The sequence below is a fragment of the Gymnogyps californianus genome, chromosome 11 (genome assembly GCF_018139145.2).
Source record: "Gymnogyps californianus isolate 813 chromosome 11, ASM1813914v2, whole genome shotgun sequence".
In the NCBI taxonomy this organism is placed as follows: domain Eukaryota; kingdom Metazoa; phylum Chordata; class Aves; order Accipitriformes; family Cathartidae; genus Gymnogyps; species Gymnogyps californianus.
In genome coordinates, this window is record NC_059481.1 from 12,118,818 (window position 1) to 12,190,906 (window position 72,089).

Consider the following 72,089-nt stretch of genomic DNA (forward strand, 5'->3'; position numbering starts at 1 on the left):
TTCCTTGATAAATGAGTCTTGGAAAAGCCACCTGCTATTCATGTGTTAATGGCATGATCGGTGTTCCAAGCTCATACGCATCGATGCTCACAGTGTCACTCTGCTCCTTTGTGGGTTTCCTAGAGAACAGATTGAACTAGAGGAGTTCTTGGCCCGTTTACGCCTTAGGCCTTTATCTCCTTTGGAGCCTGTACCAAACTACCGTTAGTTTAGTTAAGGGGTCGAGTGCATCTGTCACAGATGGAAACATCCCCACAAACTCAGTCTCTGACTCAACTATTTTTTTACTCAACACGTCACAGGATGACAGTCTTATGGATATTCGGTGAGGTGGGGGACAGCTTATGACGGAAAATTTATCTAACTGTGCAAGTTAATAGAAATGTTTTATTTATATTTTTTATGGCAGAAACACAGTGAACAACATTAGGAAGACTGCTCAGAGATTTCAAGAAAAATTTCTCAGAACTTTGTTACTTGAAGAGCAAAGATTTCATGTGCAACAGCACTAAACCCTTTACTGTAGCTGCAATTAACTAGCTGCAGCACAGAAGAGTAAACGGATCAGTGACCTAAGTCTATACCATCCCTGAAGATGTCAATGAATAATTCGCCAAATGTATTCTTGGATCCAAATGCAAATCGGTTTCAAGTTAACATAATTAATGAAAGCCATGACAACACTGAAACATCCCAAGACGATGTGGGCTCCGACCCACCACATTATGAAGAAACATCTTTTACTGACGAAGCACATAACAGACTGAGAATCAGTTACAGACCAGGAAAAAGAGAATTATACGACAATTTCCTTCAAAATGGGGAGAAAACAGAAGCTAGTTTACATCCCTATGATACTCACACTAAAATGTATTATCTACAGACTTTTGGCCACAACACAGTGGACCCAGTTCCCAAAATTGATTATTACAGAAACACTGGCAGCGTCAGTGGGAATAAGCTCAGCAGACCAAGCTTATTAGAAATTCATGAACAACTGGCAAAGGTAAGTGGAAAGGAAAGATACAAATTTTCTCTATTCCATTTCCAGGCTGTTAATTCTGTTTATTAATATGAGGAAGTCCTTAAATTCATGGACCTTGCCCAAGAGAAAAAGTACAAGTAATCACTTACCATATTTCCTTTGGTAGCTGCAGTATGTTTTCTGCCCTGTACCCTGCCCAAAGCAAAGATTTTTATTAAAAGGTGATAGTAAAGCACTTGATTAGCAGAAAAACATAGCTTAATCTTGTCTAAAAGTATAGAACTACTGAATCTCTTCTGTTTCCCTTAAGAGTTAGGATGGCAGATGATGAATATCAATTCATAATTTAACCAAGCTACACAATTCACACTTATTCTAAATTTGAATTTAACATCAATGCATAACTTAGTTTCACAGATTCCTCTGTTGTATTCATTCATATATATATCTATAAGTATTATAAAAAACATTATGTCCAATAAATGCAATTTCAACTAATCAGAAATCCAAAGCACTACCTGTTTATTGCTGTAACAAACCATTCAAACAGCAAGAAAGTATCCAGAACAAGAGTGTTGAGGTTGAAAGTGTTTGCTCAGAAGAGGGATAGCAGACAACAGTTTTCAGGTACTGATTCAGTGAATGAATTTAGGCCTTTATGCTCATTATACCAATGACTTTGGAGAGAATCTGAAGAGCCTCTTGAATGACTACATAGAAAGCATTTATGGAGGAATAATTTTGCTAAATTCCTCCCAATCTATCACACAGAAGAGCTGTTTAGACTTTGCTTATGTAATAGATGGGACTATATCCATGTAAAATACACTTACAGAGAGAACTACCAAATGGGATACAACTGGCTAACCTGCCTTTGAAAGATTTTCTAGGGCTGTTTCTCCTCTCCCCTTCTGAGTGGACCTACTTTTGGTTAACACAATGTAGGAGTTTACTATTGATACATATGACCAATGGATTTTATGGAAAAAACTTCCCCTGAGCAGACTCCTCCTGTTTACTCCATTCTTTTTTTCCACATACACACTACAGTAAATGAATAATGAAATACAAAAACATGCCCTTTATCGTGATAATCCTCACTTTTGTCACCCTCTATGACTACTTGCCAGAAGAATATACATTGGTCAGGTATAATCCTTTGGGGTTTGCACATTCAAAACTTCCACAGGAAAGAATTTGAGAAGCTGGTAATATTAAGTCTCAAATACCAGATTTTCACTAACTTCTCTGTTACTGCCTCAGATAGGTAGATAGGTGAATCTTGCTGTCTGTTCACTTATCTAGATCTTTTAAGGCTTGATTTCCCTATGTGGAAGAATCACCTCCATGCAGAATAAATAGTGTGTAAAGCTGTAATGAGAACTTCCGGGGACAAGAACAACCAGATTAAGCACCTTGAAACAGTTAAACTATTAAAAAACCTACTGCAAAACAGTGGAATAATAGGATACTCTACTGACTCTGGTAAAATTAGACTCTTCTCCCTTAAGCCACAATACGAAGTTCTCTGTAAAAAGCAGAGGAGAGACACAGGATACGCCTACTTACAGAATTAAAAGCAAACCTTTTTTGAGGTTCTTAATTGTGCACTTGTCAGGGCAGGGCTGGAAAGAAAGAGATCGCCTCTATAGTCAAACTCAGGCTAAAAGTGTCAATATGCAGCAACAACCTCTGTTCTTCTTCTGTGTTGTGCAATAGTGAAATGAGAAATCTCCAGAGAAAACATGCTCTCATCACCATTCCACTCAGTTTTACATACTTCTGAGGTCTGAATAATTTGGACAAGCATCTGGTTTTTGGATGCTGGTCCAGATCTTGTTCAAACTCCAGTTCTCTGGAGATCCACCTGTCCCAAAGAGGATTAATATAAAGTAATGAAATCAAGCAAAAAAATAGCCATTAGGAAATTAGGACCTGATTCTTTAGGATCTTATTAGGACAGCTTCCTAGTTTTGGCCTGACTTATTTAAATTAAGGTCTCCACAGACCTGCATAACATAGCTTACATAGAAAGGAGAAACAGGTTACCTGGGTCATCACTTATTTCCAAAAATGAATGCAAAGCGGATGTGAAAAGGGAAGAATATGAACTTGGTATCCCTACTCATTTGCAGATTTATAAGCTGCTACTCAAGGGACTAAACACATTTCCATGCCCAGAAACTTCCTCTTATAGAAATAATTTACTTTGGTAGTGGCCAGAGAGAAGAAAAATAGTGTACTGGCTTTGAATGTAATGCTGAATGAACATGTACTGAACATTAGCATATTAAGGGATTTTCAGTTTTGACCATTACCAGAAAATTCAGGTTTTTTACTGTTGCATCTCTCAATGGTTTATTTAAAACAAAATTAGATACATTTGTTTAGGGTTTTTTAAGGCTTTCACTTAGAGAAGATTAAAAAGAAGGCAGATTCCATCCCAGAATAAAATGAAGGGAAAATTGCTTCACAGGTTGGGACTGTCAGGGAAGAGAAAAGAGCGTCATCTAGCTTGGTTGTTCCCAGACTTTTTCCAGTATCCAGTTTACAGAAGGATAATCTTATGCCTCTCAAAACAGGAAGGTGAATGTCAGAAGTAATGGGATTTTTGTTACACTGGCAACCCGCTGTGCCCTTATGTGAGTTGTGGCCCTGGTCTGGGAGCCACTAACCACAGCACTGGAACAAACGACCCACCATTAGCATGGCTGGAGTCTATTCCTGGCTGTCCCATGGACTCACTTTGTGACCTTGGACAAATCACTTTGGTCTACAGAGCTTATTCTGAAGAATAAACAAACACAAGGTCACCAAATAGTAGATTAGTAGGGAAGGGAATTAAGATGGTATGAAAAGGCTGAGCTCCTATCAGGAGTAAAAGCAGTATGTGCAGCTGGATGGGGTGCCTACCCACCAGCCCCAGCGTGCAGCAGGCTCTCTAGCCACCACTAAGGAGGGGATGAAATGCCACACTGAGTGTGTATGGCGGTTAGGCTAATAGCCCATGATGCAGTTCTGGAGAAGATGCTTTATTTCTCTTTACTTTAACACTAAAATCTGGGCTTACCACACCATACCCCAAGGCAATCCCACCCCCCTCACCCCCAGCTTTTTTGAAACTCAAATTGTTGAAGACAACTGTCCTGTCAAAGCCCATTGCCAGATTCTGATAAGAAGTGACATATGTTTGACTTCAGATTGCTAAACATCACATAAGCATTCCCATTGTGCTTTGATGCTGGGCTTAACATCAGAAGATAAATATTAATATTTAATACAGTTTTTTAACATGTAATTTTTCAAATGTCAGAATGTAAAGCAGGCTGAAAGGAACTTCAAATGCCTAGTTCCCACACTGCTGGAGTCAAATGTGTGTCATCTTTTAGCAAGACATGTCAGTTTTTGCACACATTAAGCCACAAATCGCCAATTAAATACCTAAAAAATAGTCTTAAGTGCTATTTCACAGCTGATGGCTGGTGATAATTACTTGGGCTTAATATTTACCCTACATAAGAAATCATCTAACCTTTCTTCATCTTGGCTATTCTCCACACTTGTTACAGAGACTTGATGAGCTCATCATCTTTAGCCCCAGGAGAGATGAAGAATAAACTGTTCTGAAACAAGGAAAGGATTTTTTTTTTTTTTTTTTTTTTTTAAAGCAGTTAACTTTTTATTTTGGTAGCTTTTCAAAATATTCTGTCACTTTTATTCCACATCCTTAATGCATGAGTAGCACAGGTACAGCTGCTTGGTAAGTAACCAATCATTCACTAAAGCACACCAATTTAAAATGCATTTATGGAAGGTTTAAGGCCATAATTTATGATAATGGCATAGAGAGCACAAATTAATTCAAAGTACATAGGAAACAACTTGTTTCAAGTACAAAGACCAAACTCTTTTATATTTTTGTCTTTGAAATTCTAACCACTGTAGCAAAACCCCTCATATTATTCTGCTAATCTTCCTTAACTCACTTTAATCATTTACTGTATTTTGAGCAAACACACTCATTATTATTTTAGGGTAAGAATTGTCAAAATTATCTAAGTAACTCAGGAGCTCAAAGTCGCAGGCTTTCAATAGATCTTGTATTCCCATTTCACTTAGGGCCAAAAGGGCCATAGGCACCAAGCTTAATCCATGTCGAAATGTATTATCTGGTCACTTATTTCTCATTTGTGAGCACAATCCTGGGTTTACTGTGTCAAAGGCATTCTACAACCTTGCATCATAGTGGCTAGAGCCCCCATCCATGAGGGGCAGTCCAAACATTAGCATAAGCATCATATACAGTTGGTCTTTATGTCTGTTTCGTTTTGGTTTGTTGGGTTTTTTTAAGTCCATGGACAAAATACAGAAACAGCCTGGAAGCTTAAGCAAGATGAAAAAAACCTCATATGTTTCACAGAATCACAGATGTTTCCCCTCTTTGACCTGTTTAGTTAATCTGGAAATATCTTCATCCCCCTCCAAACCCTAAAAGCATCTTGATTCCTCTCCAGAAGTGACACACGCTCCTGACCCTCTGCCAGACTATAGCAAGGTACATGGTCCTTCCTGAAGGTCTTTGCAGAGGACCCAGACAATACCTGGCAATAGTTAACCTAATGCCAACTCCTTGCAAAACCAGTCAGAACTTTGTATAAAAAAAAAAATTAAAGAAACAAAGCAGCAATGACGATGAGTATAAACCTCAGTACTGTGACTAATTCCTATCCAAGCCACAAGAAACGTAGCATGATGCTAAATTGCCTCAAAGATTCTGGGGCAGAAGAGCTGAAGAGATAAAATACAGATTTATGTCTGTAACTGGATGTGAACAATCTAAAATTCTGGGCTATTTATTCTGGTTACACCACAAATATGGCAATTCCTAATCCTAACTACTATGATTATACCAGAGGTGGCTAAACCACAGAAAGGATTATTCATTTACTGCATTATTTACTACATTTCACTGGCATTTCTCTGACTGTTTTCAAGAATATGTTACCCATTTGCTGCTGCAATTATCTTTGTACTTTATCCAACAGAAAACACCAGAGTTCATCACATAACTTTGCCATGCAGCACTCAGCTAGGTCTCTTTTCACTACTGAGCAATTACCCCTGTTTCTACACTCGGCATTATTCATAAATTGTTGCAGCAGCATGTAGAGGCCAACCACGAGACCCTCATTATGTTAGATGCTCTACTAACAAATCAACACAACATATATGTTGAATACAGTTTACAATAAAAACAATTTAGCATCAGATAATAATGTATTTACTCTGCTTAAGTGATTCTTTCACCTTTTCTCACTGTTAGCAAGCCCACCTGCTGATGCCTGTTGTAAGCAGAATATTGAACTCTACTCCAGAGACAATAAAACCTGATCTTCTTTGGAATTCCTTTATTCCATGTCTCTCTTATGCAGCCAGGTGTCCACTGCTTGGCACAAAAATGTATTTATTTTCTGTGTGATCCTTCAGAACATAGCTGTGAGCCCTGGCTCAGTCGAGAGAGTGGCTAATGGAGAAAGCACCGCTGGAGATGAGACAGCAGTCAGCAAGGAAGAAGAAAACAAAACAGGATTTGTCAAGTTCGGATGGGTGAAGGGTGTGCTGGTGAGAAATTTATCTACATTTCTAAAAAAATTAAAAGAAAATAAACTTCAAGATTAGTTCTGCAACACTAAGGTCTTTTAAGAAGTAAGAGAGGGAGGTGGACTTGAGGGATGTTTGGGGTGCTCTTTAAATGCCTGCAATGCACACTATCACCCTTCTGGTTGTTAACACTACTTTCAACATTGTACTAATGCAGTATTTTTTGTTTAAAACCTAGGTAAGATGTATGCTTAATATCTGGGGTGTGATGCTTTTTATTCGACTTTCCTGGATTGTAGGTCAAGCAGGAATTGGTATGTATCTTATTTAATATCATTTTCAACAGTGAAAGGGATAAAGAGGATAAACTATACATGATCATGATTAATATACAATCTGAGATGTGCATTTGCATGTTGAACTAAATAATGCTTTCAAATGCTTGCCAGGGTAAAAGATGTTAATCCTCCAAACTATTGGAATTTTCCAGACTCACAGCCAAATTACTGCTTAGAGGCACAGATCTGTTAACTATGCATATGATCATCACATTTGAATATTTCTAAGCTTTAGTGAAATTTGTATTTAGATCCTGTAACAGATGTAAACTTCATGACTCGGGCCAATTTCTAATATGTGCGTACAGAGTTAACCTTTAAGAGTTCACACTTTGCTTATCTGTGAATCCCAAACCTTGTCATCTACATATTAAAAACAACGCTTCTTCACACTTCTCTGCAAAGATGAAAACAGAACTGGAAGGAGGTCTCGTCAGGATTTTGTTATTTTTAACCATAGCACAGCACTAGATACTAGTGTACTATGAAACACTAAGTTTCAAAAACTCTGCTACAGCTTTCATATAAATTAACTAAGTACACTTCATTGTGTGCTGTATCGTTGCTTCTTCGTTGTGCAATTTAATTAATCCAGATCCCAGTCCCTGGGAGACTGGGCCCCGAGGCCTCCATCCAGCATGTTGTTGAGTGTTCAATGAAACCAGTGAGAGAGGAAAGTGCTCACAACACTGCAAGAATCTCCAGCAACTAGAAGAGCAGCTCAGTAAGGTGCAACGTATCATAGTTGTGTGGTACAACTTCCTTTTTAGAGCTGCTGCTCTGGGGAAGCACAGAAATGTGAACTGCGATGGCAGTGTCACTCTGTGTTACAGGATCATACAGTCTAGCATAATGGGGCCCTAATCATTGACTGGCACCCAGACGTCATAAAAACAGCAATCAAAGGGTGCGTGGCAAGTATTCCAGTTCGGATTCTCACAGAATGGAAATATTAAGTAGACACAAGCTGGAGTCCAAACCCTGACCTTGGGGCATCAACTCTCCTGGTCTTGGATAAAACTCGGTGCTCAAATTCAGACTGAATATAAATATCATTCACTTCCTTGTTAATGGAAGTGAAATGAAACACTGAATCGAAACATCTCCAAAATTTTGCACAGTTGAAGTCTCATTTCCAACAAAATACAGTAACTTCACAGAAGTTTCACTTGAGCAAGACTGAGCTTTTAAAAAAAGAGAAACAAATGGAATGCTTATTAAGGAAAAAATCCAGCCACAAACTTACAGAGACACAAATAGAAAAAAAAAAAAAACCAAAACCGTAAAAGATCCAGAACTAAGCGGAAGAACTTTACTACTTTTGCAGTCCTCCATGCGTGGCTCTAGCACTGTGCCTGACAAAGGGGTGCTTGCTGATTTTATGATGCATACCAAATGAGAGCGTACAGCCCAGGGCACTCATAAGTATATGCCTTGCCATGAAAATTTTGCATCTTAATATTGCCAAGACTTTGCTCTGGGGTTTCATGCAAAATTAGTTTTTAAGGGCAGTTTAGTAACTTATTGAGATCATCAAGAAGTATTACTTTGTTTTGAGGTGTGAGAATAGCCATAGGCAAGAGTAATTCATTTTAGAACAACTTACTTAGCAGCCATATGCCTGGTTTTCAATCTAAACTTTAATCAGATTTTAACATTAATTTGCACCAACATCAGTTACAGCCTTTCTGCTTTCACATTTAATCTTACCATTTTAATTCATTGATAAGCAGACTCTCCTTTCTTATGGTTTATTGCTCTGCTGTTGCTTTTTAAAATTGCATGCCTTATGTAAGGAGGTTAGTTTTACTTCTGAAAATGAGACATCAAATTCCATTTGAATAATTTCTCAATGCATTTTCTGAATGTCTTAGAAGCAATGAGCTTTAAGTCCCTAGCCAAGCTGCTTAAGGAGAACAGTGATGGAAGTTCATCATCACCAAGGCTTGGGGATTTCACTGGGTACTGCTACTAACATGGAAATTAAATGAGTCAGTTAAACCACCATCTGGGCACCATTTATATCCCCATCATTAGAGGGCCAAAGAGAGAAAACCCAGTTATTTCCATATCCTGATAGGCTGTCTTGGGCAAAAGCTCTTACAGGGGTAAAAAATAACATTCCAACAAGGTTCTCTGTTTATCATCAGAGGGGAAAAAAGGGACAGTATGGTCCGACAAGGTTCCAGGTCCAAAACCAGTCTGGTATTTCCACCTAACATCTGGGGACTCTCCGAAGTCTCTATTTGTACCTATACATGGAATGGTTAGCCAAAGGCAGGGAAAAACACCAAGTTTATGTTAACTGAAAATCTGGCCCCGAACATTACAATTATGTTACATCACGTTATATTACAATGACGTTTTGGTTGAGTCACTTTATTTTATGCACTTTTCTTCTTAAATGTTAAAATATTTTTTAAAATTAACATTAAAGCCTTCCCAAGCAGATATTACCCATCAAATTAGCAAAATATCTGACCCTATTTATCATATAGATGTTAACAACATGAATTGTGAAATGCAATAGAAAATCCTGGAAAAATACTCCTTAGGATGCACGTGCACTTACCAAATAATTTTAAAATGACTTTAAGAATAATGTGTCTAACTTATTCAATTTAAGAGTTAACAGCTGATTAAAAGTCATATGCAGCCACTTCTCAGGCACAAAATTTACATAGTTTAACAATATCCTTCTATATAATGGTAGCTGACCAAAAGGAATGACCATTTGGATTTTTTTTATACAGACCTGCATACAAAATAGGTGCATGAGTAGTTATAGTAAGAGTTCAGAAATCAATAGGATAAACATGATTTATTAGAGGCTCAAATCACTTTAAATATCCTACACTTATATATCATTTATATCTCACACAGTACATTGCTCTATCTTAAAGGATTGTGATAACATGGCTATAATTTAAGCAGCTGTCCTGGTTTCAGCTGGGATAGAGTTAATTTTCTTCTTAGTAGCTGGTGCAGTGCTGTGTTTTGGATCTAGCGTGAGAATAATGTTGATAACACGCTGATGTTTTAGTTGTTGCTAAGTAGCGCTTATCTTAATTTAAGGACTTTTCAGTTTCCCATGCTCTGCCAGCAAGCAGGTGTGCAAGAAGCTGGGAGGGAGCACAGCCAGGGCAGCTGACCTGAACTAGCCAAAGGGACATTCCATACCATAGAACATCATGCCCAGTATATAAACGGGGGGGTGGGGGGGCAGTTGGCTGGGAGGGGCGGATCGCTGCTCAGGCATCAGTGAGCGGGTGGTGAGCAACTGCATTGTGCATCACTGTTTTTTTTCCTTGGTTTTTATCTCTCCCCCCCCCCCCTTTTTTTTTGTTATATTCCTTTACATTTCAATTATTATTATTATATTTTATTATTATTATTGTTAGTATTATATTTTATTTTACTTTAGTTATTAAACCATTCTTATCTCAACCCACCAGTTTTACCTTTTTTTCCGATTCTCCTCCCTATCCCACTGGGATGGGAAGGAGTGAGCAAGTGACTGCGTGGTGCTTAGTTGCCAGCTAGGGTTAAATCACGACAGCAGCAAAGAACATTCATTCAGGGATTGGATGTCTATAACCATCCAGTATGAACTGAAGTCAGGAATCTGATCTGGAAGCCAGAAGGTAGAAATACAGCAGATAAATCAATATCTTTGTAGTACTTCTAGCTGGATGTCAGTTGTAGGATCCAAGTTCCAATTTGGATGAGCCCTGGTCAATAAATATTGCTACAAGCAATGTATAATCTTCAGTTCCACACTGAAGACCTACGTCCCTTACAGAAACAGGAGAGCTACTGCATAAGCGTTTGCAAGTTCAGATAAAACTAAGAACTGATTCCATGTTTGGCACCAAACTAATTTTTTCTTTTTTTTTTAGTTTTTTTCCTCTCCTCTCATAGATAGAAATGGGAATAGAAGCGATAAAGTTGAGAGAAAAATGTCATATTATTTCTTCACCTGACTTGAAACAAGAAAGTATTCTGGAACTACAAAGCCAAACTCTTCTTGGTAGTGCCAGAAAATATAACAGAAGCAACGGCCACAATTGTAGCTTGGGAGGTCCAGTTTGTATACAAAGAAAAACTTTTTCACTGGGCAGGTAGTCCAGCCCTGGAACATGTAATCCAAAGAGGCTGTGGAATCTTTGTCCATGGAGGTTTTCAAGACCCAGCTAGCCAAAACCATCACTGATTTAACCCTGGGTTGGCAATAGTTCTGCTATGACTGGGAGGCTGAGCTACAGACCTTCAGAAGTCACTTCCAACCAATGCTCCTATGATTCTAAATCATACTAGGCACCTCCTACTCATATAGTTTCTAGTTTCTAGCACTGTTTCACAAAGTTAACAGAAACCTGACCATATAGCCAAAGACTGGAAACATACCCAGATTTCAGTCTTACTCAAACTGAAACCCAGTTCACCTATAACTAATCACCTATCACGGATCTTCAGATGTTTGATTATTTCTGTTTAATTATACAATTTTGTGATATCAGATAAAAAAAAAAAAGATTCTAAGTTCTCTAGGATTATACATTACAGGTCACCTGTTAAAGTAAATAGCATCTAAAAAGCAATATTTCCATTTTCAAATGTTTGTCTTGTGTTAAACTACTTTTTGCAGGGAAAGAGGGAGATGAGGAGAGAGTGGGGAAGCGCAGCACTTGATAGCTTGGCAAGTAAGGATATAGAAGGCTTGCACTGGGGTCTTGTCTCTCTACCTGATAGACTCTTTGTCCTGGTGCATTATGAAACTATACAGTCAGTCTTTCTCTGATTCAATATTTAATTAACTGATGAAAGACAGCAGCATTCTTACAAGAGCTCTGGTTAATGTGCGAATCTCTTCAGTTAAACAGCCAGGATGTATAGTAAAGGCAGATAACAAGCATCCATGCCAAGGGACACTTGTTTGCTCATTTCCTCCAGCCTTTGAAAATCATGAGAACTTCTGGCTAGGGTACTCCTATCAGAAAGAATCACTGCTTGAAGACTGATGGGAATAATTTACTACCGTGACATGGACTCCTTGAAAATGTTCTGCAAACTGCAAGTGGTCAACAAACCATCTTTTCAGTTTATTGCTCTGATTCTGGCCTGAAAATTCAATTTAAAGAGAGAATGATTTGTAGGAATCATGGAACATGAGTAAAATATTTTATCTTCTTATTACTGACAGGTCTTGGAGTAATCATAATTCTTCTCGCCACGATGGTAACCTCAATTACTGGGTTGTCAACTTCTGCAATAGCAACTAATGGGTTTGTCCGTGGAGGTAAAAATCTTAGGGTTACTAATGCTTTCAAGCCCAAAAAGGTCTTTATGTATTATTTTCACATGAGGCAAACCAGAGGGACGATAAACCAAATGGTACATCTAAAGGAACTGGAAGGTAACAATTCTAGCCACCTCTAATCACAATTTATGGCATGTTTGTGGTGTCACTTTTAATAAATCCCAGATTTCAGTTCAGTCTGTGAAGCACGTTTCAGATGTTCCTGCCTACTGCCGAGTGAGGGATGGCTTCTGGCTTTTCATGGAGTTCTTCTGTTACCTTTCAGCAGGTCTGTCTTATTCAGAGCATTCCAGGTTGGACATCCTTGGACAAACTGAGCATGAGGCATCTCTTCGTCTCATTTTAAAGACTGATGCAGATCAGTGGATATCTTCAATTTAATAGCTTCTTTATAAAACTCCTTACATTTCAGCCACTCCTTGGAAGATGAGTAAATAATTTTGCTGGAAAAGTGCATGTCAGGTATTTTATTAAACAAAGTTTTAGTGCATTTCAGAGCCTTAAAGTTATAACTGGCCTGCTCTAACCTCTGTGGAAAAAGGCAAGTTCTTACTACATCATTTAAGCAGAACAGGTATTTGAATACACGTGATTATACTTTCTTTTTCGGATCTTTCAGGTCTTGGAATCATAGTTATTGGTCTGAGTGTAGTAGTAACAACATTAACAGGTATCTCCATGTCTGCCATTTGCACTAATGGAGTAGTAAGAGGAGGTAAGTGAATATGATCTCATGAAAAATAAAAAAATCTGCAGATTTGGATTAGAAAAAAAAAATGGAATTGAGATAACTGTGTTATAAACAAAGTAATAATAAATAAATATATTTGCAGTGATCTCTCTCAATGGATCAACAGTAAATTAAAATGTATATGATCTTAAACACTTCCTGACAATAAATATTAAGTGCCAGTGAGATGAGATGAAATAATTAACTGACACAGTAATATGCTCCATTTGTGGTGATATGCAAAAAAGATTAAAGATTCACTGCATCACTATGCAGGAGCTTTAACAATGTACCACAGAATATGATCTTTCATGCTAACATTGGGATAGATCCAAGTAAGTTAGAACCTGTCTGGAAGCGCGGTTCTCTCTGCTCTGTGTTACTATATTATGTATCATGAAAAATTATTTGAAGGTCCAGTTTTGCATGCTAATATGCACTAAAAAGATTTCTGCAATAGAAAGGCATACTGAAAAGTCTGAAGGCAGAACCAGTACAAAGCACATTCCTTTTTTTATCAGTGTCCTCTATTAATATACGGCAAATATTAATTATGTTTGTTAGGCTAAAAGCAGAGATTCCTGTGGTATTATTTATGTGAGAAAAATAAGCAAAAACTGAGCATTTAGTTGTGCTGAAATAACAATCATTTCTGTCTGCAGGTGGAGCATACTATCTTATCTCAAGAAGTCTAGGCCCAGAGTTTGGTGGATCTATAGGACTTATCTTTGCTTTTGCGAACGCAGTGGCAGTTGCTATGTATGTAGTTGGATTTGCCGAAACAGTTGTAGAACTTCTTAAGGTAAATGTAGATGTTTCACGTATATGATTAAATTGTTTTGGCTTTTTTGTTTTGTGGGGCTTTTTTTTGGTTTTGGCTTGGGGTTTGTTTGTTTGTTTTATATATTTGTTTAAGTGGTGATACTTTTTAGCTGAGGCTTGAGGGACATCTTTAGCAGGGAAGAAGCTGGTCTGTCTAAACATGCCATAGAGTGCTTCTCCATTATTTCTACCTTATGAATATATTTCATACATTTCTCAACAAGAATCTCAAAATCAGAAAAGGAATAGACATCTAATTAGACAGCAAAATAACCCCAACTACAAAGAGCCAGCTGGAACATGAAATACAAATACTTGGTCTCACAAATCTCTGAAACTTTGACAGCTCACTGCTTTCTATTTCACCTTGTTACCTGATCGCACCAGTTGGGCAGAGAAAGACTGGTTCTAATAACATTTCTTACTGCTTTCAGGAGAGTGATACACTGATGGTAGATGAGTCCAATGACATCAGAATAATAGGTACCATAACTGTTGTATGTCTTCTCGGCATCTCTGTTGCTGGCATGGAATGGGAAGCAAAGGTAAACCTTTAAAAGAACATAAAAGCAAGCAGTATATTAGACTACCATACAGCATTTGTGTGTGAGGAATGCTATACAACAGGTGGAATTTTCAAAAGCACTCAGTTTCAGTTTACGCTTAATCTTTCTAAAAAAGCAATAGCAGTTTAATCATTACATTCAATGAAAGCACAATTACTCCATGCTCTTCCTTGAACATACATTTAAAAGGGAAGACGAAGTTTGTGTTCTGCAGACAGCTTGATTATATGGATTTTCATAATTCACAGCATCATTTAGAGCCTTGGGTAAGTGCCCCTTTTGCCCTTATTTTTGATGCAGCTTGACAGAATAGATTGTAGTAAAACCAATATATGGTTTTATCACTGTACTCTTTCAAGCCCTACTCAGCAGAAGAGCTCTATTTGCTATCCATTCCTTAATCTCTAATGACTTCTGCTATTTCTTCACCTGTAAAAAAAAGTTCAACATGGAAATTCAAATGGAAATACTTTAGAGGGTGGAATACAGCTATCAAAATCAGGTCCAGAACAGCACCCTTATTTTTACATTCTGCTGTGATGGAGACTAGAACTACTTGTAAAAGAGATAAGAAAAACAATTAGATATTATAACCCTTGAAGTGACAACCCACTGCAACTAAACAAATTTTATAACAATATAAAAATGTCTTACACTTGATATTAATGCATTAGCTGTTTTGTTTTGCCTTTTCTTGTAAAGAAACTAAATTAAATTATAAAATTTATTTTATATATATAAAATTGAATTATAACTATATATTTCATAACCCCCTTAGTAAAAACTATCTACTGTTGTCATTAGCTGATTCAGCTATCTTGATTCCTGGTATTTTCGAAAACTACAGAAATTGGTAATCTGTCATAGGGAACACATACAGATAACTTACTATATAGCCATTTCCACAATCAATGTAAATTAAAATCATCAGAAAAATCTTTTTGTTTCTATTAATAGGCTCAAGTTATTCTTCTAGTTGTTCTCCTTGTTGCCATTGCAAACTTCTTTATTGGGACAGTCATTCCTACCAACAACGAAAAGAAGGCAAGAGGCTTTTTTAATTACCAAGGCAAGTAACCTTGCTATCTATCACAAAATAATAAGTTTGTATTCTTTTTGGCTTCATACTGAGTTAAGGATTCCACTGAAAAAGGTCACAAGATCAGGATCTTCTGCCCAAGTTTAAGTAAGCTTGCAAACCAAGGGAATTTATTTTGTCTTTAATTTTGAGCCTGTCTCTCTGCTACTGAAGCTGACAGCACGGTTAGCTGCAGCTTGAGTCATTTATATATCAGCAGAGCACAGACAAACTTTTACGCAGAGCTAAGTGCAAGTGCTGTAGTGACACTCCTGTCACTTCAATATGGATCTGTAGCTCTGAGATGCAGACAAGCACATCCTACTGGGGACCAGACTAAGGAAATCAAATTCACTTTGCTTATGATACAAGACAGATTCAAACCCAGTCGTCCAGACATGAAAGACTAGCTTATTCACCTCCTTCATTAAGTATCTTTGGAATCAAATCCTAGTGCTATGTTTCATTTTCACCTATATTTGCAGCATCAATATTTGCAGAAAACTTTGGACCAGATTTCAGAAGTGGAGAAGGATTTTTCTCGGTGTTTGCCATTTTTTTCCCAGCCGCCACTGGCATTCTTGCAGGAGCCAATATCTCAGGAGATCTGAAAGTACGTATTTCATTAACTTCATAGTACTAGCTGTAGGCTGAAAAAAGAACAAGAAAACAAATTATGAATCAACATTGTATTCAGTTTTAAATCATGTCTTATTTTGGGAAACAAAACTCTCACTTTTAAGTACCTGCTTTATTATTTAAAAATATCAGTTCGCATTTTCTCTCATAATGCATTATGGCTATTTACAGAAATTACTGCATTTAGATTTGGGTTGCTATATCATTTAAAAGCATATTTCAATAACCTGTAATAATGTATCATTAACGGTCCATTAGCAGCACATGACATAAGAGAAATTACATGTGTATCTCTTGGTGCTTTTCTTTTGCAAAATCTCCTAAAACATCATCCCAAAAAGCATACCTGTAAAGCTCCTGTTTGTACTCACAAGAATCAGAGGAGACCAGCTTTTTCTATTCAGGGTCATAGCAAGGGCAGAGCAAACAGAGCATTTAATGAAAGCAACTATGTCCCAATCCCATGTCACTACTGCTGCTCAAAGGAAAAGCTGCAAGTTTGCAGCTGTGACAAAAGAAAGGAGTCTGAAGAGAAAGGGAAAGGAGGTCCAAGGGTGCCCAATTGTCTTGCTGTGGCCATTTTGTCAGGTCCCCACTCTCCTCTTGCAGTATAGCAGTTGTACAAGATGGTATTTCCAGTATCTAAACACACTGGTAAATTAGGGACAGGAATTTAGTCTTAACTTTGAGTGCGCTCTAGTTTTCATGACTTTGCACAGTGTATTTAATGCAAAGAGTGTTTAAAGCTAAACACTAAGCTGAAGTATTCAAAGCTCAGCAAAGCATTTGGCAAAACGTCTCTAGTAAATGTGGAGCAATGCAATACTTTGTAATATTACAAGAAAGTCAGAAATGCACCAGGGGTATCCATAACTCAAGTCTTGCAATCTAACTAAAAACAACAACCACCACCACCACCAAAACCCCAAAAACACCAAAAAAAATCCCAAAAGAAAAAAGAAAAGAAAAAAGTCACCAAAAAGATGTGGCTCACACCTTGATAACCCCAGCATGTCAAATGAAGTTATTTGGCTTTATCATATAGACCCATTGTCTTGTATACCTTAAGGATTCAACCAAAGGTCTGTTATTTCTGTATTGGCACAGTAGTCACAAGTTTACCAGATCCTACCAACCCCGACAGCCAGTTCTGTTTCCCTTCCTCACACTGAGTTGCATGCCTCATCTCCTTTGTTTTCAGAGGACTGCTTTTGAAGCCAAGCACAGAGAGAAATATGTAGAAACTGAGCCACTAATAGTGTCTATGAGATTCCATTGATAATTAAAAAAACAAAAATCATTGTACTTCTGTCCAGTGAGACTGAATCAGCCTCACACAATCTCCATCCTTTCATCAAAAAAAATAATTCTTTTGCCATATATGGTGCTCTCTATACATGGCAAGCTCCCAAAGCAGCAGCACTTCTTTCATAAGCTATTTGAAAGAGTCTGAGCAGACCAAGGGAAGCATTTCTCCCGTTGGCTCTCTGCAGTTGTTTCAGTCTGGCAATAAGTGGATTTCTATAACCAAGTCGTCCAGGCTGCAGATTCCCCACTGAGCATGTTTAGATGCATTAGACAGGTCTAATTAAATTAACCAGCCTCTCCAGAAATTTAAAAGACAAGCTAAGAAGCATTTTAAAAGTGTAAAATTGACCAATCAAACTTTCTTCAGAATTTGTTGCAAACACCTACATACATGCTTCTGTAGCCGCTACACACTCAAGTAGTGGCCTAGTCCAAAGCCTACTTACAGAAATGGCTAGTCTTCCTAGTGACTTCAGTGGGTTTCGGAGCCTGCCCTAAAGTGCTAACAGCATATTAAATATGTGTTTAATTATTGATAAAATTTAAAAGTTGTAAAGCTGTAAGAAGCTTTAACCCTAAGATTTAATGTTACAGTGTTTAAGATTGCAGCATGAGACTCCACAAAAACAATGTCCAAAGACATGCACACCAGAACCGTATAAATTAAAGTTACCATGATCTGAGGGCAAAAGGTCTTATGCAGCTGAAGTGACTTTGCAATTATTTTTCAGCTCAATAAATCATTACCTCATTTAAAAATTATATTAATTATTAACACAGTTAAATCATTCATCCATGTTTCACAGGACACTCCGAATTTGTATTTTGGTTTTTCTCCCATGCAACGAGCATAGTTATAAAAGTACAAAAGTCTGTGGCTTAAAATGCACTCCGTACACCTTTGACTTAAAAAACCTCGCTAAACCAACTTAAGATGACAATTTAAAAAAAGTGCTTCCTAGCATAAACAAACACACACTAAATTGTAAGGTTGGCTAGTATTAAAATCCCCTTTAAAATTACAATGTATAATGCAGATCTGTGGACTCTTACTTACAGTTGCATGATCAAAGCCGATATTGTTGTGAGCCAGTCTATAAGCATTATAACCCATCCTTATTAAATTATCTAAATTAAAAGTCAAAACAGTGAAAGGAAGTAGCCTGTTGTCAAGACACAACTAACAATTACTAGCTGCTAATCACAAAAGCACTGTATTCTGTACAGGGTGACTACCTGCATCTATCTTACCGATTAACCAAAAGCGGACCTGTCTTGTAATCCACAGGAGTTTGATGGTTAGTTCAGTAACTATTTACCCATTATATCATTAAACGTTAAACTAAAGCCCACTGCAATGTAAAGAGAGTTTGGAGCTCCCAGAAATGCAGAGCTCAGGACTCTCCTGCTGCTATAACCATGACCTCTGCTCCTGCAGAATATCCTTCACTATGTCCAGAACAGGAGCACTGCACCGCAGGACTGCTTCACTAGCTACATGCTGGGACAGGAAATGTTGGTGCAGGTCTAAGTGATAAAAATCTACCCTCTAAAGGTATCTTCATATCACGATGTGGCAGGACTCCTTAGCATGCAAATGCAATCAGACTGCAGCACACAAACTCACAGTGTTTTTCGGGTCACTGCTTTGTTTTAAGGATCCACAAGATGCGATACCCAAAGGAACAATGCTGGCCATTCTGATTACAACAGTTGCTTACATTGGCGTTGCAATATGTGCAGGTAAGCACAGAACTTCTGCTTCATGTCTCAATTTATACAGTTAAAAAAGTTTGAAAGCCTGGTATGCAAATGAATGACTAACCTCACTGCTTTTTCATCCCATGGATTTATTATGTAGAGAGAGAGTTGTTTTGATTTTACTGTACGTAAAAACAATAGGGGAAAAAGCAGCAGTCAGCAGAAACAAAAGGCCCTGTTTGGCAGCTGGACTTCTGTATAACTTATATGGTTACTTTTGCATTTGATTCAGTGACAAAGACCACTAGCATATAGTATCCATGAGCATAGTAAAGATTAAAGGAACCTCTGATCAATCTGCTAATCTTTTGTTCCTCATTCACATTAAAATTTCACGTGGCTTCTACTTGCTCTCACTAGTCTTACAGAGCACTGGTAAGTAACAGGGTAACACACACATTTTGAATGTTATATGTCAAAGACAGAAACCAATTGCCTATCTTAAAGAAGATGCCCCATATGACTAGGTGCTCTACAATATTGGAATGCGAGGTAACAAAATGGACACGAGTAAAAAGGAGACCTGTACTGAAGCCATGAACTGTGTTGGAGGAATATGCAATTAAATTCTCATTACAAGGGTACAATAAATCTCTGTTCAACAAAAAGATTTTTCTTTTTCTATTTTAATAGTACTGTAAGAAAGAGTGTTGTAAATGACACTTCCTTATGAGCAAATACCTCAATACTGTATGAAAGCCCTGTGGGGTACTCCCTTTTCTGGGAGATGAAGCTCAAGTCATCTTGACTTTTGTGGTTCTTGTACTTTATGCAAAAGGCAGAATACTCAAGTCAAGCTGCAGCTCAGGTTATTGCATTATTTGGATGAAAATTTCCCCTGCAATTAAAGTTGAAGTAGTCATTCTTCACTTTCTATTATAAATCTGTGTTAATGCATTGTTCTGTTCTCACAAGGAATAGCTGTATTTCAACTTCAGAGGTGTCTATTTTTCAGTGCAATACTTTTTTTTTTTCCCTTTCTGTTTGCATATTGGTTTGCTAAATAGATAATAGATAATGGTTACTTTGGGACTCCCCAAATATTGACATATTTGAAGATACCATATAAACTCACATTTTGGCCACTAAAGATGTTAAGATCAGCACTCTAAGTTAACTCCATATGTTTCTTCCCATTTCTGGTGGCAAGCAAAAAAAGACAGCATAAATATTAATAAAACCAAAAAGAAGACAGGTAATTTCTCCTGTTTAAAGTTTTTCTCACCATATTGGTATCAGTAGGGCTACAACAATTTGAACAGCTGAGTATCTGGGTCTCTAAAGCAATTCTGTGTCCTTGTTAAAAAAAAGTGTATGCCTAGACCTAAGACCCTCACTGACCTGTTTCCTTTGAATACTGGCACTTGTAAAAGTGGTCACAGGCAGACAATATACTTCTGAGTTAGTTAATTTATTGTTGATCTCTGTCTGGTTTTCTCAGAAATATGCTAGTCCTCATTAGTCAACTGGCTGATTATTTTAGAAGTAACAGAAGTAAATATTTGCTTACAGACAACATGAGAAACTAAGCCACACTACAGGGAAGTAATCTCTGCCCAACTTGAAACGTTGCTTTTTGGGATGAGACTAAGGCAGCAGTTGTACAAAATGTGTGCAGACTAAGAGTCAAAGTGTAGCAAGAACATTCTTCTGGTATCACAAGGAAGGAAAATAACAATATATCGTTGTTTCCACAGCCTCCTGTGTTGTACGAGATGCTACTGGGAACATCAATGATACAGTTGTACCTGGAATGAGCTGCAATGGATCATCTGCCTGCAGCCTAGGCTATGATTTTTCCAGATGTGCCAGTCAGCCATGTGATTATGGGCTGATGAACAATTTTCAGGTTTTAATGAGATAACACATATAATCATAAGTAATACATGAATACATAAGTACAAACACGCAAAACCATTATTTGCTGACAACTAACTGCAACAGTACATCCACTTTTATCTAAAAAAGTAAAAAACTATGGGAATAATCAAAGGGAAAAGTCCCCTGCATTCCACATTACCTTCATACTGCCCACCACTAGCCTCTGGCAGGCACTCTGGTAAGGTCTTTACCTCCTCTTTCAACAAGTACCATGCAGCAGTATATGTTGTAACATCTTCAAACTCAACATCTAGAAACAGAGACCTCAGGAACTCCTGTTAGATGAGCAACTCATCTCACTGCTCTTTACACATGGATGTGATTTTACCGCAGGGCTGCTGTGGTCACTGTTAAAGGTTTGTGCCATGGTACAAAAAAACGGAGTTCTGCCTTCTTAAAAAAAAGTATCCAAAAATAGTTGAGTGAAAAATTAAGCGAGAAGTAATGGGGTCTTTCTCCTAGGCCAGAGAGAGACTGTCTGCCATTTTTATTCTTCAAAATAAAGCTTAGGCAAAGCATCAAAGTAAAGCAGTTCTTCTGCAGCCTCATAACCACGGCTCCCAGATATCTGTTCAGCCCCTGTGCGTCATGGCCCACGAGAGGAGCTCACCATCCACCTGCACTTGCTTTTCAACTAGTCATTTGTAGCTTTTAAAGTCTCTTGCTTTTTTCCCAGCTGGCTGTGCTAAATAACAGGGCTGGGTAACCACCTTAAAAGGGATATGCTGTCCCTGTCACAGACTACTTTTCCTTCCTTTCTTGATCATTTGCCATCCTCACTCCCACCTCAGTTCAGCTGCCCAGACCCCGCGCAACCCTTGAAATCAGTGACCTCCCTACAGCCATAAACAGAGTTTCACTTCTTGCATTTATCTTTGCCAGACTAAGGTCAGAAGAAAATATGTCTTCATCTGACAAATCTCCAGGATTAACTGGTTTCTTTCCTGGAGTACTTCCTACACACCAAAAAGCATCTGGCAATCACATCTGTCCACTTCATCTTTTAGCTTCCTTGTCTGGTGCTTCTCAACACCCTTTTGCTTCAGTGGTCGCAGAGGCCAGTGCAGCCCCTCTGGGAGGGCTGAGGGAGGCCTGACAGTGACCATCATTACTGTTTGCAGCACTGCTGTTATGCCAGCACAATCAGGCATGTTGTCTCTTTTTTGCCATATTAAATAATCAAGAAAAAAAAAACCAAACCAAACCAAAGAAAGTACCTCCAACCACGTTTTGTACTTTGGTGCTTTTTCCTGCCGTTTCCATTTTCCCTTCTTGCTACAAACTGATTATTTACTCATCAAGTAACCTATAGCTGTTACTAAACAGCTATTAACTAAGCTGCTACTTATAGCAACCAGTTAGTAAAGGAGGTGAGAAAATCCCACGGAGTACTCATCTGCCTCAGCAGACAGCTGCATACTGGTATAAAAACTTGGCTATGCCTCCATTGCTTTTTACTAAAACAGGAATAATAGTATTTCCCTACTTCACAGTTGGTTTGTAGTATATTGAATTTAGAACAGTTAAAAGCAGAGACATGTAGACACAGAGTACTTAAACGGGTCTGTGATGAAAAAGTGTATCCAAATGCAAGCCTGACTACTCTTTCTTCCTTCTTTTTTTCCTAAAGGTGATGAGCATGGTGTCTGGCTTTGGTCCTCTCATCACAGCTGGCATCTTTTCTGCTACTCTGTCATCAGCTCTAGCATCTCTTGTCAGCGCACCCAAAGTTTTCCAGGTAAAATTAAACTATCCATTTCCTTATACTCTGTTTTACTTCAGAGACATAAAATTTAGTTCAACTCTATGTGCCAAATGTGATACATATTTAAACACTGACACATGCGGGAGGAAGAAGCAGGGAAAACAGTATGTAGAATGTTTTTCAACAGAAATAGGCAAGTCTTATCACCCTCATACAAGGGTGATAATGTTCCTTTGGTCAGAGCTCAGCTTTACTGCAGGAGCAAGGGACACACGTGTGCTTGGTTACAGATAGCTTCAAGGCTACTTTCAGGACCTCTTCTATCTTCTTACAGAAAGCCACCCTGTAAGCACAGGAGTGCCAGGAATATGCAGGAGCCCTCAGGACCATAAGATTCAGGTGCTGGCAGGTGTGCTCAAACAGGCTGTCCAGAAGCTGTCTGGGCAGCAGCAATGTGGACAGAATGGGAACAGAGGGCATGGGACAGAAAGATAACCTGTACAACTTACACCAAGCCACTGATTTGTGCTTCAGTTTAGATTCTATTTAGCTATTCAGTTATTCTTTTTTTAAAGAATTAAATACGTATTAAATGCCTATGATTCTGTTTTCCCGCTATATCATAATATAGTAGCATATTGGCTTATCATCTTATTTGAATGTTTACGTGCCATAGCAGTAGATGTACTTGAAGTACCAAGATAGATTTAATTTTTGTTTAGCAAAAGCCTAGCACGCTGTCACTCACAGGCAGTGAACTTCTGATGCAAGAAAGCACTGCTTAACAGAATTAAGTTCTGATTTGTCTACCAGGCTCTTTGCAAGGACAACGTCTACAAAGGGCTCCACTTCTTTGCCAAAGGATACGGAAAAAACAACGAGCCCATCAGGGGATATGTTCTCACTTTTGTGATTGCTATGGCGTTCATTTTGATTGGTTTGTATACCATTATACAACTGCTATAATCTCATGTTCTGAAATTATATAAACTGATACTTTAATACAATGATTAGGTATGGTTAGAAAAATTTCCAGTCAGGTAAGCTCTGACATAAGCCCAAGCACTCTCAAAGCCCTGGTAGCAATTCCATTATTGCTAAAGAATGCAAAAAGAAACCAACAGGGACTCAACATCCCAACCCCACCACAGCCTCATTTTCAAAGACGCAGAGTAGGTGCAATTCCTTTTCACTCCGCTGGAAGAGGGCAGTTCTTAGAACTATACCAAATAAGGCAAAATCACCAACTTTGAAAATGGTTTTCCAGTTTATATTGCACATAGCTCTGAGGTAATTCTGAGATAATTAGGAAGCCTACTCTGCCAAGCCTTTCCCACAGTCAGCTCCAAAGCAAATCCCAGTTTGCCAGCATTGGTGGTAGAAAATCCCAGCTACCATATTTAGGGGTGTGGGGATTTTTAAATTAGTTTTTCCAAGATTTGAAATTCAAACCCTGTGACACTAAGTAAATGGGAAGTTTAGTAGAGAGAATTCAGATTGCCATTTAAAAAGCAAAACAATAAATTTTAACTATAAGTTTTTGTGAAACGCATCTGTCCTCTCAATTATGTATTTAAAATCCTGATATTTACACCAGATCTACATCATTAAGAGCCAGTCTATAGAATCAGAGTATCAAGTATAACCTTGCATAGCACATAATGTTATTAAAATCAGCATCAGCAGACACTACTTAATATGAATGAAGGTATATCAAGGTGGCCTTAAATTAGTACCCCAGGAAAATATCCACGCTCTCCCTGGATGACAAATTCAGACAGTGTCCAGATCTAATGCATTGTCAGGAAAAAGCTATCCAGCAATCTAGGAAACTGGTGCCTATGTCCGACTTGTGTGTGTGTGTCTTGCAGCTGAACTGAATACCATTGCTCCCATCATCTCCAATTTCTTCCTGGCTTCATACGCTTTGATTAATTTCTCCTGCTTTCATGCCTCATACGCAAAATCTCCAGGTAAGTCTGCATTCGCCAGTGATTTAAATGTGGGCTTCATAGTCTGATCTCTGCAAGTTTTTGACTGTATGTCAGAGAAAACTGCAGTACCTGTAAGATATCTAAGCTATGCGATCTGAGGTTTTACTGCTCTTACTGAATATGATGACATTTTATTTATCTCCAAAAGACAAAAATAACAGCTTTAGTCCTTACATTCCCTACAGTTGTACAGGATGAAAAAGACTTTGGCGGACCCCACTGGTGCAGAAAAGCTCCTCCTCAGGGTGTTTTTTGCCCCTCACTATAACACAACGTGGGTGGATAAAAACCTGTGCCAACTCTAGCCACATAAAGTAAGCAAGGTATAGTGGGGAGCCATTATGCCCTTCTCCTCCAAATCTACAGTGAAATTTACAGGAAAGTTCGTAAGAACAGTCATTGTGCTAGAAGTGATACTGCCTGGAAGGGACCATGTAGAACAAGAACAGGTCCACCAAACAGCATCAACACAGCTCTGCAGTGTCTAGTAGCAGAATTGTACGGTGAAGCGCAATGAGGTCCTGTTCAGGGGTAACTTGAGAGCCCCTCTCTACATTTGTGCAGCAAAGGAACGTATTGGCTTTCAGGTCTGTGCATCGCCACAGCAGAATAATTCTCATCATCTTCATGAATGAAGGGGTGACACCTTAAGGACTAAAGTCAATCAGCTGAGCAACACTGCTTTTGGCACACAGGAAAGACAATTTCCTGCTGCTGTGAATCAATTATTCAATTCAAGGAGTGAGGAATACATTTTTGATTTCCAGTGTAAAGAAACTGCAGTAGTGACATAAGTGCCTACATCAACTTCCTTCCTATAGATCTGCATGGTGCCATTTGTTCAGAAGGCAGAAAAGATGAGTACTTCTGCTAATTACCTGCACAGCTGAACAAATGCAGATCTGCTCTACACAGCCTTGGAGTTGAGTAAAAGTTACCTCTATAGACTTCATGTGCGTGCATCTGACTCTGCGACTACTTAACATTTCAAACAAAACTGCAGCTATTTTTCTTTTCTCATTTCCTCCAGTTAATTTCTGCCAATTCACAGTCATAGATTATAATAATTGCAAGGCTCCAGGACAGCAAATTTCTTCACAGCAGGACCTTCCCATTCCCTCATTACAAAGATGATCGAAGATAGGGTTGCTCAGCCTCTTCCTGTATCTTCTGTGTTTTTTTCCCTTTCCAACGAGTCTGCTCTGTAGAACACCTGGCAGAGACCTGCAAACCATGGAGGCTCACTGCTTGCCTCATCATTTTAATTGCTAGCAGGGGATGGATTCAGTACTGCAGCTGAAGAGCAGCAGGAATAATATCTTTTTAAAGTCAATTGCAAATGATTTTATTATTCTGCAGTGAGGCCAGGCAATTTCCAAGTTTAAGACAGGTGCACTTACAGTATTGGGATAAACTCTCCTCTCAGCAAGTGTTTAGCTCCCATTAATAAGTTCTATGTATATGCATCAAAAGGACACAGTAGCCGATTACCTGGAGTTACAGGAAAATCTATTTTCAGTTCTGAACCAGTGAGCTTTAATTTGGCAAAAATACATATAAACAGAATGGCTACTCAAAGCCAGCTGGACAAAGCAGTGGGAAAGGGTTTGTAGTAAAAGGCTTGTAAGACCCAGTACTCTATACGTATAGAAAGGTACATCAGCCGACACCTGAAAGTATCTGTTGATATTCACGATGCCCAAGAATTTGTACATATCACTCCCACTCCTTCTGACAGAGCCTGAAGCAAATTGCACGAGTGTGTATGTGCAAAATCAGTGGATCACCATTTGATCAATATATTTTATGCTCTTCCAATTTCCTCAATTCTCTTTAAACAGGTTGGAGACCTGCATTCAGATATTATAACATGTGGGTGTCACTTTTTGGAGCCCTGTTGTGCTGTGGTGTCATGTTTGTCATCAACTGGTGGGCAGCTCTCATCACTTATGCCATTGAACTCTTTCTATATATTTATGTAACATATAAGAAACCAGGTAAGGCCACAAAACACTATTATTTTGTGTATATGTTATGCAGCCAGACTGGATTTTACAGGAATTAATTCTGCTTACAGAATTAGACATTACTGTTTCTCCAATACCATTCTGTAGAGGGAAGTCTGGAGCATCCCATTAAATCCCACTTTTTATTATATAGATTAAGATTGTAGTCTTGTGAATTTTTGCCTGTTTAACAAGCACTTCAAGTATGGTTCAGGGCTTTGTGTAAACATTCCAGCACACCAGTTTAGTCTCATCACGTCTTTACTACATTTGGGCTTTTACTTGAGTATCACTCATAATTTTTTTCCATCCACACACAAAACCTTACCTAAATTTTGCTGTGCTCTTAGCTGACTCATCTGGGGTCCTCACTCAAAATGTAAACCTGCTGCCCATTATGCAACAAAAATGCAAGCTGAATTACTCATGAACTGATCATCCTCCAGCACCTCCCTACAATTCCTCAGTAAATCAAGAAAGATGGGCATGCTTTACTGCTGGAAAAAACTGCTTAGTAGCTCAGCAAATCACAGGAACTGTCCTCAGAAATCTGTGCGCTAATACATACAGCACCAGTACAAGACTAGACAGTTTGGTTATTCATATCCAGGACAAAACTAACCCAGGTCCAGATTTCAGTACTAACCATCTGAATTACTTCTGCAGTAGAAAAAATAATACAAATAAAAAACACAAGTTTCCCAGCAGAAGATGTGCTTTCATTACAGCTAGCTTGGGATAGCAACACCTGGTCTGAGCCTGTGTTACTCTTTTCTGTGTATATTGCTGCACTGTTGTGTGTCCTCCCTATCTGTGCTCTCATACCCACTGGGATGGTCTGTGGTTCTCTTCCTGTAAATATCATCAGCTGTAGGAGAACACACCTGTCACAAGACAGTTGTCAAAAGCATTTGAGGATTTCTACCCTTTCCTAGTATATTGTCAGTGTCCTTGCTGCAAAGTAGCAGCTCAAAGCTTGGTTAAATTCACTGAAGACACTGTACAAAAGCTATCTAACTCCTGCTCTCTAAGAGAGTGACTTTTGTTCAGCACTTATTTACCAGCAACTGAAGGGTTCAGAAAAGACTAAATATTCCTTAGAAAAGAAGGCCTCTACACAAACCTCCACTTAGTTGCACTATTAGCTTTGTATCTTGGCATAACGGGACTTGATCTGCATTCATGTAGATCTCAAAGTGTGGAAAGCTGTTTCTTACCCGTCTCCATCCACCAAACAGCTGCACAATAATGAGAAAAGATGTATATGCCAATGTTGGTTTTGGAGAACAATTTTTGACCTATATTGTAGAACAGAGCTAATTAGAGCTAGCAATGTTCCTTCCTAATGGTTTAATTTGAACTTCCTGAAATTCCACACCAAATACAGGACTGAGGGCTGTCAATTTTATACGTGGGAGAAGGATACAAAGTTAATGGAACAGAAAAGAAAAACAGTTTTTAAGCAGAGGAAGAACATTCCCTACAATTTTTATGTAAAGGATGAGATGATTTATTTGCATGTTTGCTTTTGCATCACACAAGCAAAACCTATTCCATTATGAAGCACAAAGAATGATAGCTCTGTATCTATGAAGCATGAGAGAATATACCCTGCTTTGGCTCATAGATAACATGATTGCTGACCTTTGCAATAGAACATAGGGAAAAGCCCATGGTTTAATATGCATTATTTATCTTTATCATATGCAGAAGTAAACTGGGGCTCTTCTACACAGGCTCTTTACTATATTAATGCCTTAGACAGTGCTCTGGCATTAACTACAGTGGAAGACCATGTGAAAAACTTCAGGTAAGATTTCCAGTGGACAGTAGAATGGCTTATTCTGAATAAGTACATCACCCAATTAAATACAACCTCTTTTTTCCTCCTAACAGACCCCAGTGCATAGCATTAACAGGAGCTCCTATGATCAGGCCTGCTCTGCTAGACATCACACATACTTTCACAAAGAACAACGGGCTGTGCATCTGTTGTGAAGTGTACACGGTAAGGTCAACTCATATAAATCTGAAAATTCAGCACCAGTGGGTGCTGCAGATCTCCATTACACATTCCACTCTCACTTGGCACACAATGTTCCCATTGGTGCTGACAGGCATCTGTGCAGACCATGAAAGAGATTCACACTGAGAATGAATTTTGTCATAAGTCTTGACAAGAAAGCTATCAGCTGATACAGAGCCTGCTGGTAAATGCCTCATTGAGATGCATTTCAGAGTTCATAGTAGACAGACCAAAAAATGGTTTGGAAAAAATAAAGCATTGCAAGGAAAGATTTTATTACTTTTTTAAATGGACACAGCAAGGCTTAAACAAAAAAAAAAAAAAAACAAACAAAAAAAAAAAACCACCAGACCAAAACTTGAAGGATTATAGTGCAAGAGTCAAACTACCCAGGACCTATTTTCAGCTTTGTCACTGATTTGCAGTGCTGAGGTTTGGCAAGTAATTACAGTGGTTTCTCCAAAACTGTAACAATGCTAATTTTGAGGATAAACATGCTCTTCTGAGAGCTAAAGAGAGGAGCAAAGTATATTTCTAGTCATAAATACACAGGAAATGACGTATCTTAAAGGATGAAGATCTAGTCTCTCATTAGGACAGAACAAAACTAGATGGGTTTGTAGTGTAGAGGAGAAAATGTATTTTAAACATTACAACGACTTTTTAATTTTGAGAGGAAAAAAACCCCTGCTCATGGCACCAAATGGGGCTGCAGAATCTAACTAACAGAGTCAGTCCAGGCAAGACAATGTATTCCTCTACAGGAGTGTAGGAGTAATTCATTTGATGCTGCCACATTGCAGAAAGGGAGTACAGAAGATCTACATGTGATTATTCCCAAATCAAATGAATCTATAGAGTCTAATTGTTCTCCACTGTAATTATTGTTAGCTTTGCCACTGCATTCAGTAAGCGTAGAATCAATCCCAACAAGACCCTGAGACTATGCAGCTTCCTAAAGTTGAGTTTCAGCAAGTTTTCTGAATTCTTAGGCATGTTTCTCTAATATTAGTACTTTCTATGGAGAACTGAGATTTCATTTCTGTCTATACAAAAAACTAAGTCTATTTTGCTAGTGTAAGCATTTTCATCTTTTTTTTTTTTAATTATTATTTCTTCAGCAACTTAAGCTAAATTTAATTTGGTTGGTATTAAAAGTGTGACACAATGAACCTTTGTGATTTGCATAATTGTGGTAAAAAGTAGATGATAAATTCCTAGGGACCATGTTGAAGAGCAGCCTACTATATACTGTAACAAATACAGCAAGACTATTTACCCATAAATGTAACGTCCAGCATATTTTGCCTCAAAAGCTGACGTGCTGCTAGCTATGCATAAAGTTTTGAGACACCATGCCAGACAGAACATCTTCCATTCCTTTTTCCCCAAAGGGCAGCAAGAAACTTTCCAGGAACATGGTGATGGATAGTTCAGAGATAGGTAAAATAAATATGGCAACTGAACATAAAGATGATTTAAAAGTTATTTGTCTCTGAGGTTGTGGCTGCATGTTGGCTTGAACAGTCTGAGTTTCTAGTAAAAAGGGCTATTCTGCTTTTACTCCCTGCCTTCAAGTAAAATATTTTTGCAAGGTTAGTCTTCAGCCTGCAAATTCACTGGACTCCTTGTACAATTGCACAAAGATTAACACTGATACAAAGGAGGAGTAGGGAAGGACACAGATAGGCTATCATCTGATAGCAGGTTGGGACTGTCCCCTTGGCCAGCAGAAACATATTGTACAAGCCAGTTGTGAAACTATCTTCAGGTACACTCCTTAGAGAGACTGGGAAGAAGGGTAAGACTTTTTTTTCTCCTCTCCTTACCCACAAGGGAACTTCAACCTTACTGTTCAACTTCTTATTCCTAGCTCTTCACACTACTCTTCCAACAACCAAGATCAAACTCTCTTAAGTTACACCCATTACATCCAAACAAACTCCAGTAAATTTACTATCACCCAAGAATGTAGCATGATCTCATTAAAGGAAGATCACATGGACTCTCCCACCCTTCCCCTTGTACTTCCCAAATAGCCATAAGGAGTTCAGAAACATACATGAGGGACAACACCTGAGTGAGCATCAACCCAGCCTACTTTTGATCAGGTCAAACCTCACTTTTTTTAGATATATAATACTAATGAAAAAGGCACAGATAAAAACACGACATATGAAATTTGTCAGGTCATTCACAGCTTCTCTCTCAATGCTATTTTCTAGTTTTTAGATGGAACTAGCTGGAAAGTTTATTTTGAAAGCCTTGCCTCCTTTTCTAGCAGCCAATGCCAATTCACTGAAAGTAAATGTACTGCAGTTATTTCTACATCTATATAAATGTATAGTACATCCCATTTTCTTCCAGGAAGGCAAAAAAAAAAAAGTTTCAGCAAGGCTGAAAAGTTTTGAAAGAAGGACATTTTGGCTTTACATTCAAAATTATCTTTTAAAAATTCATTTTGAATTAAGTGATCCTACCCATACATTTCATTTTGGAGAGAACTTCTTTCAGTTTGGGTTTTACACTGTTCTTGAATGGGAAATAAATTTTGAGCTTACAGTATTTGCTATGGAGAAAAAAAAAAAAAACCCAAAACACCAAAGTCTCCCTCAGCTCTATTTTAACCAGTTTCCCAGCTTAGCAGCAGAAGCTACCATATACTAACTTACTTTAAATGCAAAAGATTTAAATACAAATTTTGAAATACCATCTCCTGAGCATGAGTTTACCAAGCCTTCCTAGTTTTAGATTATAGGAAACTTCTACCAATTTCTCTAGTTATCTGTTTTGTTGGAACTAAAATTGCAACTTGCCAGCATCCTCAAAAACATTAGAAATTTTAAAAAATGCAAAGGAACGACTTCTGCACAAAATGAAACTCTGCAGCAAACTAAAGTTCAAAACTATCTGTTTATAACAAACCAAACTGGTACCACTTCCCAAGTTAGGCACATGGAAATACTCACTGGATTCCAAGTGCTTCAAAGCCAGCTCTAGCCTTCTGGCACGTCTAATTACTGCTTCTGTCTCTGATGTTGCTGGACACGCTCCCACAGTTTACAATTCTGCTCTTCTATTCTGCCTTGAAAAGCAAAGACTACCTGTCCAGCCCGATAACACTAAAACCAGTACTTGAGACTCTTGAGTGTCCCTCTCAGAGTTTCATCTTCACTGCAGAAGATCTGGACTACTGATTCAGCTTCCTAAAGACAACATGAAAGGGAATAAAGAAAGCCTAGCAAACCTTAAAATCAAACTTAAGAGCACAGATTTTTTAAATCAATTAGATTCCAGATACATGCTTCCCAAACTTATCTCAATCTTTCTAAAGACCATGCTTGCAGACTTGATGCCCTCCCTGGGCCTAATCTTTTGGGGACCCACTGCCAGCCCATTCTCTGCTGTCAAGTCAGTGTATCATGTCTTGTAACTTGGATATGCACATGGATTTGTCTCATTAAATTACCAGATGACCACTGGAAGAACCTGGTGACAAAGGCATTTGCATCTTTAACTGTATGGCAACAACCCTTTTCTCACTATTAGTAGACAGGAGCTTAACCATATATATTTAGATCTGCTGAGACTTGTTTACATAGTCAAGTCAGGGAGGGACTTTATTCACTCTGAGATGCTTCATCATACCTTAGATATTTTTCTAAGATGTTACAATCCATAGTAGTCCTTCTTTCTGTCAGAATCACTATATTTAAGTTGCATTAACAGCCTCAGCCCTCTCGAACAGAATGTGAATTATGTTAGCAGCACAGTTCTTTTCAAAGGGCTGAATCTCTATGGACCCTTTTTGCAAATGTATTTTTCTGACTCTCTCCATTCGCTCCCATAGCAGACTAGGTAACTCCTTCAAAATCACTGTGATGTATAATACAAAGCCTTCTTAATAATATTTTATTGTATCATGCAGGGACCACGCAAGCTGTGTGTTAAGGAGATGAACAGTGGCATGGCAAAAAAGCAGGCCTGGCTCACAAAGAACAAAAGAAAAGCCTTTTATGCGGCAGTGGCAGCTGACAGCTTCAGAGATGGAGTGAAAAGTCTACTTCAAGTAAGCTTTTTGTTTACAGAACACATAAGAGTGTTACATCAAAGCACCCCTTTATGTAAAGCATTACTGTTTACTTGTTAAGAAGTCCTATGTATATATGGATAATGTATGTTTCTGTAATTTCTGTATAGGAAGGGGCATTCTGGGGTACATGTATATTATATTACAGGTTATTTCATAAAGAGATCTGGTTCTGGGCTATGGAATTATGAGACAAGGCAGACTGATTCTCTCCTAAATAAACAAGACAATATTATAAAAAAAAAAAAAGAGAGGCATCTACAGGGCAACATATGAATGTCTATTTAGCCAACACTTGATACACTTCAAATCAATTCTATTGTTTGGTATTACGCAGCATATTAAATATCTGAGAATATTTTTGCATTAATTGAAAACTGAAAATGTGTAATACACATTTTCTGCAAACAGACAGAAGGCCATCTAAATAAAAGAGTCCGCAATATTTTTCTATTACTCTAAGAATACAGCAAATCATTCCCAATAGTCCATTTAAATGGCCTTAATGAAGGCACAGAGGCACTGTTTTCATATTTCTCATCTCCCTTTCTCTCACACGTATATGAATATTTAAACATACAGGTACCGAGGCAAAATGTAGAGAAAATTCCCATCCTTTGCACAAAATACACTGCTGAAAAGACATCAGTGCAAACTGAGACAGTAGGGAATTGACTAAAATACTCTGGGTAACAGTCACCCACTGGTAGCCTGCCAGGGCTTTTTGTACACTTGCTGAATGGACAGTACAATTAAGCAAGATGAAATATTATTAATAAAGATCCCTTTGTTCTATCAAAGCCTCACAAGGACACTTCATCTTAGGTTTATACATTGTCTCAGTAGGAGATCCTTCTGATGTTTTTGAGAACTGCTACAGTCTGATGATCTCTTCCTTTCCATTACTACTTAAACATTATTGCCAAAGTCAACTACTGGACCACAAATTATTCCCTTCCAGCAAACAGAAGGATAACCATATCATCATTATTGTAACCTAAGGACATCTGCATTGCTTTGCCAACCAATTATTCATTTCAATGTAAATAGTGCAGATGTGTCAGTGCTACTCAAAAAAACCCCACCAAGGTTCCAACAGTTTTTACCTTTTTTTTTTTTTTTTTGCTACTAGCAAAAATTGGCAAGTGTAACAACTTGACAAGCTGATGTATTTGTGGGTCTCCTCCTGAAGGTTCCCAATACACTGAGTATTTAGATTTCTATAAAAATTAGGTTAGCTGAATCTAGATCTGACAACCCTTACTTGTTTAGGTTTTAGCATCCAGGCCCAGTTTTGGATGCAATCTAATTATCTTGACCATTTGTTCTTCCTGTTTATAAACTGTAATTTTATCTATAAAGCATGCTCAGCTAATTTAGGATAATCTTTTGGAAAGAATACAGCAAACAGAACAGCAACAGTTTCTAAGTTCAAGGCAAAAAAATTATTCTTAAGAGGATATGCCTTCTCTGCGTATCTGAGGTGTTTTAAGAGACTTCAGACCCAGTTCATCTATCAAGTATTCCAAATCTGATAAAAGCTTTGTGCTATTATGTTAGAATGAGCATACAAATAGTGCTTGAACTCTCTCTTGATTCCAAGTTATTGAACCATTTTAATGAGAGCATGTCAGAAGAAATGCAAATGAATGCTAATTTAGCAAAACTACATTTCTGTCATCTAAAATCATTTACAGTTGGAATGATTTAGAGCTAATCTTTCTGCATGGGTATGAGCATGAAGGACATTCATGAAATGCAATCTAGTTGTAAGTGTCTCCAGAACATTACTTCAGTTATCTTTTGCCATTACTTTTCATTTACGGTAAAAGCATGTGTGTGTACATTCTCAAGCAGTGTTTTAATATTGTTAGGCCTCAGGCTTGGGTAGAATGAAACCAAATACCTTGGTGATTGGATTTAAGAAGGACTGGAGAAATGCCACTGCCATGCAAGTTGAAAACTATGTGGGCGTTATACAGTAAGTTACAGCTCAGCATCTCCTTTTTTACTCCTCTTAGACTAGATTAATATAGCATTTCCATACAGAATTTGACATGTAGAAAGAATGTAAGAAAATACTTACAAATCTGGGTTCACATATGCTAGCTCTGTAGCAGAAGTTTCTGCCCGTTAAAAAAGGCTCCTTGGCTTCACACACCTAGCAAGATCTGCTTAGCAAACATCTGGCACCGTCAGAGCTGATGTGGCTTGACAATGCTACATAAAGAAGCTGCACTGCTGTCAGCAGTGCTTTTGCAGAACTGTATTTTCCTATTTTTAGTGGGCACGAGCTCAGAGAAAAACAACCCTAATGTACATACTTAGGGAATAAGAGACCATCATGGAATTCTTCTTTTAAGCCTAGGAGACAGAGGAAGAGCCTTGCTTCAAATCTCATGTGTGCCTAAGGCTCAGCAGCTCTGTGGGTTGGGATTTAGCTAGGAAACAGTCATTTAGAAACAGGCTTCTCATAGATTCTTGCTCAAAATTCACCTGTAAAGCTGAAGCAAGTTAAAGAACAACAAAACCCACCCCAGCTTTGTTATTTCCTCAGAGAAGGGAGAAAAAAAATTACCCAATAGCAACCTAGTTCCTAAAAAGTGTTGTCAGAAAGACCCATTTCAGGAATAGCCTATCTGTTCCCATGCCCAATGATACCCTTTTTCTAGATGAGGGAAGAAAGTTGATAGTACTTTACTTAATCTTGGGCAATTCCTTCTGCAGTTTTACCTAGAGCAGCCTAGTACATGGCAGTAACACCTCCCTGTGAGCACTAATGCTTTTAGTGATCTGCTCAAAGTAGCTTTCCTCATTGACATGCATGATGCAAAAGGATATTTATTCTTCTTTTTCTTTCTTTTTAGTGATGCCTTTGATTTTGAGCTCGGCATGATTATCGTCAGAATTAGCCAAGGATTTGATATATCTCAGGTCCTCCAGGTTCAAGGTATGTGGTGACTCCATAGCTGAATAGCTACGCTGGTTACATGCTCAGCACAAGAAGGAATCTGACCGATACTCTTGGAGTCACTGTCTGGCTTCTAGAATAGTTCCTGCACCCATAACTTCTACAGTTCCTCCTTGCTTCTGCAGTTTCAAACCTGCCCAAAATCCTTGCTGAAGCACTGGCAGTGACAGAAGGAGGCCAAGTCTCACACATTAAGGGGCTCTGCACACCAGCGAACTCAACTCCCAAAGCACTTCCAGCACAGGCACAGACTAAAGCAGTAAAGTCATGCTGTGCCACAGCAACCAGTCACTCTGCAGCATGTTTCCTTCCTGCTCTTGGCACATCTTCCTCCCTCTGCCTACCTGAGATCTCTGGGACTGGCAGGAATCAGGAAGCTGCACTTTTGGTACCACCTCTGTGGAACGCTGCGGCCCAGAAAGTTCCCACCCATGCAAAAATCTGGAACCCACAGGAAACATCAGTTCTCTTTTTCACTTTTTTGTTCATTCTTCCTTAGGTTAGCGGTGCATATCTCAGGGGGAACGGGAAAACCTTCCACCATACCACAACCATTCAGGGAGACATGCCATCTGGGTGGAAAAGGTTGAGGGAGACAGCATGCAGGCAGCTGCACCTAACTGAATGGCTTCCAAAAGCCACATACAATGGTGGCCTTCATTTTTCCTTTTCCTGTTTGGGACACAGAGGTCTTACTGGTTCCTCAGGTACCCTGGGGAGGGAATGACTCCATATAAAAACCCCATTAGAACAATTCTCTAGGTTTTCAGTACAATAATTTTACCACTTCTTGTAAGTTTGTCCACTTGAGCAGTCGGATACAGCCTAAACCTGGACATTATTTCTAGCGTCCCTAGTCTTCCCCACCAGAAAAATGTTTTGTGTTATAAATGAATTAGATAAAAATCTATAGATAAGGAACATAAGCAGGCACAAAAAGAATGGTGACTCTTTGCTGCCGCCTGCTGTAAATCTGCCTCCAGCTTCTCCCCAGTTTCCCAGAGACACCCAGACCATGCTCAGAACTGCTGGGAGAACACTCAGAAAGTACCGTAGCTAATTAAAACCAAAATTAACTCCCCATTAAAGACGACGAATTCTAGGATGAGGCAACCCTCAAAAGCAAATCCTGTCTCAGAATTAAAAGGCGCCAGAGACTCCTTTAAGAAACAAGGGTAGATGAATATTCACCCAGCAGACTAGCAGCTTGATGTGCATGGAGAGCTACAGGGCAAAACTACGGGGACTTAAGAAAAAAATTCCAAACTAATCATGCTCTTTTTCTCCCCCCTATCGATACCTGAAAGAGATCTGCCTGTCTCTTTGCTTGATGCAAGTCAGAAACTGACTGCTCAGAAGATACAGTCATTAGAACACCAGTGAAATTACAGCAAATACCAACTTTGCATTCTTACAAACTAGCAAATGTTCTCCAAGTGTTAAGACACAAGGAATCAGAATTAGGAACATGGGGGGGGAAGAAAACTCTCAAATACACAGAAACGTTTTGAAGCAGATACAAAGTCTGTGTAGTGGGAAAAAAGGTCATTGTATTCTATTATACTTGCTACAGCTTTCTGTTTAATAGAGAAACTGAAATTTTAGTTTTGAGTAACCATTAAGTTAGTGACTATCATCATGTCTAATAACCAGAAGCACATGCTGTCATGGATTCTAAAGTAATCATATTCTTTTCTGCTGGCAATTGAGAGTGCCAACAGAGCTAATAATGTCTAGCTGGTGAGGATTTGGGTTTTTTTTTTTTAAACACAATGTCTTAAATGAATTTACCTCACTCTTAGTTCATATATTACTTAAATAGAAGTTTTCCTTATGAAAAAAGCTTCTGCAGGCAAATGCCTGGATCATATTAATTAGTGTCTCACCATAATATATTCCACAACAACACGTGGTACATTTTTCTCAGCAAAAGTCTAATATTGCTAAGATGAAATTGTGCTTTTATATTACTAAATTTACCAATTAGAATTGGTTAGCTAAATCTTACATCTTTGCCATAAATGCTGAAAAAATTAAAACATTTAAAATATTTCAGCACAGAAACTGATTGCATATGCAGGATCCTTACATATTTCTGAAAATCTCAAAGTCCAAAGCCATGTGACCTTGTTCTTAGAATAGGGACTCAAGGGCTAGAACTCAATACCTCAGCTTTCTCACTTTAGGAAAACAGCTTTCCTAATGTGTTTTCAAATTCCTGGGGGAAGAAACCAAACAAACAAATCCAGAAACACAACTCAATAAATAGTATCTCATGTAACTATAAAATACAGTAATTCTGAATTTGATCTGGAAGAGGAAATCTGAGAGCAACTGAGTAGCACTTTAGTATACACCACTGCTGTAGGCATGGGCATCCTAAGTTAGGGCTTCCAGAGATGAATTCAGCTTCCTCCTCCCTACTGGTTTGCAAGGAAAAAGCATTTTAAGAGTTTTTCCTCCCAGCAGCTTTATGTTGTGTACAAAGTACCACAACAGCAATTACATCACCGCCATTATTTCAGTAAGTGATTTAATTTAAAATAGAAAGTGCTGTGTAACCAGTTCCCTTACTTTTCCCAATATACAGAGGAGTTAGAGAAGCTGGAGCAGGAGAGATTGGCGCTGGAAGCTACCATTAAAGAAAATGATTTTGAAGAAGGAAAAAGTGGCATCTGTGGATTCTTCAAAAAAGCCAGCACACTCAATATCTCAAAACATGAAACAAAAAAGGGTAAGTTCCAAAATTACAACTTCTCCCCGACCCTTCAATGCATCACATTTTCACCAATATGCAAACTGGTCTTTGGCTCCAAGGCAAAAACTTCTGAGCCACACAGAAGCCCCTGGAACAGGGTCTACCCTGTGCAAACCTCTCTTGGTGGCCACAACCATGTAATGCACAACAGAGTGAGCGTCCTCTGCTGGTAGGACACGCTACCTCGTACAACACAACCAATTCCGCCCCCCCCCCCCCCCCCATTTGCTAGATGAGCTTCTCAGCTCAGTTTATGTTGAATTCTATTCGTCAAAAATAGCACATAGTTATTAAAGTTTGAGGAATACAGAACAAGTTGGGTTTTGGTTTGTTGTTTTGATTTTTTTTAATAGGGTGTTTTCAGTTTTTAAACAGAGGCCTTTTTTTCTCCTCTTTAAAAGAAAACAGGAACATATGCACAATATTCAGGGAACAAGCAATCTCACTTTGCTCGACATACACACACAAACCCAGTACCCAGCTGAAAAACAGGTAAAAATAGCACTACTGCTCTATATTCTAAGCATAATTTCATAAAAATGCACAAGTGAAGACGGTAAAAGTACTGAAAGTACATACACAGCATGTTGTCAAATAACTAATTAACACATAACTTAAATGTATAGGTGATGAAATCAAAATTACATTTCAGATATAGTAAAATGATACAGAAATACAGACAGAATTAAAGGTCTCATTTCACAATCGCTAGGCTGTAATGATAATGACCCACCTGAAGCCATGCTTGTACACAGACAAGTATTTTCAGAATTTTCACCTGCAGAGACTATTACATCTGGCTGTGTATGCAACTCCCACAGGTATCAAGAAGATCTACACACTGAAAACATAAAATGTCATTATTCTTTACTTGGCAGACTTCAGTTCATTTTGCAGGCTTCAGTAGAATATATTTCGAGAACAAATACCACAAGAATGTGCACCCCTGTTTCAACTACCCTTTTCGATTTAGTTCAGAAAGGCATAAAGGAAATAAATATTACACACTTTGGCTCTATATACGAAATAGATGATGCTAATAAATATTCCTGCCTCTCCGTTTTGCTTAGACATTCATCCTCCCCAGAGTTGCTGCATCTTCCAGCATAGATGCTAGAACTGCAGAGGAAAGCCAATAACTGCTTTAGAACTAGCCTGTTCACACTCTAGAAATACAGGAAAGCCAAACAAAGCATTTTCAGAACCTAGTAGATCAGAGCAAAACCTCTAAAGAAGCCTGTCTGCTCCATTTAAAATACTGCTCTGACATCATCTCTTTGAAATCATTGAAAGAGAAGCAGTAATAAAGCCACAGGCTTCATAAGACGGAATGAGAAAAGATATTGTTAGTACATAGGCAAGACTGTACCTTTTAAAGCCAGCCAAGCAAACAGCAAGAAACAAAGTTTATTTTCAATTAACAACGACCCTCTCAAGCATAGGGAAGTTGCCATATATGCTTATGTTTTCTGCCTACCAGTCTTAGCTTCACCTGTGCTCTCACTGTACCCCATTAGTTCTCTTTGTCCACCATTACTGTGCATTTCAGGGAGCTCTGTATTTTACAACAGACAGCTGAGCTTGTAAATGATGCAAAATGATGCCATTTACTTCTAAAATCTATCAGGTATTTCCCAATTGCTTTTTAAGGCCCCAGTGAATTCCAGGTTAACTAAAAATATCCAGAGAACAAATAATCAGATAACCCTTTTCAAGATGTTATAACCTAGTGACAAAGTATTACACAAGCTTTGGTTTCTGTGCGTATTGGTATATTAAAAGTCTGTAGCATCTGCGCTGTAAATTTTTTCAGATTTAAAGTACAGAAATTATGTCAGAAACAGTTAATTTTCCTGAAGCTTTCTCTCCACTTGGCTCCCTACAGCTACTCGTTGCCTCACTTGTCAGAAATCCTTCCACATTTTTTCTTTCTCATTACAGAGAGCTCCATTAACACAATACAGTCAATGCATGTGGGTGAATTCAATCAAAAGCTGCTAGAAGCCAGCACTCAATTTAAAAAGAAGCAAGGAAAAGGTACAATTGACATTTGGTGGCTGTTTGATGATGGAGGTAAGAAATTCGAGTAAGAACCGCAAGGAGAGAGATTTCTGTGTTACCAAATGTAAAAACAGAATTGGAACTTGCACAAAACTGTTTTCTTTGAAGATTACATAGTCAATTTTCTGTCTGGCTTAAATGTTTTAAGATTAACTTCACGCTGAAGTGAAGGATGGAATTTTTACCACACAATGCACTAATTTGATCTTCCTGTAATTTTATATGTTCTTCCAGGTCTAACAATCCTAATTCCTTACATTCTAACTATCAGGAAGAAGTGGAAAAATTGCAAGTTAAGGATCTTCACTGGAGGAAAAGTCAATAGGATCGAAGAAGAAAAACTAGTGTAAATATATTTGTCTTACTGTTTAAAGAGTTTGATCTGATGCCGAATATAATGCACATACAGCAGGAAGCTGGGAATTTCTCAGCACAACTGGTTTGTTGTACTGTGTGCAGCATGAAAAAAAAGTTACGTACTTGATAGAAAGGTGTTGAGCTTATGGCATAGCCCTCAAGGCTCAATGTAAATGGTGATTACCAAAGGAAACTCTCATCCAGCAATTTTTCCCATTAACAGCTCATATTCCCTTCTCTAAGAGTGGTCTGCACTCTGTAATGAGACTATAATTAGTTTTATGGGATTTACATGAAATTGTCCAGTTAACAGTAAGTGAAATTGCACATGAAGCTTCTCATATGCAAATACCATAGACAGATAGCTCACATAAATGTGATTAATCGTGGTAAAATGTAAAGAAGTTAAAGAGCAAGTTAATCAACTTTAAGACCAAGTTGATTTGACTTAGCTTTTTAAAAAAAGTCTAGATTTCATAATCATCCTTCGCCTTCAAGCGAATGGAAGGTAGTAATAGAAACTTATTTTCATCATCACTGTATATAGGACCGTTCCTTCCAAAGCACTTTACACACTAGAGGCACAGCCATTTCACCACCAGTGGAAGCAGGCCAATTTGGGATGGAAGTCAGTAACTGCTTAACAAAGAGCAGCAGCACCACATAGCGAGTTAAAAACAATATATCCAACCGAAACTCCAGTGGAAAACAAGCGAGATGGATGCAAGGACAGGAGTTAGAATTTCGTCAGCATCACTAGGATTACGACACAGTGCCTCGGAAAGACAGCTGCCACAGGGATGCTCCCTTAAGCTTTTGCTTTCACATAAAGCAAACTTCACTCCACTGTGGTTCTGTCAGTTGTAAGGATTACCCTAAAGTTAACATACTTCTGTAGAAGAGATTCACAAGTGTTTGTACAAACTATCCTTATTATTGGGTTAAAAAAGCCTTACAGCTCCTCAAGGACCCATAGGGAAGTGTTCTCTGTGCCCTGTCCGGAGTCTGCCTAAGCTTGGCTGTTCAGGACCGCAACCGGCTCCCGGATCTAGGCACTCAAGTCACCAAATCTCGTTGAGAGGAAGTAGGAGGTTTTGACATCAAATGGGATTTCTGAAAACATGACAGATCTTCACAGAGGCAGTTCTGGCACCTGTATACACTGCTTGTCCTACAAAAGCCAGAGTGAACAGCATGGTCAGTACAGTTGACAATGACCTAGTTTGTCTCCAAGAAAACAATATATGTATGGATTTCTACCTAAACACTAGCTTTCCTCAACAGCATATTCTACCCACCACACACAGAAGCCTTCAAAGAGACAAATCCGGAGGCCAGGTGGCTATTTCATTCCCTAGGTAGATCTAATACAACAACATCCAAGTACAATTTCATCCATTGTATTTCCAATCCAGAAATTAAATTTATCTGGACTTTTGCTAACATGTAATTCCCCAAATATTAAAACCTTTCTACAGGAGTTGAGACTGCTCTTTTTGGTGTTCAAAACAAGGATTGCCCAAGGGACATCAAGATTTATATAAGCAGTATGTTGTTCTTATATAAAAAAAGAACAAGTAAATTCTCTGGTCATAAGCAAATATGTATTTCTATCATGGTTTGCTCCTAGGAACTTTCTGACCTTTTCAAATTCCAAAGCTTTCATACCAAAAAAAAAAAAAAAGGGGGGGGGAGGAAAAAGGGGGGGGAGATACAAGTTCCCAACCATGCTTCAACCAAAGGCAAAACTGATCTAACTAAACTTCTCTAACCTCAGCACAAACACACAAAGCTATAAACTATTCCTCCTGCCAATTGGGGCAGAAAAGCAAAGTATTCTCTTTTATGAAAATATATAAAGACGACATGTGAGTAGATCAATACAAACTCATAAATGAAAAAGATTCTTTAAGTATTGCACATCAACCTTCCAGACCAAATTTTAACCAACACATACACTACCAGTGTTGTACATACTGCATGCATAGAATTCTGACAATAATAGAATAACAGAAGCCTTCTCTAAGTATTGGAGAATTCTGTCCTACTGTATTTTGAATTTTTTTCCTTTATAATTCAAGCCTTTGCAAATACTTAAAGTACCATTTTTTCCCCAAAATGTAAACACCTTTCTCTCTGTCTGCTATTCATTTCCATTTTTTGTGATTTTCATCAATCATCAGTCAAATGAATTGTACTACAGCAACCACATCAATCCAGTTCTGTAATTGGAAACTGAAACACTAAAGCATTTAAAGTAATTTGTCATATAGTTAAAGATAATGAGACAACTGCATTTGATATCTTAACTCATTCATGAGCCCTCTTTGATGCAAGGCACTCAAATACAGTGATAAAATGTTCTCTCTCTTGTTTTCAGGATGGCTTCACTTCTAAGCAAATTCAGAATAAAATTTGCTGATATTAATATCATTTGTGATATCAATATAAAGCCCAACAAAGAGAGGTAAGAAACATTACCAAAATCCATTATTTAGCAGCCAGCCTTTATCAGGAGCTTGTTTCTTTTATGCTGAGCCTTAAAAAAAAAAAAAAACAAAACACACCACAAAGAATACCACTGTCACTTTATTGCAATCATTTTCTAAGTACCTAGAGCAGGGGAAAAAAAAAAAAAAAAAAAAGAAGAACCTTTTAACAATCACAACTCAAAGGGTCAAAACTATAGGCAGCCTTTTTCTTTATGTTGTAATGATAAGACTTAATTTTAATAAAGACTAATTAGACACCATACTTATGAGCCACTAAGTTTAACTAGATTTTATGATGGCTTTTCATATCTATTTAGGTTGCAATAGACTTCCCTTCATCATATTATTCAGTCAGTCACAGTTCTCTTGTAAACTCACCATCTCTGCCAACTCAGCCTTCTGGGTTTTACCATGAATTCATAAACGTAACAGTTTTCTGGCCAAACATAAGCATACTTCTCCTTTCCCATGAGGACAATATTATAATACTCCCCTATCACTCAAATATAATGAAGGTTCAATGTTTTTAAAAATTAAATTATCTATGAAATTAATGCTCTTAGGCAGAGGTTAGGAAGCTGGTAAAACAGTGCTCAGGAAGCTCCACCTGCAACTGTATTAGCTAGGAAAAAAAAAAAATCTTCAAGTCCTTGCTTTCTAAAACATATCTCTATAGAAATCACCTATTTCTTCTGCTTTACATTGACGAAGTATATAGCAGGTTGCTCAGGGAATAACTGAATCCTAACTCAATTCACAATATTGCTCTTGGTCTTAAAGATCCACTGAAAATGTTCTCACCTTGCTATGCTCTCTTCCATCCCATCCCTTACTCCCCTCTTGATAGGTCCGTAGCTATTTCATAGTTAAAGGGCTCCTCTTCTCCACCCAAAGCCTTTCCTCTGAGTTCAAGTGCAATCTCAGGTTAGTCTCTTAATCCTTCTGTGTCCTGTTTCTCCACACACACATAACTTTGCAAAAACAACATTACGATTCACCAGTGTTTCTACAGCAAATTGGAGATTTTGACTTAGGAAATGCAATTAAAGACTATAAAGATTTTATTACTAGATACCTAAAGTCACTTATTAGTGCCCTCTTGAACTCTCCATTAATATTTTTTAATTATATAAGAACTGTGCAGAATAATTCTCTTTTTTCCAGTACTATGCAGTGATTTTTACATAAATAAGAGCTATCAAAAAGAATTCGTATCTGGTGTTAACATAAAACCTAAACACATTTGCTAGACTACTGTATCTCTCTCCCAGCTGGCATCCCATTTATTTCACTAATAAGAGGATTATCACTATTTTAAATACTGAAACATACACTAAGGATGTTGACAAACCCCCTGGCAACTTAGCAACAGCGACATTAAATGCTGCATGTCACAGCCTTTAACCCATCTCTGGAATTCCTGGCCATATAGCAAAGTCCAACCTGTGCCCAGCCTCCCATTTCACTTCACAGTGAGGCCTGTCAGCATAAAGTGCTCATAGAAATACACTTACATGAATATAAAAGAAATTCCCTGAGGTCTCTGTGGGATGATAGAAACTTTCAACAAAGGGGCAAGCAAGGAAGTACAGAAGGATAAGCTTTTCCAGATGATGACACTCAAAAGCTTCAAGAAACAAATTGAAATTTAGAGAGAAACTCTGTGGAAAAGTTGGGAAATGAACACAAATCCGAGCCCCCATATAGCAAAAAACCTACAGCATTTCCTTCAGCCCCTTGCCACAGGAGATTTATATCACTTGTTTCTCCATTTCATTAAAACTGTAACAGTAAAACTGTATCAGTCAGGTGATTGCTCCAGCTAATGCTAAAACAATAATAAAAGCTCAGTATTTATGAGGAGACCCATATTCATTGTTAACATTAGTAACCAATACACTGCAGTTTGGAGAACCCATTTCAGTGTTTTTGCTACAACCAGGAAAATGCTGAAAATTCTCTGCAACTATAATAGGCCAAATTCAGTGTTTAATTATCCTCAAATAACCCCAACATATTGAAGTGGCACAGATATAACTTGGGGCACAATGCAGCAAAGAACAGTTGAAGATTTTGCATGTTTTTCAGCTACAGTTATAGTCAATAGGGCCTGCCATACACAGTGTCTGTGAAATAAGTGAGTTCATACCCTGCAAGGCCTCCTTTGTAACTTCTGTTTCAGCTGGAAATTCTTTGAAGAGATGATTGAACCATATCGCCTCCATGAGAGCTGCAAAGATATAACAACTGCTGAGAAATTAAAGCGAGAGACTCCATGGAAAATTACAGATGCAGAGCTGGAAGCATTCAAGGAGAAGGTAAAGCCTTGCCTACCTTTTCACATCTGTACCTTTTCTTACACTCCAGATGTTTGAAGCAATTAGTAAGAAAATGTGAAATACCAGGTACGGAATTGGAAACGTGACACGTACAAACCTGTATTTGATATATACAAATTGGACTTATATTGTACACACTGCAGAGGTGTGTTATGATTGCATGATTCAGCACTCTGTAAGACCTTGGCATGTTTACACAGTATTTTCCAGGCTGATGAGAAGCTCTGCCCACATCAGAGCCAGCCAGATGAAAACCACCTCCGAACCAGAAGCCACACAGTACTGCACTGAGCCTGAGCTAGTAAGATCTGCTGAGAGGTTTATTAAATGGCTCCACTGTTTTAGAGCCTGAACCTCTTAAAGAGTGCAGTTCCAAACATTCACCACTTTGGGAAATTTAGAACTGAATCCAGACCCTACAACTGGCTCTAGGAATTTTTCCAAAGGCAAGATTTAACACGGATTCTTACCTCAATGGCAGAGTGAAGACTAAACCTGCCTACAACACATGAACTCTCCCACTGTTCAGAGGCACTCTAAGGCTAATGTTGGCTGATCCACTGGGTGAATTAGAGCCCGGGCCACTCTTTAATTTTGTTGGAACATACCTTTGTAGCAATGAACTGCCAGGCTTCATCAGGCCAGTGCCGAAAGGATACTGCAAACTCCTCCACCCTTAAGAGACAAGTTCTCCTGTGACTCACAAAGAATTAATCTAGCAATTTTATTTATGGTTCCTGTTGGATTAACCTGAGCACACTGAGAGTTTAGTTATCTCCACTTTATGGTGCTGGTAACTTCCTCAGCGGAGCAAGGATAGCGAGTCTGAGCTCAGAGCCGCTAGGGGTCACAGCCTGACATATTAACCTAAGCTGAAATCAATGGTGATTTAAGATAACACACTATACTACTGACGGCAGCAGCTGGGAAGCAGACTGACTGCTCACTGTATTACCCTTTTCATAGATTTGATAACCAGCATAAAGTTATGGTAATCAGCTGTGGGCAGAAAACTTTTGAAGTACTCTCAGCATAAATCATCAAAACTTGGGAGTCAGAGCCTTTAGAACATCTCAGTATAAAAGACAACGGCAATACAATCCCAGATATACACACTTGTGTGCAGAACCAGCAAGGATACAACAGGAAAAAAAATACATGATTAAGCTTGGTCTTGTCTAGGTCACTAACTAAGGGACCAGGAAAAAAACTCATAGGTTGAAAGCAATCAGCACTATGAAAATGCCAAATCTCTCTATAAAATAAGAACAGCAACAAAAAGTTTAGCTTACACACCTGGAAAGACATGCCCCTTATCTTCAGAAGTAAGGCAGTTTGGGAATTTTACGGAGGACATTAGAACACATTGAAAATTCAAGAGAGAAAAACCTGGCAGTACAGATACAGGGTGATGTTATAGGATGACTCTCATGAGATAACAACTGGCTAAATTATGAGGATTCTTACCTAAATAACAGGTAAAAGAACAGCAAAATTTCTGTAAAGAAGGAAAATTTAAGGTCTGAATGGAGTAAAAACCAGCTTTTTACCTTCTCCAGGGAAAGAGAGAATAATTTATAAGACCAGGTAGGATACATCTATCCCTCATGCTGCAATCTCCCTGTACACAAACCTGCCCTGGTCTCTTGTTCCCTATGACTTGTGTTAAGTTATAAAAACTTTGAGGGCTTGAGCCTGACCATAAAGTAATCTTGGCTGAATCTCAAAGTAACAGCCATTTATCCAATCTGTAAAAGTCCATACAAATACACAATACATACAGCAGCTAAGTCTTACTCTAGACTCCTGGTCTTTTGCTTAAGAGGTGAATTTCTGGCAAGGTGCTCATTTACACACTGATGTTCAGCCCTACCAGCATGGCAGCCGGACACTTACAAAACAGATCAATTAATATATTAACTGCCACCAAAAAATAGCACAAAAGAGGCTCTGAACAGTTCCTATACTCCACAGCCAAAGAAATACTTAAAAACTCTGTCTGAGCCAGCTCTGATACTGCGTCAGTACAAAAATAATCCCCATCCCCAGGAAATCTTACACAGTGGTGAAGAGCTCTGACCCCCACGTAACTATACTAATCAGGAAGCATGGCTTAGTCTCATATTTTGCCATCTCTATCACTCTGGACCACAGAGCAGACCTGGCTTTCAATGCTGCCAAAGCAACAGCAGAAAATCTTGTGGGCAATGGGTAGTGTAGAAGTCCATAAGGCACCAGAACTCAGGATCACTGACCTAACGCATTTTTTTTTTCTTTTCCCTGTTTTGTTTTAATCAGAGTTACCGCCAAGTCCGTCTGAATGAACTCTTACAAGAGCATTCAAGGGCAGCTAACCTCATTGTCCTGTGAGTTGCAAGATTTTGGTTCTAACTTAGAGAATAATCTAACGTGTAAAGGGATTCTGGACTAGAGCAACAGAAACACTTCTGTTAATTCATTGAGGGCAAAAATAATCTTTTAGTACCTTTTGAAGGACTTGCATCTGGACTGATAATTCTCTGGGACTACACTGAATATTAATCTTTCCTAGTAGTTCTTCATAGCTTAAAACAAAACTCTACTCATGAAAATGTGTCAAAAATGTAATCTTCACATCCAAATCTACATGGTGAGCGTTACACCTGCTTACTCACCTCGAGAAAATACACATTTTCCTTTCTTTTCCCTCAACTATTAACAACTCAAAGTCAGAGAAAGTATTCTTTTGGTTCGCACATAATAAATTGAGTTGTTAGCCAAGATCTACTTGGAATGATGTAAAACTGAATAATGATGACGCAATTGCATAAAGAAAGAGGCCACCAATAAAATTACAAAAAAAAAGAGCGCAGCCATTTTCAGAATCAATTTTTAGTTAGAGCCACATTTTTTTTATATACACAGCTTCAATAAACTAGTTAGTATTTGTGATGCGCCGATGAACCTCTTTAGCTCTATTAATTCAGTCTCCAAAAAAGGGGTGATCAGGTAACGTTTACCATAAATTGACCCATACTTTAAAACTCCCATCTCACAGTAATTACAGATCAGAAAATAAGCTGATGGACTGCAAAACTGTGCGTGTACCATATTTTTATCCTTTTTAAAAATCATATTATGTGTGGGTTTCATGACCCCGAAAATGCTTCTTTACCAGTTTAAAGTTACAATCACAAGCAGTCCATGTCCAGTACAACTAGCCACGTTAATGGCACCAACCAGGTGAGCAAGAGTTTGCAAGATTAAGGCCTAATGGTAGCTTTGTGCTTTATAAGATTAAAACAATCATGTAGTCTAATTATGAACATTCAGACTTGTATATGAACAGTTGATGTTTTCCACTTAAGATTTAGTGAGATGCATGTTATCAGGGCTACCCCTGTCTTCAGAACGTTAATTTTATTTTTCTCTCTGTCTGAACAGGAGCCTCCCAGTGGCAAGAAAAGGAGTAGTGTCTGATTACCTGTATATGGCTTGGCTAGAAATTCTCTCCAAGAACCTTCCTCCAATCTTAATGGTCAGGGGCAACCACAAAAACGTACTGACTTTCTATTCTTAGGAAAACATCAGTGCCTAGAATATCCCTTGCTTGATTTCAATACCTACATTTTTAATGGCAGTGATTTATTAAAGACACACTTATCTAATACAGATCTAAAACTTCACTAATTGACAGAAATTTTTTCAAAAATCTAAAGCAACACAGTGAAGAATTAGACAAAAAAAAAAAAAGTAAATGTCCCTGCTGGTGTTACACTCCAGTACAGGCAAAAGAAGGAAAAATCTATCTATCTATCTCACATGAGACAGCAAATATTTTGAACACACAAAAAAGAAATTCCACTAATTTTATAAAGTATTGAAAATGCTTTTGCTATTTATCCTAGAAAGCCAAAATTAACCGCTACAATACAAAATGCATAAAATCTATAAATAAATACTTCTTTCAAATTGTACTGTAATAGTTGCTAATAGACACACAGGAGGATTACAATGAAATGCACCAACTTGGGAAAGAGAAAAAAAACCTGTACAGTATCCCTCAGGTCAAAGTCATAAACTGATATAATGCAAGCAGAATACCTGTGATGCTGTTTAATTATAATATTGCCAAATTAAGACCTACGCCTATAGCAGATACTTTTACCTAAATTGTTCTGCTAATTTATATTAATTCTAATGCTTCTAATTAACTGACAAACAAAAAAGTTACATATATAAAAATCTGGACTCTATATGACAAGACTTGATAATGAATTTTCAAGCTCTGACATGGAATGGAATGTATGATTGCAATAATTAAATGTGGTAAGTAAATTTCACAAAGAAATTAGTGAAATACTAAATATTCTGACAATTTTTGCTATGAATGTTAGGGTTAATATAATCTGACATGATACTTTGGGATAATACGTACAGTGATTTATGTGATTAGAAAACAACAAAAACTCCATTAGCTGAGTTGAATGTCTCATTTTTTGATTTATATAAAATATTTCTCTTATTTTTAGACTTTCTAAATAATATTCATTATACACTAACTTAAAATAAAGGAAATCCATTAAGTTGTGTAATTTTTCTGTTTTCTGTTCTGCAACATTATAGTACTTATAATTTCAGCTATCAATAAAAGTAGCTTCTCTTTTTAATGGGGAAAGCTATATCCTATGTGTAAGCATTATTTAAATTAAAGACCGTAGCTAATTTAATTACTGTAGTTCTGCAACTCCTTTGCAGAGATCAACTGAAATCTAAGCCCCAGGAAAGCCAGGGGACCCTGAATTTCACTAAATGTTTATTTTAAAGCAGGACTCAGCTTCCATCTTTGCTTGAATTATTAGAATTTAACTTGCGGAGGATCTAGCACTCCATCTCAAAAAATGACAAATATTTGATATTCATATTTTTCCAAGTTCAACAGCAGCAACTGAGAACATGGTAATGTAGCCCAAGAATCCACCTTTTATTTTCTCCGTCTATTAAAGGCAGGATATGAAATACTGGTATTTTCTCATAATGTTCTTCCTTCGCTCCTTCTTACACATTTACAACCACGTTGAAGGATCATTTTGCAGTTTAACTGCATGACACAGATATACGAGTTTCCTAGATATACTAGGCTTCCTGCACAGCTCTGAGCAAGCCAAACCTCATATTCTGCACCTGCAAAACAGGGAGATTCTTCTCATCCTTCGCAGAGAAGTCAGCAATGATACAGGAGCTTGTTACATGCTGTCAGGCCCTTCCACCTTTGTAGAATTGCAATGGCCATCATCCTTTCCACCTCACTTCAGACACCAAACAGGTACAATCTGTAAGTGGTACCCAGACAGTCAATGCAAAGAAAAAGAGCTTTTAGGGAGCCTCCACTTAGGCCTTCTGTAAGTGTGTTTCTTACCACAATCTGTGGAAGGACCTGGGGGAATTACACACCTGCATTAAGCCCTTCCATTATGTACACGAGTGGGGATTGTTTCCTAAATATTCCCCAGTACTGTAATTCTCAATCTACAGGGAACATCGACCCAACCTGATTCAGGGGACCTAAGCAGATCCCAAAAGAGAAGGAGTACAATATGAACCAGCAATGGCACTTTCAATACTATTCACACTTCCGTCTCACAAACACATCGCTGTGGGCATTGCAACAATAAATCCCAAGAGGTACGTTTCTAAATGAACAGCAATCAAAAACTAAGTACTAACATACACATTTCTGTAAAACTCCTTGCTTAGACTACAGTGATTAATTAGAAGATGTAGCCACACAACAATGTTATGGGATCTATAACAAGCAGCACAAACTCTAGATGCAACAGTGCTTAACTACCTGAAAGTGTTATTTCCACAAATTCACAAGTAATTTCAACACAGCAGTTTCCTAGGAGCTTCTGTTTCTTGTTCCTCACCACGATTTCTGAAGTGTGTGCAAGACCAATTTGGAGAGCATACTAATTACGGACTATCTTAAATTGCAACTTCAATTGCAAAAGTTTGTTAGTCCACCTACCTCCTTTCCCACTCTGTAACAGACACTTCCTCTTTTATATAAATTATGCATAAAACAACTCCTGAATTTTAATCACCATGTTAGTAACTGAATTCTAATTACAGGTTTGACATCTCTAGAAAAAAATACGGCTCTAAAGCTGTCTAGCGCATTTTGACCTTGTATCACACTACCAACTCTGCAGGTTTATATAATCTAGGGTTGATTTGATCAGCCACAACAAAAGCAAGCATAGATAAGGTGACCAGGGACATCTAAGTGTGAAAATACCGTTGCTATGAAGCAAGAACAAAGAATATTTTGAGTCGTCTTCAAAAGTCTAGGCATCATGCACAGCTAAGCTTGTGCCTAAGGGCCTGTTAAAATGATCCACTACCGCTCCTCTCATCAGTGAATCTTACCTTTCCCTCCTAATGTTAGCAGAGCTCCAACAGGTATCACAGAAGGCGTTTCATCATAGTTCAGAGAATACATTTTCCTTAAATCTTTCTAAAACCACTGGCAAGTTGTCCATCTTGATCACGTACCCCAAGGGCATAATGCTTAGGAAAGCTAATCGGTGTCCTCACCCAGTGCTCCAGAACAGCATTCTTCCAATATACCTTTCACTAGATTTTCAGTCCCCAACAGAGATTAGTTTTGAGGGGGTTTGTTTGTTTGTTAATTTTATTTTTCAATCAGCAATCCAATAGTGCAAGTAGAAAAGCTTGCACTAACCAAAAAGGCATCACATTCTGAAGATAAACAGCTGCAACTGCTCAAGCCACATTGTACAGAGCATGCCACTATCATATTTCACACCCAAAGGAGTTCTCCACTTCATCATCATAATCACAAAGTACAAAGCTCCAGCCACTTAGCATAGTAAATTTCACCAGTCTTAAACCTCTGCAATTTTCATTACATCTTTGAAAAGTCCTACCAAAAGCCTTCCTGGCTAGGCAAAATATGACAGGCTACCCTTCATTCTTAGAAAACCTGGACAGTCCTCTTTTTCTACGATTCCATGTGGTATTGCAAGATGTTCTTTAAGGCAAAAGCAGTTCCAGCAACTGATTAGTGGTTCACAAGTAACAGACATGGCAACAGGTAACATGATTTACCACTGAAGTTGTAGATACGGGGCAAACAGCTACAGCGTTTTAGCTATTACTGACTGATTTAACTCCCCATACCTGTTTGTCACCTCCCCTCTGGCAGAGGTTCCTGACTTATCAGCAAAGCTGGGAGAACAGAATTTGAGTAACCCGCAGGCTCTTCACCTTGAAGTTCAGTGGTCTCCATCAGGTCATTTAACTGTCGTTGGACTTCAGTGAAGTGACTGAGGATCGCTCCAAGGTCCTGCTCTCTCTCCCCTGCTACCTGATTGTAACTTTTGTCAGAGGAACAATAAACCCTTGAAGTGCTGCAGCTGTTTGTCAAATGAGTGACTCAGCCCCCAAGTTACAGATGAGGAAAATCAAGGCTTTGCAACAGTGCAGTTCAGAATACATCAGACCACTGTTTAAACATTCATTCTGGTACCTGGCTGGCACAGCCCCTTGCCAGGTACGTAGACCATCGAGGCTGCGCGGCCAGCACTACTGAGGGAACATCTCGCACTGGCCTTGACTCTGCTAGGAAAAATGGAAAACGTAGCTGTACCAGTGCAACAACAAACAAATATAGCAAGTTTTATCCCATATTCTCCACAAATAACAAGAGCAATAACCCACAGTCACACCACTACTGGAATTTCATCAGAAAAAATTCAGTTTCAAACAAAATAAAACACTAAGGTTGTTCTGGAACAGAGTAAAAAGCAATGGCAAAATTCCACAGCCCCCACACCACACAGCAAAACACACGATCAAAAATAGAGCTTCATGATAAATAAACACCCTCACAGCAGCCTTTTAAATTACAAACCTTAATCACTGAGAGAGAGACAGCTGTTCTAAGTGAGACTGGGGTGGGGAATCTCTCTTTCAAAGCCACAGTTTTCTTCTAATAAAAATGCTCATTCTAACACCAAAACTTCAGTGGGAAGAATTTTATGGATTATTACCCCTGAAAGAAGCTCTATGTTTCTGTGTACAACAAAGCAGCCTTCACTCCTACTCTCAATCTAGGTAAAAGGCAGATAATTTCAATTTATCTCTCTATTTTTTTTCAAAGTCAGGAGGAAATACCCAAGGGAGAGCAGCACTAATCAGCAATCAAGAATGCAGGAATGTTGACCAGCTGACTATTTATCTACAGAGCAAACAGCACATTCCCAGGACCAAGGCAAACTTGCCCAGACTTCAAGCATTTATTTTTTTTTCCCTTGTAAAGATCTGGGCAAAGAAGTGCCACTCGGCTGAGATCTTTCTCCTCGATAATATGTTTGGATGAGTCCTCCTATCTATTATTCATGGACTTTCAGGCTATCTTTGACACAGTTTAGAACCCAGCCTGCCTCACCAAGCCAGGCCATTCATAAAATTAGTCCTTTTCTACACTATAACGCAGGATGCAGTTGCAAACTCTAGAAAGTTCTGCTTGTATAAATAACAATTTATAATTAGATATTCATTTGATACAACTTAAAATCTTATAAACTTCAATTTGTGGATGGCTTATGTCAGAAGTCATAAAGTATTCTAAGTAGCTTTTTCACATAGGTCTATGATACATACACATTCTCATTCAAACAGTGCATACTATTAAGATGGAAAGTGCTGGACAGCAATAAAAGAAATCCCAAATTAGGGCATTCTTCAAAATATTTTTCACAATCGGACTGCAATGTGTAGCAATGGTTTCACTGCCATCTGGCTGTATTTAAAAAATGTAACATAGCAAGGAGACAATCACATACACTTTGATCTTTAAAAAAAAAGTCACAAAGAACAGTTGTTTGACAAAATTTAGACCAGCAAACAGAGCTCCAACTCTGTAGCTATTTTACAAAGAGAAAAATACGTCCATCAGGGTGCTCAAGGGCAAGTTTTGCAACCATTAATGCAATGGGTACTCGTCAGCCCACAGCACAGAGAACTATGGGGGAATTTAGGGAAGTCCTTCATAGACCAGATGGCAAAAGAGGGCAGTGAATATCAAAATCAAAGGTGGTGAAATGAACGTATTCTGCTCTGAGACAGAAGAACAAGACAGCCAGAGCACCGATAGGTTTTTCTATCTACAGCCTCGACAAGGAGGGGAAGCAGCTGTTTTCCTTTCATAACGCAAACGCTTCTGTCATTGCCTGGCACTTTCTGAAGGAGGATACAGGCTACTTGCAGAAAGACAGAAGGCAGCACCGCCGGTACGCTACACGTATTAACGGCCACGCCTGCTTGTGCGACCTGGAAGCGGGGCGGAGGGGCGGCCCTCTGAGGGAGCTGCAACAGCCCAGGCCCCCGCTGCGAGGCGGCTCGGCGCTTCTGCCCCGATTCCCCAGCGCGGCACGCTGACAGGGCCCGCGCTCCGCCCGCCGCCGGCCGTGCAGCCGCAATCGCGTCCCCCGGCAACGCTGAGCGCCCCGCGGGGCCCGGCCGCCGCTCCACGGCACAGCCACCGCCGTGTCCCGCGGAGGCCCGCGACACCGGGCCGCTGGCGGAGGGGCTGCGCCGCGCCGCATGACAGGTAGACCCCGGGTAGGGGGAGAAGGGGACGCCGCCGCCCTCTGCCTGCGCCCCAGGAGCCTGTTACCACCGGACAGCGGCGGGGAGCGCCGGGCTGCCTGACGGCGGCACGCTCCCCAGACGGCGACGGCGTTATGCTGACCCGGCACCTCGGGCGGCTCCTGCAGCCCCGCGGGCGCAGTAAGGGGGCGGCGGGGGGATTGGGGGGGAAGCATACGCTGCCCAGCCGCGCTGCGGCCCTGCTCTGCCGCGGGCCGCCCGGCCGCCACCAAGAGGGGCTACGGAGAGCCACAACCGGCGCGTCCCGCCCGATGCCATGGGGCGGGAACCCGCGCCCCTCAGGGCGGGTCCGGGGAGTTGGGCGCTGAGGAGGAACCGGGCGAGGCCATTCTCACCGGCGAGGGGTGGCGAGGGTGCACCGCGCAGAGAGCGGCCGGGGATGGAACGATTTCCCCCTCTGTTTCCGCCTTTAGTGGGCCGTGCCGGTTTTCGCGGGCTTTTCGCTCTCCCCTCACATCGGGTCTCTCTCGCCTTCCCGTCCCCGCTCAGCGATGCCTTCCTCCGAGGCCATCCTGCAGCCATCCCCCAGCAAGAGGCAGAAGGGCTCGGTGCCCGGGGAGCCCACCGCACGGCTCCGCTTCACTAAGCTGTCCGAGAACGCCTCCACCCCTTCCAGAGGCTCTGCTCGGGCTGCGGGCTACGATCTATACAGGTGAGGGTACCCCACCCAGGGGAGCAGCCCACCCCACGCCCCAGCCCAGCCCGTTTCCTCTCAGGGAGAGGTGCTGCCGCCCCGCTCGGCGAGCCCCTCGGCTCGGGGCTCGGGTGGCTGAGAGGGCCCTCGTGAGGCAGGTCCTCTTGCTGAGCAGAGCCCCTTGGAGAGGCTCGCCGGCCCTGCAGAAGAGGAGGCCAGAGCTGGCCTGTTCGTTAGCTCCCTTGCTCCTCCATCCCTCTTCCTTCATTTGCAGACAACTGTGGTCCAGTCATGCTGCAGCACCGATTTCATCAGGTAGAGATGCAGCCGTTGGCCAGAAGTCAGGCTTGACACATCAGCCTGAGTTGCTGTTGGCACTAGCATTGACTAGGTGCTTCCCTATTGAAAGAAAAAAATGGTAGTGCATGTGGGCCCTCCTTGCCAGTGCTTATGCTTTTTTGCTTTCCTCGTCGTTGTTGGGTGCTGCCTGCCAAAGGAAGTTGTGGCAGTTTGATAATGCTCCTTGCTGGAAACCATGTGGGTTGCTGTACAAACTTGGGTTTTGGTTTGCTTGAACTGATAATAACCATTGTTCACAGGTTTTCACTGTGTTCAGGAATATCTGCAGCTAGGCTTGTGATTGTTGGCATAGTGCTTCTGTGAACAAATACAATCACTAGTTATATCAACTCCACTGTGACCTCCTCTACCTTCCCTTTTTTAGTATTACTTAGAATAATCAGCCTGTCTTTTTCTTCCTTTGCCTATCTGACTTTCTTCTGGAAGCTTTGCTTCACCACACTTGACACTTTTCCTTTGCATTCCTTTTGTCTTACCAGGTTTGGTTTTGTTCTTGTTCCAGTGGTGCACTGTACACCTGGAAAAAGTCCGTTTCACAAAAAAACCTTTCAGGGCTTCCCAGTGTTTAAAAATCAGTTCTTCATCAAGGCCAAGATATGCTTGCCTTAAACAAGTAGAACTGTCTCACTGTGGTATTGTTACCACTGCCTTTCATTAAGCCTCCAGTTGGATAGCTTCAGAAAGTTCTTAAAATCTCTCTAGTTTGCAGTTCCCAACAGAATCATGTGAATCGTGAACTTCTGACCTGCTCAGAAAAAACCCATTGTTGCCTAAAATTTAACTTAATAGATTATTATTTTTGATTACAGCTAGTTCATCTGCTGTAGAAAGCTTAATCAGGAGTGCATTATCCTTAAAGTTTCTGCTTTTGCACAACCCCATTCACGTAATGGTTAATTTAAAGTTAAACTTGCATTTTTTGTCTATCTTACCAGTTAAAAAACATATAAAACTAGCAATCTTAAGACTATGCTGTTCAAATGACACTACTGAAATCTTAAGCTAGCACTATCAAAATGGGAGTATCTTATGGTTTAGGATCTGCATTAGATTTTGCAAATCTGTAAATATTTCTTGTATAAATTCCATGGTATAAATTCCCAGCAAGAATAATTCTATGTAATTTTGTACCTTAAGTTACAGAGAAGAAAATTTTCAAAATATTCTATATAAACTAGTGTTTCTTTCTTTAATGTAGCGCCTATGACTGTGTGATACCACCCATGGAAAAGGCCGTAGTGAAAACAGACATTCAAATTGCACTTCCTTCTGGATGCTATGGCCGAGTAGGTAAGTAAACGGGCTATAAAAAGGCTGCAGAGTCATTGTAGAACAGGTTTAACACCATCTTCACATTTAGATTCTTCCTCAAGCTTTCAGAACTAGTCTACACAAAAGAAGAGGTGTCACGTGGCTGTGTGATTCATTAAGCCTTGTAATAGACATTTCTTGTCATATACCTTTGAGGTTTGGTGTATGTCAAATGACAAAACAATGATTAGCGAAAATTTTCATAATCTACATAATCTGCTACTGCATAGGCTATGCAATAGTTCATTATTTCTCTGCAGTTTCAGAATTCGAATCACAAAGACCAATAGGTAATGGACATACAGAAAATACACCCCTGAATTTTTAAAAATTAACCCTGAAGTAAGAGTGTTAGTATAGCAGAATTTGACTACTTTTTGTGACAGAATACTTGAGAGAACCTCTACAAGATATTTTGTTATGTTTTGTGCATTCTTTTTCTGAATTCTGTATAAATTCTTAAAGTAAAAAAAAAGCAATAGCCACTCCAGTGGAAGAGTGCGATCAGAATTTGCCATGTCCTTTCATCTAAAAGGAGAATGCATGTGCATTTCTCTTATCCCAGACAAAGAAAATTTTGAAGAGAGTAACATTTTAGCACCTCATCAAAGTAGGCTAAGGTAAGTAAAAAAAACACATGCACATCACTTATCTGGGTATAATATTTCTTAGTGATAGCTAAATACCAAATACTGTTTTCCATCATAACTTGAATGGATTGACCTAATAGTCTTTTGAGATTATTCCAAACCAGTGGTAGCTGCCAAAAATAAAACAAGATTAGATAGTCGTCGTCTGCTCCAGCTGCCTTCCTTGGAGAAACCTGCTCTGCAATTGGTGGTCTGAACAGAGATATGCTTATATCACTTAAAGATTGCAGTTTTATTGTAGCCTGTAGCAGCTGTTATTTTGTTTAATATATACATTAGCACTTAGAGTAATTCCTGTAAAGTCATGTTTATTTTAGAAAGACTGTGGGAACAGTTCTTGCTGCCATTACTCTGTGCAAACACACTAACCTGTAAATATTGTGTAAGAGTTTTAAAAGAAATAAATTATTATACTTACAAAAAATTTCTTGTTTTCTAGCACCACGTTCTGGTTTAGCTACAAAACACTTCATAGATGTTGGTGGTAAGATTTTTGTTCTTTTTACTAAGACTTTGTAAATCTTGATTGCAGAAGTGCCTTAATTTCACACTGTAATATGTGTAAATAAATAATGCTAGCTTCATTGGTAGTCTGGCAAAAGGAGATAACTGGGTAATACCTCAGACAGCCAGTGCATCATAATTATTTTAAAACCTGCTGAATTATAAAAATATTACTGATTTTTTAAAATAATAACTGTATCATACTTTTGTAGGCAGTGCCTGGCATAGAAGTTATTTTTTGGTTTAGGCTTTAAAGATGACTTTTTACATTCTGCTTTCTCCATTTTGACTAAACATCTATGTGTGGTTCTTTTCAGTGTAGTGTAAGATCTGAGTGAATTAAATCAATAACATACAGATATTCTTTTACACAGAGAATATATAGTAATGATATAGCAAAAGGATATATAGTAATGATAAAGGAATAGAAAGCACTGGAATACACCATTACTGTGGGCAGAATTGATTATTAGGATGAAAAGAGCTTTAGTTTACTCTTACTGATGAAAATGTAACAAATTATGTAAAGCAAATGAAATTTAAACTAGTAACTTTGTACGTTAATTTACTTAAAAATGGAAAGTCTTTTGGAACAGAAATAAAACTAAAATCTCACTTTCTACAAGTCTTTAGTGTTTCAGGTTTTTTTGTTCAGTACTGGCAACAGATTTGTTTTGAACAACAGGGTGTTTTTCTAAAATATTTTGAGCTTTTCTTTAATCTTGATTAGAAATTCACAGATATGTCTTCAAAAACAATTATTATAGGCATATCTGTAATCAGAAGCCTTCATGAAAGCCTCTCTATTGTTTTGCCATATCCCTGTAACTGCAACATGAAGTAAATGATGTTGAAAGTTCAGTTCCGGTTTTGCAGCGGGGCTGATCATAGCACAGGCAGATTCCTTAAGTATTGTATTATAAAATGGCATCTACATTGCACAGAATGTCTCACCGCTAAGATTATTGTGGAGTTATTCTGAGCATAGCTGTAACCACAGCAATTTAACTAGCACTAAATATGTATTACATTGTTCTAATTGTACAAGAATACAGTTCTAAGTTGAATAAAATGTTTTCTGCCTCCTAAAACCCTAAGCAATTTGTTTTTCTGGCAATAGATTGTAGTAAAAGAACCCAAAACTACATTTCTCATGTAATGACATAAAGAAGATGCATCTAATGGGTATCTTCGAAAGTGCTGGGTGGCGAGAGCACATTTTTTGCAAGCACATTATAACTTGAGTCATAATGGAAGCTGATAAGAAAAGTGTGCTCAAAAGTTGAGGCCTTTTCCTCTTTGATAGGTTTTTGGGGTTTTGGGGGGGGTTTTGGTTGGTTTGTTGTTTGGGTTGGTGTTCCCCCCCCCCCCCCAGTGCTAAATGAGAGACTACTTAGAACAGTGGTACTCATCCTTTACTTGCTTATAGGCTTGGCTCTAGAGGTGAGGAAGGGTGACTCAAGGCATCCTTCTCTTTCTGATGCCAAGCCAGCCAAAAAGCAAAGCAATTCCTAGTATAAATTTAGAGCCGCTGCAGAACTAATTTATTCTGTCTGCTTTATGGCATATCAAAGTCTGGCTGTACCTGTGATACAGTTCTGATACCAGAGGTTAAAGGGGAGCATCTGTGCCAGCTTTGTGTCATTCAGGCTTTGTCTTAAAGAAGAATTGATTCTTGCACGTCTGTTGCGCTAAGGTTTTTTAAGTGTTGCTGGCTAACATACAAAAGAGCACTAAGATGGAATTCAGAGATTCTCTACACCCTTATGACTCTCTGTAGTATATATGGTCTACTATAGTGTGGTTCTTTAAAGTGACACTTCTAAAACAATTTTTTTGTTTATATGAAAAAATACATATGCTCTGTAACAGTCTTTTCAATCTGAAAGTTAAACTAGGAAATACCAGAAGGCAACCAGAAGTGGTTAGCAGGATGACCTATGTTCAGATTTTAAAAGAGCTGACAGTTGACAAACCATGAGTAAAAACTATTATTGACAGTTAGTAGAGGACTTCTTAGTAAAAAAACAAAACCAAACCAAAACAATTGTTACATAATTTTAACTTGTCCTGCAGAAGTACTTTTGTCACAATGAGGGCATTATCCATTGAAGTAAAAATACATTGCCAGAAGTCCTAAGGGTCAGGGAGAAAAATTGGAATCATGCAAGAATATGTTCGGAATTCACACCTGCTAGGTGTGGATGCTTTCCCAACAAGTGACACATCAGACTTATGACAGAGTAAGACTGAATGTCAGACTGCCAATTCCAATGCATGATTTTTCCAAAAATGACTTAGATGATTTCCACCCAATACACATAATTTAGAAAAATGCCTTAGTCCCCAGCAATATATGTAATTATTGCAACTTGCTGTTCCAGAATAACAGAATGCCAAGGTTGTTAACATGTTTTGCCACTACGCCCAGTTACATAGAGTGAGTTTGTGACCCTATACAGAAGGAAAACTGATCAGGTCTTCCTGGGTCATATTTTCCCGTATCTTCCAAGGATCATATATTCTTTGATACAAATAGTGTAGTTTGAACTCAAAATCCACATGGTGGTTAAACTCAGTAAGACTATGTCAGTGGAGGTATAATACATCGAAAGAGAGAATGATTGGTAGGGAATTCATTTAACAAAATCTTTACCCAGCTGTGCCTTTAAGGGAATTTGAAATTATCATGGCTTTGACTGTGTTTTCAGTCACTCAGCACAGCATTAGACTAATCGTTTTGGCCACAAAACATACTTTTAAATGTTATTTTCTTAATACATAACTTCAACTCTAATTGCAAGTTGTTTGTATCGGGTATGCTTTTAAGGAAGAAGCCTGCTCTTCCTCTCTGCATCCTCTGGAAAGCTTTCATCCTCAGAAGTGTGCAGGAAGTGCAGTTCTTGCCTGCTAGAAAATACATCTGATACAATCTGTAGAACCATTACAAGGTGTTTACTTTATAGCTAAGCTTAGAAAATCAGAGTGTTTTAGTGAGAGGTTTTTTTCCCTTCTAGTGAATAATACGAGTGACTTAAATTTTCAGTGTTGCTGACTTCAGTTCAGCCAAAGAAATATTCATCAGTCTTTTCCATCTTTAGTTATCAGACAGTTTTCAAATCCTAGAGAGCCAGTCTCTAGCAGTAGTCAAATAGGTGGTCAAAAGAATTCGGTATCTGTTCATAGAAGTATCTGTTTAGATGACAGCCTTTTCAACAAATACTTGTAAAATAAATTTTAGCATCTATACATAAAGCTGATGTTGTGCCAATGCCATTGTTTAAAGGTCAGGGAAGTCATCTGACTAGGTTCATTGTAAATCAGTGTAGATCCATTATAACACTCCTTTTCAGAAAAAAAAAAAGTTTGGGGTTTAAAAAGGGGTAGAAGTACTAACGTACTGTTAAGCTCCAGTTACTCCAATACAAGCTAAGTTTTAGATACTTTTTTTTTCTCTCCCAGAAAATAGCAGCAATGTCTGATAGATCAAAAAGCTTCATTAGCAGTTAAGCACTAACCAGTACATCAAGTACAATTTTTGTCATTATATGGAAATAAACTTGCTTTCTGTCAAGAGACATGAAGGCAGAAAAGTTAATTTAGAATGACTTTAAGTAGCTCCAGTTGTTCTGTTCTATAAATTTTCTTCAGATAATTCCAGAAAAAACGTGACACGCAAGAGTTTTCTTGCATGTATAAGTCTAACCATACTACTATAATTGGTACATTTTATACATATAAAAGCATAATCTCCATTTAAATAGAATGAGTAATCTGTAGTAATCAGTTTTCAGTATTGTGTTATATCAGAGCAGAATACTGTATTATAACAGAAATAAAACTAGCCCTCGTTGTGTTAAATTAGCAAATTCCATTATCTATCTCTAATGCATAGCAATATCTATCCCAGCATATGGTCTAGAAAAATGTTGTCTTAGCTGTACAGAAACACTTGAGAATGGTTTGTCAAATTAAGGGTTTATCCAAAGAGCTAATGATCTTTTTACATGCATTTATGAGCGTATGTACATAATTTTATGTGCCAAATATGAATTTTGGCTTTCAGCTTTCCAGCTGATTGACTCATGTGAACAAATACACCAAATTAATGGGCAACTGACTGCAGAACTTGAGTGATGCTTAAAATTATTTGTGCTGCTATTACAAGTTTGTTGAATCTCTCTTTGTAATGCATCTATGTTGTATAAAACAAAGCAACTTATTTGTGTAGCACTCTAGCTAATGCTTTGTGTCACCCCTGGTTTAGCAATTATGTAAGGGCTCTAGATTATCTGATATTTTAAAAAGGAGGAAGGAATAGTACTTTACTAGAAGAAGGCAAAGTTTTCATGTTATTGTTTTATAGTTCAGCCTTTTTTGCTTATACACTTGACACATGTGCATAGGATTTGATTTTTACTATTTTAAGTATTGTATTGCAACATTGAACTGTGGTAGAAATTGTTCAAGAAAGCTCTGTAATCACCAATAAGTGATGTACTGTGATTCTTAATTTAACTGATGCGTAGTTGACTTTCTGAAAGCTAGTCTAACCTAAACCAAATAAACAGCACAAGACCTGTGCATGTAGCTTCGGTATGTCAAGCTCTCTGAATCAACTGAATGCTACATTCAAGAAATTTTTAAATAATGTTTTGGATTCTGGAAAACGTTCATGCGCAGTAACCCCTATGGTTTTTGACAGTGCTCTGTAATTAGGGTTCCTTTAAGCAATTGCATGCAGTTAAATACCAGTGAGTTAACTTGAGAACTACGTGTTTTTCTGAATTTTCAGAACTCAAGGGATACTCCCAGTGTTACTAGCACCTTAATTAGGAAGCTGTTCAGAAATGTGATTGGATTAACCCATAACATTACGAGGGAAAGACAGCTGTATAAATACCTTTTTCACACTAGAACTAGTGCAGGGATTGTACAGTAACTATGGACCATGTGCGCTCCAGTATTTTCGCACAGCTGAAGAAACTAAAACAAAACCCCTCAGTTTTCTATTCTTAAGTATGTTGTAGTTCAACATTAAAACTTCAAGGTATAGTCATACTACAATTTCCTCTGGTGTTTATAATCTCTAAAGGTGGTACTTTGTATGTATGAGCCTGGGAATGTCTTGGAATGACATGTAATTCTGGTATTTGAATTATTTCTGCAAGTAGACTTCAAAATACATACTTTGGTCCACAAGGAAGCCCAAACTCCAGTTTTTCTACTGGAAATATGCTTCCTGTATCTGAGAGACAAACCCCAAAGAAGCAGAATATGATTATTTTAGTGTGTATTGGTAGATAATCTCCTGAACTGTGTAGTTAATACAGTTATATAAAATATAAGAGCAAGCTTGTTTTACAGTATTTACACTTGAATGTAGCTGAAAGACAATCAATTCCTTAAAGCTTTTAGTTCTGTTGCCCTGCCTGAGATACAGGATTTGGATCTGTGCAGATCCATAGCTCTCAAATAAAATGTTAGAGTTAAGAACAGATTTCTGCTTGACACTCAAAGAGCTGAAGTTAGCAGAACAAATGGAGCCTGAATTTGGCCCAGCTGTCTTGATTTCAGGTAGGGTATTACGACTAAAATTAGTAGTACAGTGGTAAAACACTTCTTGATATGTGATGGTGTTTTTCAGTTCTTTTTGCAAGATTGATTAGCATTTTTAGATATTTCAGTATTTTCATATGTATTGTTTAATTGTGCATGAGTAGTATAAAGGATGTCAATATGAGATATTGCAATCATCTACTAATCTAAACCTTATCTAATCTACTTATGTAATATACTGACAACATTTATTAACTGGATATCCCTCTTAATTCTTTCTTATGACAGCTGGTGTTATTGATGAGGATTACAGGGGAAACGTTGGTGTGGTACTCTTCAACTTTGGCAAGGAGACTTTTGAAGGTAAGTGTTAAGCTTGGCAGAGCCTGTTTTCAGCCATCTGACTGGAAACTAGGAACTAATTTTTCTTTAAAAGTCTATGAAGAGTTAAAATTTGCCGAGAACACTTTTCTTCTTACAATTAACAAAAACATGGAAACTTAACAATGTCCTGTCAAGGAAACACGAAAAGATTTCACTCCTAGCAAATTAGGCAGCATGCAAAAAAAACCAAAACCCAAACACAAAACACACCACCATCACAAAACCAAACCAAACAAACAAAACCTACTTAGCTAAGCTTTAGAGTCATGAGCTGTACTAGAGCGCAACTTTGTATTGAGTTTCTTTGTTGCTCCGCAAAAAAAAAAAAAGACTTAGCTGAGCAATATTTGAGATAAAAACTTCTCCAGGATCCTGGGAAACACGAGTAATAAAGATACGATTTTCCCTTAATCATGCTGTCTCTCTGTAAACAGTCAGTTTTAAGCCTCAGGGCCCAGTTACAATATTGCCAGTGTTTTTGTGGCCTTTTCTGCCACTTCACAGCACAAGCTTCTCATGGAACTCCTGTGAACCAGATTGGGTACTAATCAGAAATTTTGTCTTCCTTTTATCAGTTTGGGTTTTTTCCCCCAGAGAAATCAGTTCCTGGGTCTAGTTCACAAAAAGAGCCCCATTATACATACAGCTGTCTCTCCATCTCTGCAGTATTATGCATAATGACACTTAAGATGCCACAGTATGGCAGCAGGAATGAGGGGAGATGCCTTGAGCTGGTACTGCTGTTGACACTTCACCTTAAAAGGACTAAGCACAAGTTTATCTTAGCCTGTATTTTTCTGGGACTATTAACATCTGCTTAACTAAGTTTCAGATAAGTCTTTACACTTTAGTACATTCTGATACTCTTGAAAGGGGATTGTCTAAACTTTGTATTGATAGTTCACTTTCTTTGAAGGAACTAATAATATTTTAACTTCATTGCAGTTAAAAAAGGGGATAGGATTGCCCAGCTCATCTGTGAACGCATTTGCTATCCGGAGCTAGAAGAAGTTCAAGTAAGTTGCCAAAAGAAAATATTTCTGCTATTTTCAATAATTAATAGTTTAAGATAGTTGTATATAAGCTGAAATTTATGGTATAGATAAATACTTTGCTTTAAAACTAGTTTCACTGTTAAAACTGCATAGTAGCGTTGCTACCTGAATAAAAATCTTGATGCTTTTCATGCATTTACATGGATTTTTTTTTTTTTGGTAGTTTTCAGAGTTAACAGGCACTTGAGAAGCAGTTCAGTATATACTAGAAACAGTTGTCTCACAATGTGGGATTTGTTTAAACTTGTACAAAAGGTATTCTAAAATGTCTCTTAATCTTTTAGTTTAGTTTCTCAAGTATAGCTATTGTTACGAGTAAATGTTCCTCTATGATAGACAATATCTGTTGTATAGAAACAAAAGGCAAGTTAAGACACTAAACCAACTTATCGTAATTGATGTCTTTCAGGCTCTAGATGATACAGAACGTGGCGAAGGTGGCTTTGGTTCTACTGGAAAAAACTGAAAATTATTTGAATATGCTTTCTATTTTTTTTTGTTATGCTATTTCTAAATTTTCATTTGAATCAGAAGTGGGATTTTGGAGTACATTAAAAAATTTCAAGTTTCGTTCAGACTTCTCTCTATCTGTCCTCCTGTCTATTTTTACAGGCAGTGAATTCATCTGCATTATGGGGAAATGTGCATGACTGACTTGATTGATTAGTTGATAGATTGTTTTTTCTTTCTAGATGTTCGGTCCTCAGTAATAAGAACTCATTGTTTATGTGCTGATTATACTCTAATAAATTAAAAAATAACTTAATGATTTGATTTATTTTACTCACCTAAACTAAAATGGCTGATTGTTCCCTTGCCAGTTTGTGTTAACCTTCTGAAAGCTATCTTCCATGTAGCTCAGTAGTTCATGATAAGAGCCTATTTCATACAGAATTGGTAATAATATAGGTATCTATATGACTTCCCACTCTGACTTCTAAATCAGAATAAGGCAAAGATATTTAATATTGCATCTTCTACAACCTGTCAAAATACTTGTGTTTCTGTTCAGAGCTGAAGTTGTCTTTGATCCTTAGCTGATCCTCGAACAGCCAATTTTTCAGCTCTTTATTAAAAGAGCAGGCAATACATTGTTTGAGCTAAATAACACAACTCATCTGGAAATAACTTCTATATAGTAAATAAATGCTATGAAATATGCTGTTGAAATATTTGTTGACAAATTCATTAATAAGTTACTGTATGGAAGAAAGATTCTGAATTATTGAAGCAGTGCACAAATTGGTTTTTTCAGTTCTGTTTTGACCAGTTAACATTTTGGAATCTGTCCTGAGCCTGATTGGTTTTTAAGTGTGGGAATCAAATGAGTCAAAAGCTTTCAGGTTAAAGAACATGCACACAAGAGAAGGGACAAAAAGGAAAGAATCTTGAGTATTTTGCCACTTTACAGAAAAGAATTAGTAAAGGCTGTGAGGCTCTCAAACATTTTTTTTTTTTCCCTGCAGCTGTCTGTATTCTCTTTTTAGATTTTCTTAGCTGAAAGGTCACAGGTATGAAATACTGTGCTTTAAGTAGTGTTTCAGCAGCAGAAAGGTAGGCCCTTTTGTAGACTACGATGTTCACAGCATTCTTCTCCTTGGTAGTCTCAGCTCATAATAATCCTGTTGGTATTAGTTTCATGTCCTTGTCTAGGACTAACCATTTCCAGTGAAGCAGGCCCAAAATATTGTACATTTTATACATTTTACCCTCCCTTCCCCAAGGAGCTGGAAAATAAAGTGTAATATGACAGCATTCAGATCCCTTTAACCATAGGATAGTCATTACATTGACTTGGCAGTGCTGAAACAGTAAGTACATTCATCTTTGACTAGGGTAGAAGTCTGTCCCTCCACATGCATTATATGCTTATAAGTCTCTTTTTTTTTTCCCCCTACACCCTTATCACAACACTGCACTTACATCTGTATACCCAGACCTTCACAAGCAGGCTTACCATGCAAAAGCCTATTGTAAGCAAGAAGCACATACCAATGAAATTTTAAATGAATTGGAAAAGCTGATCTTGACATTAAGTTTCTTCTGGTCTATAACCTGCCAAAAAGGAACTTCAACTACCAAAGGCTATTTAAAGGTCTTAAAATAACTATCATCCTTTTGTGTAGAGCTGTTTCCTCTTGCTGGACTGTAAGTTGAGAGCAAGTTTTGCTGCTCCTCTTTTCTTCCCTCCCCACCCCCCAAAGCAAAAAACCAGCAGGGGATACACTGATGCAGGTCCTTTTTAAAAGATACTACAAGATGGTATCGCTTGGAATAGCAACCTACAAGGAAAAAGCTTAAGTTTTGTTGATACTTATTATTTGTTGTACCTGTTGGAAACTGATCTAATTTCCATTTTTGAAAGTAATACTCCAGATTCTGAGATAAGAAGGAATAGTAGTTGCTAGAAAAAGCACTGTCATCTCAGACATGAGGAAGAAACATAAATTTACAAATCCATGCCTGCTGTAAGTTGTCAACATAGAGACCGTTATCTAAGTGTCAGTACCAAAAGGGCTCACTTATTTTGAAAATTGGAATAGTTGAGTTCCTTTTTCTCATTTCTCAATACTTATCTAGAGAAGCATGTAATGAGTTTAAGATTACTGCACGGCTCTTCCCAGTAGGACCTTGGAAAAGTCTGTCTATCTGAAACAACGGAAATGCTTTCAAGCTCACCTCTACACTGAACTCCTCCCTGTGCATCAAACCATTGCACTAGGGTAATGTTTTGGTAATTACCAATTCTGGTAATTCCTTCTATAGTGTTGGGGTTTTGCTTCAATATGAGTAGCAAATCTATAGAAGACAAATACTTCTAACCAGGCAACAAGAGTTACATACCAATGTATTGAAAGTTCTTAAGTTGATACTTGCTACTGCAGCCCAGGGCCTGTATTGAAACCTGTAGAAAATTTTTGTATTGGTAGCGAGTAGAGAATTCTTACAACAGTATTTGCTACTTTCTGGTTCAGACTATGCTGTCTACACCTCTTCTCCCTTTTTTTTTTTTTTTTAAAAGAAAGTCCCACAGTTTCATTAATATGAAAAGCAATACCCTCCAAATTATTTTAATGTTCCTTTTTTCCATATTACCACCTATGCTATAAAAGTATTTTATCTTGGTATCTATCTGGCAAACATACACAGGAGGCACAGAACAGTATCTGTTGCAGAAGCTAGTTTTTAACTTCCCCTGGCTCTTACTCATGAAACTCACCCTCTCCCTATAAGCAAGGGGAAGAAGAAAGACTGGCACTTCTTCAGCAATGTTTAAACTTCTCTTTTTATAATGGTACATTCTAAGCTTTAATAAGCACATTTGATCCTGTTTAAACAAAAATCAGGATGTTTGAAAATTTTTATATTAGCAAAACGAAGAGAGGACTGGGAAACATGTTGATCTTGTTCATTACTTTGTGTGAGATCTATCCTTCTGCCTAAATTAATTAGTTGTAAATTATTTTTGTAATTCAATGAAAAACTGACTGTGTCTTTGAACAACATGCTTGAGCAAGTAACCTCATGAGAAGCTAGACACTAACATGCATCGGTCTTCTATCTAGACAGATTCATGTCCCCGGAACCTGTCACTGAGGTGTGATCCCCAGGGCTCACTATAGGTATGAAACTGAAGAGATGTAAATCTCCAAAGCAAGTCCGAAGTATAATGCTATTTGCAAAAAAAAGAAATTGAAATTATATTACATAAAAATGATGTTGGGCTGCTCTCCATCATCACTGAACAGGTTCAGACAAAGCTATTTAAGTTTAGACTGTCAACTACTGTTGTAGAAGGGACACGTTATCTCCAAGAGGAGTTACCTAAAGCTTGGGGAATGATCTTGTGGAACGTCCTCTGTGTAAATGGAATGTGGAGCTTTTATAATGGAAAATAAGTTGTTGGAAATTCTCATCTATAGCAGAAAATGGCTTTTTTCTACAGGGAAAGGAAAAGGACACTACTAACTAACAATCTGCCTCCTTTCTTTTGGAAATGGATTTGACTTCTTACAAATAGAAAATCTAGCCTTCAACCCCAGGTGAATTTGGAGGAGAATGGCAACTTTTGAATTCAGATGCTTGGCTCCAGATTCACTCCCATGGTTTGGGTTCTGTTTTCTAATTTGGACTGAAATACATATGACAACTTGTATTTTCTTACTGAGGCAGAAGCTGATAAGCTGATGAGGGTCTTGAAGGAACAGGTGATCGCTAGACAATTCCTACCATTTGAACTCTCCACTTACAGACAAAAATCTTAAAATTATGGTAATGACACCATTGATCTTTAGTCCTTTTCTTGGTTCCCCAAGGTATTAACCTGGTCTTTAGTGGCTGTGAATTTAAGCACTGCTTCCTCAGTTCAGCTACAGCTACATTACTCTGTGGCATGTTAAGAGTTTTTTGGATCTATTTGACGTTTTTTAGTAGATCAGCCACTAGATGGCACTTAAAGTTTGCTTTCTTTTCCACTTTTTTTTCAGAGGTATTTTTCAAAGATCTGTTCATCTATAATTAACAGTTGATGACTCCCATTGGGACTATGTTGGCGGAAAGCAAGATGCAGCAATATTTGAGTGAAAGCAGGCAAAAGTAGAACCATTAAAGGGGGAACAATGACTATAATTTAAATAAGATTTGGGTGGTTGCAGTGTTTGCATAATCCCTCCTGGCATGCAAGAGCAGTAGAGAAGCCTGTGGCTTTGCTCTCCTGCTGTGTTACAACAAAAATGGAAAATTATAATGAACAGCAACATTTTTCCTATCTTTCATATTCACTCTCTTCTTACTCGCCCTTCCTCCATTCCTTTAAGTGGAATGCAGTCTACTTAAGGATTGCATTGTAATGAAAGTAGTGTATAGCTTAGTAAACTCTGCATTGGATTCTCCGAATCAGATGCCTCTTGCTGCAAGTTCAGGACATAAATTAAAACTTACTTAATACATGTTAACCCAGTAAAGGCAGGTGATATATAGTAACCTGAATTATGTGAATTTTTATTAAGGTTCCCTAACTTCTGTATTGGTTGCTACTCTGTAATACTGCAGTCTGGTGCTCTTGTATTTGTCTTCCCCCCACCCCCACCCACCCCCCAGTTTTTTTTTTTTAAATAACTATCATTGTGTTTTGGCTTAAAGATAGTTAAATAAGTTTCGGTATTAAGTAAACTTCTATGACCCTGCCTATTTCCTGTCCTGTCAAACCTTTCCTTGTAAGAATAACAGTGTCCTTTTATTTGGTGGAGTGTAGCATGATGTTTTTGGCAGGCCCAACATTTTTGACTTGCATAAATTTGTGACCTCAAGTGCAAGAAAAGTGAATGCTTGCTTCAGTGCCTCATGGTTTCTGCCTAAAAAGAAAAGCGTCCACATCGCTAACCATTACAATTTCTGAAGGAAAATTATCAGCACACTTATTCCAGCTGATTGCACATGACTGCCCTTCCAAAGAAAAGAATCAGAAATAAAAATAAGTATTTTGCACCTAGTTATGTAAGGTACCAAAAGTCTGAAAATATAGGGCAGACTGTACTGCCTTACTGGTTTCTAGAATTGGCACACATGGCACTTCCCTCACTAACAGCTATTTGGCAATCTCTACCTCAGTAAGGATGTGATTCTGCAAAGTGTAAATTTGGGTCTGCTGCCGGGCAAAGAATGTCATTGCATGGTTAAAGGTTGCAGGATCAGGTCTGAAGTGAATTAACATAATTATTTTCCTAAACTTTCCCTCCATTAACTGTGTGGTTATTTAGCTCTTTACCACTGAAGTGATGCTTTTCCCCTACTCTGTTAGAACACAGCAAGAAAACCTTTTATCCTGCCAAGTGAAAACCTGACAGATTAATTTTATAATTTGAGAGCCCTCATCCAGAAAGTAACTACTGTATTTTAATATGTAAAATATGTTTAAATAAACATATGTGAGCTGTATAGGCACACTTACTTGTTTCCCCTTAGACTTTGATGGTTTTTTCATTATGTCACAAAAATGTAATATTAATCATTGGCTTTTTAGGAAATATTTGTATAGTAAATTTTGTAACAGAAATAAGAGTTTTGTATCAATTAATATTGCTTGTAGCCTTAACATTTAAAGCCAATATCCTTGAACTGAAGAAA

The 72,089-nt window shown here is 38.3% G+C and overlaps 2 protein-coding genes across 4 annotated transcripts; both read left to right on the forward strand.

Annotated features, from left to right (window-relative positions):
* The first annotated feature begins 595 nt into the window (after positions 1 to 595).
* Positions 596 to 49,387, forward strand: SLC12A1 (solute carrier family 12 member 1). 2 transcript variants are annotated; one of them, XM_050902998.1, is made up of 26 exons: positions 596 to 1,006; positions 6,473 to 6,607; positions 6,825 to 6,900; positions 12,128 to 12,223; positions 13,637 to 13,776; positions 14,231 to 14,341; positions 15,320 to 15,431; positions 15,926 to 16,053; positions 19,046 to 19,130; positions 20,846 to 20,997; positions 22,660 to 22,767; positions 23,548 to 23,671; positions 24,606 to 24,707; positions 26,570 to 26,725; positions 28,445 to 28,544; positions 28,631 to 28,742; positions 32,689 to 32,829; positions 34,725 to 34,831; positions 35,718 to 35,800; positions 38,412 to 38,555; positions 40,521 to 40,652; positions 40,875 to 40,986; positions 43,378 to 43,464; positions 45,672 to 45,807; positions 48,127 to 48,194; positions 49,252 to 49,387. In XM_050902998.1, exons 1-26 carry the CDS (start codon positions 596 to 598, stop codon positions 49,385 to 49,387), a joined length of 3,294 nt encoding a protein of 1,097 aa, XP_050758955.1. The 2 variants fall into 2 exon arrangements, with proteins under 2 accessions (XP_050758955.1, XP_050758956.1); XM_050902999.1 differs by lacking the exon at positions 12,128 to 12,223 and adding an exon at positions 12,864 to 12,959.
* A 5,923-nt stretch (positions 49,388 to 55,310) lies between these two features.
* Positions 55,311 to 66,729, forward strand: DUT (deoxyuridine triphosphatase). Of its 2 annotated transcripts, none has more exons than XM_050903421.1 (7): positions 55,311 to 55,447; positions 55,996 to 56,158; positions 57,699 to 57,790; positions 58,901 to 58,945; positions 64,813 to 64,887; positions 65,854 to 65,924; positions 66,373 to 66,729. In XM_050903421.1, exons 1-7 carry the CDS (start codon positions 55,441 to 55,443, stop codon positions 66,427 to 66,429), a joined length of 510 nt encoding a protein of 169 aa, XP_050759378.1. In that variant the 5' UTR covers positions 55,311 to 55,440; the 3' UTR covers positions 66,430 to 66,729. The 2 variants fall into 2 exon arrangements, with proteins under 2 accessions (XP_050759378.1, XP_050759377.1); XM_050903420.1 differs by lacking the exon at positions 55,311 to 55,447 and adding an exon at positions 55,568 to 55,626.
* The last annotated feature ends 5,360 nt before the right edge of the window (positions 66,730 to 72,089 follow it).

Bases quoted from the DNA above. Each gene is read 5' to 3' on its own strand.
- SLC12A1 (XM_050902998.1), top strand. From the start codon at position 596: ATGTCAATGAATAATTCGCCAAATGTATTCTTGGATCCAAATGCAAAT. The intron at 19,131-20,845 runs GTAAGCACAGAA...TTGTTTCCACAG, and splicing joins TGGCGTTGCAATATGTGCAG to CCTCCTGTGTTGTACGAGAT. The intron at 40,653-40,874 runs GTAAGAAATTCG...ATGTTCTTCCAG, and splicing joins GTGGCTGTTTGATGATGGAG to GTCTAACAATCCTAATTCCT.
- DUT (XM_050903420.1), top strand. From the start codon at position 55,581: ATGCTGACCCGGCACCTCGGGCGGCTCCTGCAGCCCCGCGGGCGCA. The intron at 57,791-58,900 runs GTAAGTAAACGG...CTTGTTTTCTAG, and splicing joins TGGATGCTATGGCCGAGTAG to CACCACGTTCTGGTTTAGCT. The intron at 58,946-64,812 runs GTAAGATTTTTG...TTCTTATGACAG, and splicing joins ACACTTCATAGATGTTGGTG to CTGGTGTTATTGATGAGGAT.